The sequence below is a fragment of the Lipophrys pholis genome (genome assembly GCF_963383615.2).
Source record: "Lipophrys pholis genome assembly, chromosome: 16".
Taxonomy (NCBI): domain Eukaryota; kingdom Metazoa; phylum Chordata; class Actinopteri; order Blenniiformes; family Blenniidae; genus Lipophrys; species Lipophrys pholis.
In genome coordinates this window covers 6,484,236-6,554,911 of record NC_137634.1, presented here as the reverse complement: position 1 = coordinate 6,554,911, position 70,676 = coordinate 6,484,236, and the positions used below count along the sequence as shown (strand labels likewise).

Here is a 70,676-nt window from a genome sequence, read left to right as displayed (position 1 = left end):
ATAGTGAGTTTATTTCAGTGCATTACCTCGCATATTTAATATTAGTTATTTCCACACGTTAATGTTGTGCCGCTGACACCTGTTCTTGCACTGTATTAATGCTCCAACCCTGTGATAGTAACTCTGCAAGCGGCTGCACTGAAATAAAAACCGATCTCACACGTTTCAATGAGCTCTTTGTCCCTTTTGTAGTAAGTTCTCCAGCTAGGTCCATGCCGCTCCATTGCACAGTTCTCACATCATCAGACAAAGGGGATAAAAAACAAAACAACAACCAAACTTCTCGTTTTGAACCCAAAACGGCAACTGAGGACAATTCATTCCATTGTAGTGACAATTATGGTGGTTTGATAATCAAACGAATGCATGGGAGGTAAAGTGCGTTGTGATGACCTGTGTGCTGCTACATATGGTGGAAACATCCGCAGAGGAAGCTGAGGAGGAAGGGTTGCGGTTGAACCTTTTCTGTTTACGTTGTGCATGCATTTATGCTTAATGGAAACACAGTCACTGTATTTCTGTTTGTGTGTGGCTGTTAATGTAAACAAGAGGAACAAAAGAAAAGGAAGAACAGAAATGAGATATCTGACTGATGTTAGAGCTATACAAAATATTGGCACATCGTCTTATGAACAGTATACTGGAAGGGAGTCAAGGTTTTTTCTTCTTAAACTTAATGACCCGTCCAGTCGTTTTGTTTCGTGTTTCACAGTATTAAAAGTGCACTAACTGACAAACGCATCGGCAATCCTCATCAAGTCACTCATATAAAATGTGCTGCACTCTCGCCTTTTATGCTCAATAATGCCAATTTGACTGTTTCTCTCGGTATCGTGCGGGCAGCTCTGCACCCTCGTTGACCCCCTGACCGTTCTCACACCTGCGTCTCCACTCCGTTGAGTTTAGGCATCAAGATACGAGGGGTCACCCCAGAGTTGAGGTCCCTCTCGAACTCCAAAAGCTGGCCCATGAAGTTCAGATTCGGCGAGACCACCGGGCGACGACTCCGCACGTATTTGTAGGCGTCTGTCATTGTCATGAGGGTGTGCTTCATAAGGTAGGCGATGACGATGGTTGCGGAACGAGACACCCCCGCCTGGCAGTGTACCAACACCCCCTGTCCACTCTGATATGCCTCCTCTGCGGATGAGAACAACAACAATGACGTGGATGAGCTCATTTTAGCATGAAGACGTAGAAAATGACTTATCTCTGTACCACGGTCACGTGTACTTCACTTCAAATACATCAGTGGATTTCAGCTTTATTTTTTCCCCAAAATGACACACAAAGGTTGTAATAGCAACCAAAGAAGGCTGTCTGAAGGCGAGTCGGTGTGTGGGTGGTCTGAACAGGGTCAAGCATTCACACAAAGACAATGGTGACTGACACAGCTTTGAAAGGAAACACATTGCAAATGGCTGCAATCATTTCGCTTTGGATCGAAATTGTCACAGAGAGAAAAATCAAGTGAGAGTTACCATGACTTCAGTCTAGAGATGAGTGTTCTATTAGTTCTTTAATCACAGTCTTTTATTATCAGCCGGTAAAATGACGTTTAAAAAAAAAAGGAACTGATTAGTTATTACTTGGTGATTGGCATATACATAAAGACAATGGAGAAAAAATGAGTTATTAGAATGTTTTGTTATTCTAAAACATTAAATTCTCATAACTATCTACTCGTCTGTAAAATCAAAATGGACTTTTGCCAAACTGATGAATGAAACCAAAATAACCCTGAAAATAGATTCAACACTGAACCCAAGAAAATAAATACTGGTGGAGCTCTGGAACCTACCACAGCTTTTTGGCTTATTTCCTGTAGTTCGGAACAAGCTAAGTCCCAACATTTACAGTGTCTCTGATATTCTAATAGACTGTTGATTATTCAAATTGAACATACAGAGCCCTGGGTGCCACATCCTTAAGACTTTCTGTTTTACTTGGTATCCAATAACAATGAAGATCAGTGGTATCACATGTCACCAACTGGGCCAAGGCTGCATGAGCGTAACAATGTGCAGTAGATCTACAATCATTTTGGCCAAAAGGGAGATGACTAGTTGATGCCAAACTACAGAGCTGAGAGCAAGCCTTTTTTAAACATACGCCAGATAATGGTCATTTTGTTTTTTGAAAAAGCTCTATGTTCACAGAAGACTTAAAGATTAATCTCTTTGGGGAAATTTCTGGTATTAATCCTTTTTTCCTCTTTATACTTTCTCTCTTGGTATTCTACATTGCTGCCATAGCTGCTATGGCCACTAGAGGTCACTGTAAATCTTTTTTTGGCTTTGATTATTGACCTCATTGATAAACTGATAAATAGCAACGTTCACATTCAGATATTCAACAACACTGACATTCAAAACAGCTGGTGTCATGGCCTTACTCTGCTTTCTTATATTCACTCATGCAGTTACATTTCAGCACATCCGACGTGGCACTCTCACCAATGAACTCGAAAACCTCCTCAAAGTATTGACGAAGGTTTTGCTTGCTGTTGTCTGTGGCCGGGAGCCGTTTGTAGCGCAGTCCAGAGTTGACGTGGTAGAGGGGCAGGTGCGTGGTCACGTTCACCACGTAGCCAATGTTGAGGCGCAGCAGCAGGTCCAGGTCTTGGGCATCTCTCTCGTTCCCGAGGAACAGGAAAGGCAGGATGGGACTGACCACAGCGTTTTCTGCATCGGGGGTCATCACTGACTCATCGGACAGTGACGCCGGCAATGAAGAGGACAGCGGCAGAGAGAGGTGCACTGGAGACAACATGGAGACAAATGTTTACATTGCATGGAAGGACTTCGACTGGGGATTCAGAGCAGAAAATCATAATCATACTTGTTTGACAACAACTGCTAAACTGCAACAGAAACTTCAGACGTGTCAGATTTTGAAAGCCAATTAGCAGCTTCCGTTCCTTAAACCAAAAAAAATAAAAAGACACTAACTGGATTTTTTGAAAGCACAGAGTCTACTGAGATCATAAGCTTAAAGCTTCCTAATTGTGTAAATCTGTCAAAAATACAGCAAAAATATATATTTCTTCAAAGGGAGAGGTGCCACACCACAAGCATCATCAAAAAGGGGGAGTCACATTAAGGATACTGCTAAATTACTTTCAGGAATTAGTGTAACCCATGTTTCTACCAATGACAGCAGTTAATATTTAGTTTCTTGTGCTCGAGGATGCCGCACTCACAGCTCGCACTGGTCAATAGGAAGAGATTCTTACTTCTGCTGTTCTCCTCATCTTGCTCTCTGTTCAGCGAGTTCAGGGCCAGGTGCAGTGACTGAGCTGACGGCAGAGAGTGTCCTCCCTCCCTGTCTCTCTGCCAGGGTTTGGGTTTGATGAGTGTCGTAGGGGCAGACGGTGGGGGGGAAAACGACACCGGTGACGGCGGTGATGCGGAGCGTGGAGTTGGGGAACGGGGATATGAAGCGTCCTCATCCTGCTCGGGACCGTCACTGATTCCTGCATCTTCTGCCTTGTTCAAGAGCCTCTTCAGTGAGCTGCGGCCGTCACCATAACCAGATCCCGATCTGCAGCCCACAAAATCAAGGGCCGCCATTTTGCCCTGCTGGAGCCGCCTTCTGCCGGCATGGTCTGTGAGCTGAGTTTGTCCATGTTTCTGGAGGTTTTGACAGTCCAAGAGGACCATGCCTGTTCCATTACTACCATTGTGGGCCTGACTTCCACAGGATTTTCCAACCCCCACCCCGGCACAGTGATTCTTTTGGGTTTTTGAATGGGTCATTTTCTTCGCGAGCTCTTCAGGCCAGATGGTACGCACACTGTAGTCATCATCATCAGCTTGGAACACAGCCATAGGATGAGCTGCCCCGATGCCTCTTCCTGGCGGTTTGCCCCGCCGAGGGTTGAAGGTCACCACAATGGGGTCACTGCTGCAGTAGCTGCAGGTAGAACTTCCTGTCTGGGAGGCTTTGGGATTGCAGCCTGTGACACAGCTCTGTATCGCCCTCAGGGGGGCCGAAGAGGACAGCGGGGTGCAGGGTAGACATCCTCCTACCAGTTTTTTGCGAAGGATTGCAGGACTCTCGAAGTTTCCAGCCTCGCCAGAGCAGGAGGCACAGCGGAGAGGTTTGAACAGGCTCGCCCGGCAGTCGGATGCGGTGCTGTTGGAGGAGGAGGTGTTGGAGGTGGAGGCGGTGGAGAGGCAACCAGCTAGGTTTTTCAGACCCATATCTTTTTCTCTCCGTTTCACTGCTCCGGCATTGTGACCACAAGTAAACGAGGTGGTGGAGCTTCCTCCACCTCCTTGGAAGCTGGCAGAGTGCCCCTTACACCCTCTGCATCTTACCAACCTCCAGCAGCCACAGCTGAACGGGTGCGTGCAGTCGATGGTGCAGGTGTGGTCTGGGCTGGGAAACCCTCCGGCGTGGGAGGAGCAGGGCGAGAGGGGGAGACCATGGAGAATGTGAGGGCGGTGATCCCTGGCACGGGGAGGGTGAGGCTGGCAGAGCTGTTGGAACGAGGCTGGGACATGGGTGGGTTGGGAAGGAGGGGATGAGGAATAGTTGGAGGTGGAGTTTAGGATGGAGGCATGGGGCACAGGGACAGAACTGTGGTGGTAGGGCAGACTATGACTATTATGGCTTTGATGAACAGTTCCCAGTTTGGAGTTCTTCTTGTGACCCAGAGAAGGAAACTCTTGGTCGTTTCTGGCGAGAAAATTTGCGTTTTCCTTTTCACTCCTGAACTTCTGCTGCTGTGCCTGAGCGGGGACAAACTGTAAGACTCCTCCAGGGGAGGATGACAGCTGACGAACTCGCTGTGACTTGTATTCGACTCCGCCGGGCCTCCCTGCGAGCGTGGGTTTCCTCTCACATTGTCCTTGATCCAACGGCGAAGAGAAACACTTCCCTCTGCCACCTTTTACACTTCCGCTCCGTCCTAATGAGTTGCTGAATCCCCCCGCCCGTCCACCTTTGTCTACCGTCACCCTGATATCGATAGTGTGTGTGTGGGAGGGCAGCCGTGGTCCGAGGGTCACTGTGCCATTGCTGTGGCAGTGGCTAGGGGTGTGCCTGGTGCTCGGCGGGACGGCCGGCGGTTCGCCCTTGAATGTCTGCACGCGGGACGACCTGCGCTTGCATTCCAGAGTCAGAGGTTTGCAGGAAGGAGAATAGAAATGGGACTGAGAGGGGTGGAAGTGAGGAGGGTGGGCGACGTGTCCATTAGAGGAGGCTGTGATTTGAGAGGAGTGCTGCGGGATGGTTTGCGGGGAAGCCTCGCAGAGGGCTAGGTTTTTAGGGCGCTGAAGGACCACTATGCGCTCGTCAAGAGGGAGGGGAGGCATCTGGGTCTATGCAAAGCTGATTGGCGAAGAAGGAAAAGAGAGAGAAAAAGAGTGGTCAGGAAATTACTGTAATTAATGTGATTCTCAAAATGCGGGGCGCACTTTACATTTCATCAGTTGAAAAGAAACAAATAATTAAGTCATACTTTTCTGAAATGTAAAGTACAGCTCCATGTTTTCCACAGAAACCACAACACAAGTTCACAACACTCACAGAATTGTATGTTTTGCACAACATATCAAAAAGCAACAACCAGCGAAGTCACACCTCGGTTTTGACCTTTAACATTCACTCACACATTTTCCTCTTCACATTTGCTGCAAATGAAGGGGAAATCTTCAAAGGTGAAAACAAAGCGAGGTGCATGTCGGACGTGGTACGATATCACAACGGCGATATCTCGTTAAACATGCGCCTCACAGCCTGTGCCTGCTTACACCACGGCCACTGGCCAGACGTCCAATGCTCGTTCGTATTCACGGAAATTTTGACATTTAAATTGAAGCCGTTCCCGGTAATACTGAAGCCATTAGACTGTGAAATTCAGTGTCTAAAGGTGTGAAAGGGTGTACCTGTTTGCTGTTAGCAGCAAATAATCCAAGCTAATCCTGGTGGCAGTGAGGCTTTATTAAAAGCTCAGTCACAAAAAGCCGCATCAAATGAGCTCCAACAGCCTTCATCCCTCTGAGGAGTCCTCGCGCTTAACAAGAGGCAATCACAGGAAATAATAAGATGAGCCTGGTCACGGCCGGTCATAAAATGGCTAAATGCACTGTAAAAACAGCATGGACAGCTCATGTTAATGTTATAACCCCCCCCCCCCCCCCTTTTTTTTTTATTTTTTTTTTTAAAAAAGCTCTGAGCTCCATTTGTGAGATGTTGATGAACCTATCTAATGAGAAATTTTACAAAAAATCGATTTAGATCGCTGTATTTCTTTCTGCAATGCCACAAAAATAAGCAGCGTGACTCACCCTAATGGCTCAGTAGCAATCTTCAATTTAAAGATGAGAGCCATGTGATTATCTGAAAAGAAACAATTCCAGCCCCGAGCCATCGAGCCGGTTCATCTTGCCTCTGCAATAAACTAATTTAACCAAATCCTCTGGGCCAATTAACAACAAGCATTTGTCCGGGCCGTGGTTTAAACAAAAGGTCAACACATACACAGTAATACAACCCAGCTGGAGGGGAAAGTTTTCACATCATGACACGGACCGCAGCTTCAATTTATACACATGGTTATTAAGTACATATAGAAGTGTCTTTGTATCATTTAATTTGATGAATGCCTCCAATAACTGGTTCTTGGAGTACCTACAGAACTTCAGAGTTCTTTTATAATCTTTGGCTGCATTCATTATGGAGCTGCTCTCAAAGCATTAGGATGAAATATTGTTGTCATTAAGGTGAAAATCCACCCTGTGGTACACACACTGTTAATTACAATCAATCTGTGACACTCACGGCCCCCACGAGTTGTTTGCTTGATGAACTGCTTTAATTTCCTGCTTGCCACACAGGCGGCGTGCCTGCACGGTGGCAGTGCCAGTCATAGTGTGTGAATGTCAGCAGGAAGCTACAGCGTAGGGTTTCGTTGAAATGGAGATACTGCATTTTTTTTTTTAGAAACAACATTTTATGAGCTTTACTTGCTATCAAAGTGTAAAATGTGTTTAACTCTCCAGACTGTGCACTCGCTTTGTTTGTCTTGTTTCAGTGGGCTTGATCTTTACTTGTAATTGACAGGAAGTAAACTGAAATCACTGAAGTAGCCACTCCATCATTACAAAGGAAGGTATTTTTATCCCAACACTGGATTGCTCTTAAGTCCGACGTTCTTTGTGAAGACGTTCAGTGTGAGGCAATTAAAAGAAATCCAGTCCTTCTAAGACAATTTTCTGATATTGCAAATTAAATTGAAGTAATTGTGAAAGTTTCAGGTCAAAAATAGTTTAAACATGTTCAACTAAATACCACTGGCTTTATATTTTAGCATTATCATTCATTTTGCATAGATTTAGGCATTTTCTTGGCATATTACTCTTGTACAGTAAAGCTAGAATATTGTGATTATATGTCGATAGATACTTTATTGATCCTAAAGGTTTAAAGAAAGAGATTAAAACAAACATTTGAGGTTCATTTAGAAAGATTCCAGACCTAGTTTATGACTTGAGATGTGATTTGTATTGAGGATCCACTTATCAAGGATTTGCATGTATTCAGTAAAACTAATGACTATAAATTTGCTTAAAATCAACATACTTGCACACTTACATTAATTTTACATGTTGATATCAGAATTTATTTATTCAACAGACACAGAGAGAAAGATACTCAGGACAACACTGGTCGACGGATACAGGAGTATCTGGGTAAAATACAAGGGTGGGGGAAGGGGGAAGGGGGCGGGGGGCAGTTCATGATGTGACACTGTAGAGCACAGACTGGGGGGAAAAGGAAACACGTCAAAATAATGTGGGGAAGCCTTCACTCCCCACACAACACAGTTACCGACCCATGGTGAAAGCAAACCACGCTCCAGTGTCCCCATGCTTAAATCCACGCACAGAGTCTGGCGATGGTATCCTTATCCTTTCTTTCTTTTTTTTTTTTCTTTTTCAGCCTTGCCTGTGGTAAAGGGGGGTGGGGGTGGGGGGGGTTACATTGACCCAGTTTTATCATGGTGGAAGTCACTATCACTCTGATCACTTTTCTGTCACACACTGGAAAGTGCAGGCTGGCTTGTGGCATTTTCACTCACCCAGAGTCACAGCTTAGACCACAGACAAAGACAGAGATAGAGATGGAACATACTCAAAGCAGACTCCAGAGGATTTCACTCTCCGATGCAACTTGATCTTTCACTGCAATAATAATGCGCTGCAGAGTATCTTCAAGCATCTGCTGTGTCATTTTATCGAGGACTGTTGGAACTGAAGGCTCAGTGGCATATTCTGAATTATCTTAATAAATGCAGTCTGTGGTGGAAGCAGTGACCTCGACGTAACAACGAAGGCTTATAACATGAACTCCTTCCACATGTCTGGACATTTAAAGGTGTGATGGATGTCTCTGTTATGGCTTCTTCTCTGCAGTATGCATACGGCGCGATCGCAGCACACTCAGATGAAAAGTCGGGGGGGGCAATAGCAAATGCCTTGAAGACATGTTTGTTGGTGGAGAGCAGCATCATACTGTACATGTACTCAGATGCTATATTTGCTGTATTATTTCTGGTTTATATGGCCTCGTGATTCTATCTGTCCATGTACTGTGAAGCTTTACTGAATTCGGGGTCACAGGGGAGCTGGAACAACACACACACACACACACACACACACACACACACACACACACACACACACACACACACACACACACACACACACACACACACACACACACACACACACACACACATACACACACACGCACACACACACCCCTCAGGGCAGTTGAGTCACTAATTCAACTTGCACAGCATGTCTTTGGACTGTTTGAGGAAAGTGGAAATAACATGCAAACTCCACTAATTGCACACAAAAAGGACGAAAGCCTGGAACCGAAGAAAAGGTTGTTTTTGATTTTGTGTCTGTCGTTCTCCACATTTCAGGATAAATTTGCTGCTCTGTTTATCTCTATATTAGGCCCTCGTTTACACTACAAGGTTTCAAGTGAAAATACATTGTTTTTGTGTTTTCGTTTCAGACAAATTTTGAAAACAGTGCTTCTACGAAAACTACCAAACCGCTGAAAACAATGTCGTTTTCATGTTTGGCCACTAGTGGGTGCTGTTTGTTTTTGTAATGAAACCACACACGCATGCATGCATAAATATCAACCATGGCAAGAACACGGACATTCGTATGAACAGACGACAAAGTTGGATTGTTATTCTGGGTGACTGTCAAGTATAAAACTACCAAGTCCTAGGAGAATCTGGACAGGGAGTCATGATACTCTGGAGGTTGCCATTGTTGTTGTTGTTGTTGTTGTTGTCCCTCTACTCTCACATGTGCAGAAGAACTATTTAATACAGCCGTGGTTCGCATGCTCAGTGGCATATAAATAATTATTGTGTTTTTGAAGACTGACTCTAAACAGTCACAAATATGAAGTGTTGAATTTCTCCATTTCTAAATGTTCCTTACAATCAACCATAAACTACGATTCTGCATGAAACAAAACCTGTTGGTGGGAGGTGGGAGGAGAACAAGGTGGTTTAAACCGTTTAAGTTCATCCTCTTACAATTTGCAAACCTCCGATTTCGATGAGGATGAAGCCCAAAGTGCTAATTCTGAACGTTTGAAATTTAACCCATTGTTTATTATATGATGTTTAAAAAAAACAACAAGATTTTAACAGAACGAAGCAGAATTGTGGTTTTACCAAAGATGAAGTGGTCAGAAATACTAGCAGGGAAATGAAAAAGCGTGTTACTATATGAAAGATCACACAGTGGTGTAGTTATGACTCTTACATCACAGCTGTAATACATTTTATATCAGATCCTGGACTTGGGGCCCTTTCCGTGTGGTAATTGCATGTTCTCTATGCTTTTTCTCAGGCTACTTTCCTCCCACAGTGAAACGACATTCATATTATAGGAATTAGTTTATCTAAATTTGAACGTGTGTGCACGAGCGCGCGTGTGTGAGATACTTTCTCTATAATTGCCCTCTGATAGGCTGGCTAGGTTGCACAGATACGAACAAACCTCCCACAAAACAAAAGAAGACATTAAAGTTGGATGTATTGTCAGTGCAAGACTTTTACTTCAGTAAAATACTTCAGTGACGCTCCGCCGCTTTCAGTATTTGACAATTAAGAAAAATCGTCCAAACAAGGGAAGAGCAATTATGATCACAAATATTCCGTCATCTCTGTGCGTTTGTTCTCCGGACGGCGGCGGTTTGTTATTAGGGGGGAAAAAAAAAAGAAGTTCCAAGTCATGTGAACAGTTGAGTCCGAGGTTAATCGAAATTGCGTCTAATTAACTGTGTTTATGTGAAATCTCTCCTCTTGGTAGGTCCTAATTAATCTGTCGGTCCGGCGGCGTAATGAAATCTGATAAAAGTCTTCGGGCTACCTGCTCTGCCAGCACAGTGGACATGCTGAATGCTTTGTCGCGCGTGTGTGTGTGTGTGTGTGTGTGTGTGTGTGTGTGTGTGTGTGTGTGTGTGTGTGTGTGTGTGTGTGTGTGTGTGTGTGTGTGTGTGTGTGTGTGTGTGTGTGTGTGTTTGCAGTAAATGAGCCCCTTAAGTCTGCTTCATTTTGAAGCTGCAGCCAAACAGCATGTGCAGAGAGCCTTGGCTTGTTTGCTGCTTGTGGGCTGAGGAAACTGTTTGTTACATGATTTAAGGAAGGGGCTTGTTATTTGACAGTCGTTCCTTGGTGAACATCTTGTTAACGGCTCGAATTGCCACCGATGTTTCCTCTAAAGGGGGCAGGAGTGAGCTGAACGTTTTCTCAGCATGCTTTATTCCAGGGGTGTCGAACAATATGGCTCACATCACAAACCACAAAGGATCCAGCAGACGATCCAATCCCGCCCGTAAGATGATAACTAAAGTGTAAAAACTTTAAGCCTTAAAAAAGGAGAATGTTGCCATTTCACACTAGTTCAAGTTCAACATTTTGTCATGAGCGTGAACTTACTTAGATTTTAAAGGACATTAATTTATTTTAAATCTGGTCTGCTGATGAAATTGCTTTAATCACGATGAAGAAGACATAAATATTCTCCCCCTGCAGTAGAAATAATGTAATGGAGCTACACACACTGGGGGCGGTGTAGATGGATCGCAGCCTGATTATTCTGTTAATCTCTTCCTCAGTTGGGAATAAAGTTACGGTTCTTTCATAAAGCCTGAATGAAATTCTCTCTCACATGTTCTGACTGAAGCTCCAGTCCACAATGAAAGTAAAGCCAACATCACTGAAGAAAGAGGAAGTAAATAAAAAAAGATCTGATCATCAAAATAGTTGTTGATTTTGTTTTCTTTCCCCTCCAAACATTCGACTCTGAGCTGTCGTGCATAGTGACCAAGCAGGGACACACCCATGTGACTGGCTTATTGCTGACTAAGAGATAGTTAAAAAAAAAAAAAAAAAAAACTCAACTCCTCCATCAATTTAATGGACCTAATCAATGTCACACTGAGTCAGGGCCATCAAACAACCTGTAATGGAAAGTCATGGTGTCTGAGTAAGAAGTTCCCGCAGCACATTAAATGTCAGCCACCTCGTATCAGTGTGTGGGATTACATAATATATCTCCTCGACATATCAGAGGGCACATACTGTATGGTGTAAATAATAATAATAACGTGAATAAGTTATGGGCACGGCGAGGATCCTCTCTGAGAGTTTCGACAGCGAGCTACTTGCGTTCACCTGAATAAACAAGCGGCACGGCTCATGGAGCAGAAAAAGCCAATGCAAATGTGAGATCAGGTATGAATACTTAAGGAGAAAAAAAAAAAAAAAAAAAGCCTAGAGAACGCTAAGCTATAAGATCATGCAAGCTGCTTCTGAATCGCAACACATGAAAGTGTAATGATTCGGAGCACGCTCAGACGAAAAGGAAATTCTTAAGGATAAATAGATAAATATTAAAATGAAGAGTGTCACTCGGCTCTGGTTAGTGAGAGAGCTGCATGAGCCTGTGGGGGAGACTGTGACAACCCCCACCTCCCTCCAGCCCCTCCGGTTCACAATCCACCAGCAGAGGAAAGATAACACCTTCATAGTCACAGGCAAGAGCCAATGTTTTTCCAGATGATTTAACTCTTGCAAACACCTGAGCAATACCTGCAGTGGAGTACACAGCTACAACCTGCTGGGTGGAGAGTGCAGCAATGAAAATATCTACTCTTCTATGTCGAAATGTAACGCGGAATCGGTGTGTACTGACATGCGTGACACGATGGGGCCTCACATGCGTGACAGACGGACAGTTCATCACAGAGCTGACTGCCGCTCCGTCCACCTCCAGCTGCAGCGGCAGTGCAGGATGTGTTTTTTAAGGGACAAGCTGTTAAGGGGGCTGGTGTTTTTTGGGGGCAGATGGCTGTCTCACTCTGTAAGATTGATGGCGATCTTTTGCGCTCTTTCTCTCCGCGCTGTTTCCACTTCATCAAAAAGCACCTGACAGCCAAACACCCACGCAGCAGAGTGGACAGCAGCGGTGCAAATAAAGTGCAAATGCTCAATTACTGCCTGTTGGAATTACTCTGAGTTAAAGGATTTCTTCCTTTGCTGCATGAATAAAAAAAAAAAAGTAAGTCGAGGGTTTTCGAGCATGTGGATGGCAAGAAAATTAGTCATGTGAGTCACATGTTTCCAGAGGCTGATGAGCAGGCTGTCAGAGGACAATCCTCCTCTCTGCATTATTTGCTCGTGTGAAGCTCAGAGTTGCCACAAAATGACAGAAGGCGGTAGATTTCCTTTCTTTATACGCTCATACATGTATATAACCCAACTGACAGATGAATAAAACGAATTGTAATTGTTCCCAGTATCACACATGTTGCAGCAAGGGGGGGTTAAACCGCCGGGTTTCTGTGTTAAGATGTGCACAGCTTTCCTGTGGGGCTGCTGATGTGACTGGAAATTACTAAAGCGGAGAGAAAGCCGTGGTGTTTGTGTAAATAGAGTACGCTGACTGATGCCTATTGTCAACAAACTGACAGGTACTGATGGGAGCGAAGGCACCTGCTCACCCACCACAGGATTTCTCTTTAAAGCAGGAAGCATGGGCTGAACTAAGGTAGAACACTTCCTGTGGCCGATGCATCTTCCCTTCTAAATTCTGTTTTTTAAGGGGTGGGAGATAATATCTATCCTCCCGTCACAGTGATTAACGCTGCCTCATGAGCAAAGCGGACAAAGTGCATAAAATAAATGTATTTTAACATCCACGTAAAGCAGAGGTGCCAAATCTCACACATCGAGAGTGAAAATCACTCTTGGATCACACACTGCACGTACAATCTCACACCAAGTAGCACATTTTGGTTGCTGTCAGGCTTCCTAGGGAATTATCCTTTGGTAATAAAACACATTATCTGAGGCACTTAGAAAGTGGAAGTGAGGAGGGTGGGACTCACATCTGCTTTTTGTTTATCTATTTATCATTTTACATTATCTTCATTCAGTTGCTTTACATTTAGTTCTAAAGTATATCTTTTGTTCAAATAAGTAGTTAAAAACTTTTCCTTTTATATCATGATTTCTTATCACATATGAAAAAAGAACCCATGCTCGAGAAAACACACACACCCGGAAAATAATAGAATACAAACAGTGAAGAAAACTGACAGTGTGTGAATTACACTGTGGAGTTTTCCTGCTGAGTTACAGGATAGGATCAATACCACTCTTCATTTAACACAGGAATGGTTGTAGGACAATTTTCTCCTGAGTCATGTTGTCCTTGCAAAGTCAACAAGATCTAAGTAGACACTGTGACCCGGTGGACGAACGGACATTTAAATAAGCTCCTGTATGAAAACTAACTTCCAATTTACTCATTGTGTGATGACAAAAATAGAAGAAAAGAGACGATACAATTAAATGAGGAAAACAAGTAAACTTGCTGTGATAATTATGAATTTTTCCGTGAAGCTCTGCAGTATAATACACAAAACAGACAAAAGTAAATAAATTACCCAAAAAAACCAAACATGAACTTAAACACATATTAAGAAAATAAAGGATTATTGTTTAGAGGCAGATTAGATATTAAATACTGATTGATTTGCAAATACTTTGTCTGACAACCTCCTTCTGCTTTTTATGCTGAGGTAAGAATCAGCTTTAATGCAATAAATACACTAGTGTTGTATCTATCTCTGGGGCTATATATACCTTTATTTTAGTTGTTTTGTAAGGATGGCAGTCTTACATGAGTCATGATACATGATAATAAATATCTCAAGGCAGTGGTTTTCATAGTGTTGTGGGGGTCTTCACCCTGTTTTCAGTCGTTAAAAAGAAATTATGATAAAAAATGTTGAGTATAATTGAGATTAAGTGAACTTACAAAATCAACTTTAGTGCAAAAAATTACTATAACAGTGTATATAAAAACATACCAGATATTTCAAATTGTGCTCTTGAACCTCATTCACTGGCAGAGATACGTCTGGATCTGCAAAGGCAGAAAAGTCCACCTTCACACTTGCAGTTTCAATACTGCAGCATGAAGGAGAATCACACTAATTACTGTTCATATAATGACAGAACAAAAGGAGCCCTCAGCTACAAGAATATGGTAACCTTAGCAATTATAAAAAAAAAAAAAAAAAGCCCTGCCTCTGGCCGCCCGTGCTGATGTCGATATCACAGAACAGGCTAATTCACAAGTCATCAGAGAGGCAGACAACGATCAGGATTTAAATACTCAGGCAGGATCAAACTTTTAACGAGCCAAAAAAACCAAAAAAATAAAAAAACAAGAAGCAGAGAACAAGCTCTCCGCTGTATGGCTAAACACTGAAGATGCACTTGGCCGACCACCAAGCCTTTGTGGGCAGAGTTCAGTTCAGAAGCCAATTACTGAAGACACAAAAAAGGTTAAAAAGCCTCTCTGTAAAGAAAACAAGCGCCGTGCACCAGCATGGCCGCCGTGCCTCCACTCCGGTGTCACAGCAGCATGTAGCGTCTCTCTTTTATGGCCCCCCAGGGTGGAGATGGTAACTGTGACTGCAGCAGAGAGCGAGGCTCCTCCCGCCCCATCGCAGATATGATATGAATAATAATGACCACAAAGGCTTCCTGTAGCGAGAGCTGGCTGCCAGAGTGGGTGACACACATTCAAGATTGTTTTAATTTAACTCCAGTCGGCCACCAAACTAAGGATGATGATGTGTCCTTAGCTCATTATTATTATCATTTATTTATTTTTTTGACTGGATCAGAAATTATCAGGATTAAATGATTAATTACTCACAAGCACTCTGCCTAAAGGAAACAAATTGAGGACAAATAATACAACATTTTTTCAGTTAGTGTCTTTGTCAAGAAACCAGAGAGAGGAGGTTTCCAACAGAGGATAAAACTAACACCTCTTTTTAGAGAGATCAGTAATATAAGTGTAATGAAGTAAGTGAAGAGCTAAGTGTAATAACTATGGCAGTGACAGGCTTCTACTGTGTATAAGAACAAACTCTTCCCTCAGGAGTGTTAAATCTACAGTCGGGGGGCAACAAGGAGCCATTTTGCAGGATGACTTTGGAAAGTGTAACAATCACATAGAAAGTAATTGCAAAATTTTTCCAATATAAACTGATAAATTATGTACCAGGGATTTTGTTTTGTTTTTTTTAGTGAATATTGGACATGGCAGTGATGGAGCAGTGAAAACAAGCAACCTTATTGTTTGTGAAATATCGTCAGAATAAAAACCACACTATGAGGCTGAATATGCAAAAGCCTGTCGTACGGCTGCAAAATACTGGAAAAAAATAAATAAAAGGACTTAGTAATGTCACAATACACGGTATTTTGCACCAAGAGGTCTCGTTAAAAATGGCCTCATGTTGAAAATGTACTTCTTCTATGTCCTCTCGGCACTGAAACAAAAGAAAACCTCTGGAGTCGCCAAAAAGAATGTTTCTGCTTGTTGAACCAACCAAACATAAAGTCTGTGCTGTGTGTGATCTTATAGTTAATAATGTGAGTTTTACGCGACGCATGAGAGACGATCACAACTCTGTTGTATTTTAAAATCCATTTATTAGATTTTTTTTATCTGGTCTCTTGTAAAAGATTAATATATTTTGACTGATAACTGCGTCTCACTCACTTCTAAAGCGACTTTGGTGTTATTTTGGCCGACGAGATAAAGTGGACTGACAGCAAACAACAGAGCTGAATGAGCCTGAAGACTAAAGTCAGACGTTTGATTTGTTACGACAATGGTTTGGCCGACAAAGGCACAGAGATGTGTGCGAGTCATTATGACTCACACACTTTTATCAGGCTTAAGTCACACATCTAATGATGTGAGACTTACTTAGTGGGAAGGAAATGACTGGCACCATCGTTGACTGTGAGGACTTTGTTGTGACTCAGACGCCCGGATGACGGTGTTTTGTCAACAGCGGCGCGATAACGCTTTCTATACGTCTCACATGCCGTCCTTTTTGTTTCGGATTCACAGAAACGCGCAAATAGCGCGTTTGCCTGCGTTAGCCTTTTGCTAAATTCATTGTTCACTGCAATCTGTCTCATCAGAGCTGACACCACTACAGGCGAGCGAGAGGAAGTCAAAATAATTACATCACCTAATCTCACGCAGTCAGCGGACTGAAAATGATGGAAGCACAAAGAGCGCGAACCGGCCAATCAGCCAGCAGCACGATAGGAAACATTCAGCCACTCATTCTCCCCGCCGCTGTTCAATCAAACTGATTCAGCGCTGAGACAAAGACCTGACAGGACACACTGCATCTTAATCCCTCCACAACCCAGCAAGGCCGCCTTGTATTTAGCTTTTCTCCCAGGAATAATGGAAGTTGGTGGCGCTTTGGTTGCAGTAGGATTTTTTTTTTGTTTTATATATTTTTTTAAGGTTTCTTTCTTCTTTATCTTGCCTGAAACACATTAAACATCAAATATCTTAATCAGTCACGGACAAAGCCTCGATTAGCACACTTACTTGACTCGTGCTCATAAAAAGAGCCATGTATCGTTAAAGTAATGAGGCAGGAGTTTAACCTCTGCAGTATTAAATAAAAGACTTTCCCAAAATAGAGCACCGAGAATAGAAACAGACAAAAGCATTTTGGAGAAAGGTTTAGCAGTTGGCTGGGATTTGAGCCCTCTGTCAGGTAAAGATAAGAGGAGCAGTCATGTGCGTTGAATATATATTTGAACGGATCTTTTTTTTTGGTTAACAATCACCACCAAACTGAACTTGTTCCCAAAGTCATTCCGAGCTGCGGCTCTCTGACACGCGGGAGGGTGAAAGCAAACAGTGAAAACAGACAGATGGACGAGGACAAACACAGGCACTCATAAGCATTACGCGATGGAGGCAGAAACTGAACAAACGTGGTGTAATGTTACCCACTGAGAGCTTCTGTGTGAGTGTGCCCGAGCGTTTTGTTGCAGTGTGTGTGTGTGTGTGTGTGTGTGTGTGTGTGTGTGTGTGTGTGTGTGTGTGTGTGTGTGTGTGTGTGTGTGTGTGTGTGTGTGTGTGTGTTGATGTGAGCCTATGAAGGCTGTTTGGCAGGTGGCCTTTAAACCACAACAAACTGAGCACAGGTCCAGGGTTTCCTCATGTGTATCCTACAACAGGCTCATGAGTCCACAAAACATTTTGTATTCTGCAGATACCCTCACAAGAAAAAGAAAAAACAACAACAAGCTCATCTGACACTACACCATCTGACAGGAAGTTGCTCGACTCGAACAAACAAAACCCCAACAGTAACATCTGTTAGTTCCAGTAGGGTAAAACAGTCTGTTTCCAACTCCCCTCTGGAATTCATGCCGGGCCGCTTTCATATCCTCGAAGAAGCCCTCCAAGAAACGCACAAGTGTGTCAGAAAAGAAGAGACCAGGACGCCCCGAGGCCGTCGCGGGGTCTCAGTCGGCCTGCGACAGCGACAGTTTAATGGCCTCGTCGTTGTTAAGGGTTGGCGTGATTCTCAGCTCGCGTCTTGAGTTTCCAGCCTTGTCCGGTGGACATTTAACAAAACCCGAACCACACGTCCTGAAGGTCTAATCTCATAATAACTGGACAGTTTGTCAGAGGGAGTTTATTTTATGCTACAGATTATCGCTCACTTCAAGCCCCATCTTCAACCGTTTGCCTAAAGTGGCTATACGATATGTGATTATCGACGAGAATGTCTCCAGTGCGAATGGCGTGTGGAGTGTGACGGGTTCACAGATCCATGATTGAAAATGTGGTAAAAAGCTGGATCAAGTCCACGTTCTCTGTCTGCCTCCACAGCCAGCTCCTTCCCTGCATGTCATTGCTACTACTGCAATTCCTCACACTCTTTATTTCCCCCCAAATGACGTAAGCAGGGTAAAGTTATTCAGAGTGTCTGTCACCTCCAATTCAGAAGGAACTTACTGTCGCACCCAACGTCAGGAGGTAAGTGATAAACTTAAAAGATTAGTGAAGTCGCAGAGGATCCTTTAAAACGTGTGTAACTGATTCTACTTACAAATACTTTGATCATTTCACAGTTTCAAGATGCGACGAAGTAACAGGAAGCTTGCTGAATGACATGCTGCACACGTAGATGACAGATGAAACGACCGTGGAGCAGCATGTTTTATAATAAATTTGAAAAAGCTAATGACAAATTGCTTTCTAGCCAAACCAAATGTATTGATCATCATGTTCGGCTCCTCCAATATCCTCCGGGAATCATTTTACTCAGAGGCTGAAGCAACCATCACTCTGGCTCACAGCACAGGCTCTACAGTCTATGAATGTCAACTGGGAAGACAAATGGGAAAACAATGGAAAACCTAAAAGTTTTAAAGCTTTGAAATATTTATTATGATGACTGACCACAAGAAAAAAAAAAATAAAAAAATCAATAAACTGCCAAAATTGGAAACTTGGACTGAGGACATCTTTGCGATTAGAAAAACTCAGAGTAGATTCCAATTAATTAAAAAAATGACAAGTCAATGAACTTTCTTTTGTTGATATTATGGCGACGAAATGGTTCATTATTTGGCGAGAACTATATGAATTCCTCGCTGCAACGTTGTGCCTAACCACCTACAAATGAGCATTTGGATGACGGTCGCTTTGCTGTGACACTCAATATGTTGTGAGATTGCTTATAAGAAATGCACATAAATTAACAAGTGAGAGCATCTGAGTTCACGCTGGTAATTCCGTTAGTGGAGCAGGTCGCAGGAGTCTTACGGTTCAATCCCGCACAACCCCTCCTGCTTTGTGTCAGGATCAAAGGTATTCTGTAATTGGTATGAAGTAGGTGGGACCCAAAAAGCCTCAAACCAAAACACCACGTTTTGCATTTTTTTGTTTATTTTGCAGCCTCTTTAGAATAAAGATGCACAATAAATGCATCGACTGTGCTACGAATGACCTTTATAGGGTCAGACGTCAGACACTGGTAGATTATCCCATCATGCACCTGGCAACAAACAGCAAAACAGACCAAAGCAGAGCCCATTTATCACAAGAACACACACATACACACACACAGTGTGTGTGCTGAAAAATGGGGTTAAACAGCAGCACTCTGAGAGGAAATGAGGGCTTTAACCTTCTTACTGTTAGGTGACTGTGCTGTTCTCTGAGCCGTCACATCACTCTGCAGAGTCATGCTGGTGAACTCGGACTGGGCACCGCGTTCGATCTGAACCTTTCCTCTAAATCGTCTCAAGTAGCGCCCAGATCCCTACGTTTCGTGGACATGTGCTCCATACTTAAAGTCGCGAATCAGCCGGGCTGACGTTTTTATTTCCTCTGATGTGAAACGTATGATGTCACGATGCACATAAATGTTCCCGGAAACTCACTTTGGACTGAAACATCACACCATTACCGCGGTTGTCTGCCTGTAGGTTCAGCGTGGACAGGTTGATCAAATCGCTCCAGTTCAACTCTATAGGCCATAAATGCAGCTCCAAACTGTGAGCAGCAGAGCTGAATGATTAGTCTCGGTGGAGTAATCAATACAAGTGACCCCATCACATTAAAAGAGCCACATTAACATCAAGGATGCTGCTTAAAGCAAGTTTAAAACGAAGGCTGTCCTTGTGGCGTCTGGTCTTTTGGCACTGCAGCGATTATGTGTCAGTGAAGGCAACCTGAACAAGTTTAACCATTGTGCATCTAAACAGCTCCCAGCTTCCTCAAAGACATGCATGTGTGTGTGTTCACCTCCATCTCTGTACATCCAAATAATGAGCTGATGCTATGAAAATATTTGCAACGTGTTCACAATCTGCACATCTCCCTTGTTCTGCCCTCTCGTCAGCTCTTTGTTGCACCTCATCAGCATCACCTCGAGCTAAAAGAAACCAGCCAATAAATATTTACATTCTGCCTCTGCACAGTTGTTTATGGGGCTATTCTGCAGGCCAGGAGCGTCCATTAGTTCTTGTTTACGCAGTCGCTAGATGGCGCACCGCTTAATTTCCCCCGCTGTATTTCGTCTTTTTTTTTTTATTTAAATCGCATCTTCGTAGCACAACCTCTTTACCGTGAGGAGAAAAACAGCCGATGTGTGTGCCAGGCAGGCCCTGAGCCAGCAGGCATGTCCCTGGAACATCCAGCCAACATGTGTCTGATCAGAGCTCGTGCGTTACTGCGCGTTTGGCACCTTCAGTTATTTATAAAGCTCGCTGCTGTTTATTCTAACGGGACTGCAGGCGCTCGTGCATTGCTGTGGTATAAATATGACTTTTGATTCTGCAGAAAGAGAGGATGCAGGGAGAGAGTGGATGTGGGAGCTGAGTGTGACCGACGCGTCGTGCGGTGCGAGCCGCCGCACGGAGCGCACAGCCCGGGTGAGGGGGCTCCATCACATCCATCACATCCTGCAGGCCGACCGGAGCCAGAACCCCCTCCCCACCCCCACCCTCAGAAAAACCAAAACATCACTTACATCAAGAGTGGCGGTCCCGTAGTGTGCTCATCATTAATGCGCAGCGGGGTGAGCGGTCCTCATGTCTGTGGTGGCGCGAGCCGCACGAGCCTCCCGTGTTGGTTTGATCCAGATGTGTAACAGCCTCCCTGCCCGCTCGCTGAGTGCATACAGCCTGTTTTAAAGAGAGGGGGAGGAAGAGAAAGGGAGAGATTTGGGAGGTCTGGCTTGGAGTAAACAGGTAAATAAATAGATGTCATCACAGGTGCTTGGCTCACTCAGCTGGCGTCACGTCTGAGCGTGTGTCACTCCGAGCCGCGGTGCGCGTGTGTGCGAGGAGACACTGACGGGGAGGTGGGCTCTATTGTCTCCGCTGTGGATGACATCATCCCAGACCAATAGCGCGACGCACGAGACCGAGGGGCTCAGGGGCGAGCACGCAGCACGTGCAGCCTGGTAGGAGGAGGAGGAGGAAGATGTTCAACCTTTAACCCTTTAACATCCCCCCCAAGAAGGAAAACAAAATAAACAACAAAGACCTAAACTCTTTGAAACTCTGTAAACTGGAGCTAAACTCATTAAACCCGGGTTGACAACAGTCTTGATGACATTTTTTAATACACAAGTGAAAAAAAAAGCTCCTCTTCATCAAGAGTGTTTCTGCCCTCCGGCCTTCCTCCCCAGGCCACAAAAATAAGTTCTCATTGGCGTCAGTGTATTTCTTTTATTTCTTTGTAAAGCACTGCGATTTGCCTTGTGTCTGAATGGTGCTCTATAGGTACATTTACCCTGCCTTACCTCCATTCGAGTTATAAATTCTGAGAAGAAGAGGAGGAGATGCTCTGTGTCTTTACTGCTGTACTTTATCATGTACTGTGCTGCACTTCATCCTGTTTGCTGCTGCTTATTATTTTATCTTGTCTTCATAATGCTGACTGAGCGACTGTTGGTTTGTACTGAACTACACCTGACTAAATGACCCAAGATTGCTGCTAATGCTCCCTGTTTATCTTATGTTGTGTGTGATATTTGAAGTAAGTGAAGTTGAAGCTCCCCGGCTAGCTCAGTTGGTAGAGCATGAGACTCACAATCTCAGGGGTAGTGGGTTCATGTCCCACGCCGGGGGTCACCTTCCCGTGGGCTCACCACCTGCAGGAAGGTTCTTAATCGGTGCATTGTGATCTGGATGACAGTGCTCATACTGTCACCCCCGCGACCCGGAAACGGATAAGCGGAAGGAAATGAATGAATGAATGAATGAATGAAGTTGAAGCTTCAAAATTTTTTTCAGCACAATTTGATCTCATGTGTAAATAACTACATTATAATCTACAAATAACTACAACATTAAATCTCTGTTTTTGTTTTAGTGCAATGACAACTTACTTACATGATTCATATCTTCAAAGGCACAAAATATTTGGCTGCTCAAGCTGGAACTCAAAAATATAGTCGGCTAGTTCATATTATGATTCAGTTCAGCTTTATTTATGCTACTCCAAATACAACAGTCACTTCAAGGTACATTTTTCACAGAAAAACCAATAATCAGAATTACTGGTCAGATTTGAGGAATTATCTCTATTGTAGACATATTTCTACATCTGTGTAGGAATCCTGAACTCCTTAACTGATTCATTTCATAATACAGACCAAAGTGGAAGGGAATTCAGTCATACCAGTGTGCACCCCTTGTGGTCAAATGAATGTATTGCAGTTAATGTCAGAATTTCTCACAGCTGGGCAAATTTCATCTTGCAGGCTGAATTTTTTTCTACTCTCTGGTGGGCCAGTGCTGGCCCTCGTGCCGTACACTGGACACCCCACCTTTAAACCTTTATAGGGAAAATTATCACATTTGGTGACTTGCATTTCTTCCAGTTTTGCCTCTGACAGAGACACATTGATTCATCCTCTCATTCATCCATTCAGGAGGCATCTCAGAGTCATTGAATCTGGTCAGCTGGACTTGGTCATATTTGTTTTAATATGTTTTGCTTCTTATCTGAGTGGTTTCATCAGTTCATGCAGTTCTCTATTGTCAGAAATCCAAGGGCAGCACAGACACCAGGGTGTGATATCTCTTGCAGCCTAACTCTCCAGCTGACACGATTCACTTTCAAAAGACTCCGACAGCGACAGATTAAATCATCAAAAAGTTGGGCTTACCTTTGAGATGCTGCTTTTGTGGGATTCGTAGAAATTATGGAGATGCACAATTCAATTTTATTAATACAGCCATTTCATGGCACTTTAGAGAAAAACAACAACAAAAAAAAGATATTCCACATGAACAAGTGCCAGTAGAAAGGAACGACTCCCTCTTATTAAAGTTTAAAAATTGTTTTACTAACATCCGTGTGTTGAAAATTTCCATTTCCAATTATCTACATCTATAATTAAATCTGACTCAGAATATATAACCTAACAAGGGGTCAGCAGCCTTTCTAAGGTGGGGTGATACTTTGAATTTCTTAAAATCGGCGTTCGTGAAGCGTCACATGGTAACGTCATGTAAACACCATTTACATGAACTCAGATCAGATCAGGAGGCTACAACACCTCCTCAAATCCCATCTTCACTTTAATTAGGTACAGTCAATCTAATCAGATAAACGTGTTTATATGACGCCTTTTTAAACAAATTAGCATTTAATCAGATTACTCAGTCCTTGTAACTGCAGCTAATGGGTTGTGCCATAGTCACCAGCAAATACAAAAACCTTCCCAACACACACACTTGGCCACGTCTGAGCGTCTTTCAAAGAGTTCCTGTTACTCACAACACACAGGATCCTATTTCAAAACACTGCTTTTAGTCAGTTATTTATACCAAACTGCTCTGAGAGAACTGTGACGGGGTGCATTAGATATCTAAAAAGCTTTATGGTCAAGACAACCATGTTTAGGCTGAGGTCAATAATTATAAAGATCTATAGACCATCAGCTTCATTCTTAAGAATCCCTATATTAATCTTGGGGATTTGTCTTGTATAAACTCTACTATAAAGGTATAAACTCTTTAGCTATGATAGCTATGATAAAAACTAAATTATATTTGAAAGATTGAGAGAAAGTTCTTTTTGTTCTTCTGGAAAATAATGAGTGGAAGAAATAAATATCACAATAGATTGTCTGTTTATTTATATGTGTGCAAATCTACTAAGATATGGGTTATGGAAGTGTGTGCTTGGTTACGTTTGAAACCGGCAATTAAAAATATAGATTATCCCATTACAAAAATGTCGATTTCTTTAATCAGTAGAAATTGTAGAAAGACGATATCTATGAATTGCATTACCAAGTACTGCTTTCAGTCACTTTAACACTCATTGCACTGGATTATAGAGGGAATATCAAAAAGAAGAGTTGCACCTCATGTGAAACTCTATAATTTAAGTGTCTATAATTTAAGCCGGAAAAAAAACAAGCATTGATCCTGTTTGTGTTACCTGAGAATAGCTGGTGTTGCTTATTTTATATATATATATATATATATATATATATATTTTTTTTTTATATTTTTTTTAAAGACGGTTATTATGGATGCAGCAGGTTGCTCATCATTGTCATTGGCTGATCTGAGAAGGTCTTCTCCAAAAGAGACGTCTGGATCAAGTATCGCTCTAAAACTAAAGGCGTATCAGAGAAGCTGGATGGTTCCTCTCATCTTTAGTCCAAAGGAGACAACATCCATACTTTTGGGAAAGAAAAAAAATGGCGATTTTTCATATATTTGAGCACAGAAAAGGTTTCAATTCTCCCTCAGATCATTTTAAATTAGATTTATCCCAGAGAAGGCAGCGCAGTTTATTGATTATGGTGAAATTTTGCTTTCTTCTTTGCCGTCTTCACGGACAATGGTTTCTGGAAGTGTCCCTGAGCCCAAGCAGTGATATTCAGTCGAGAACCAGACCTGTTTTTAATTTGCAGCAACCCATCTGAGGAAAGGTCAGAGGCAGTCATTCCTGACATTTGTCTTTTTTTGTCTCTTTTGAACAAACATTTCTCCCGATTCTCTGATTGTTGATGGCCTCACATAATACTGACGGAGGGATCGTCAGTCTCTGAAATGCTCATTTTGAACTCACCTTTGGCCCAACAACCTAAAGTTGTAATGTTTTTGAGATAAGTTCAAAATGAGGTAATGTCTTCAATGAAATGGTAAAATGTCTCAGTTTAAACATCTGACATGTTGTTTATATTCGAATGAGAATAATATATTTGTCCATGAGAGTTGTAACTTACGTAAATTTTTTATTTTGTTTTAAACACAGTTATCAAGTGGGGGTGGTCTACTGGATAAAAAGCTTGTGATTTGTTGTAAATAAGAAAATAAAACATGCTCGCTTAATCACTTTAGTCACGCTCTCCCTCTCTCTCTCTCTCTCTCTCTCTCAGTTAAGATATTCAGAATGATGCTCCAACACCATTAGCCGTGTCAGTGTGATATTTCTGGCAAAGCGGTGTTTGTTTGCTCGAACACAAAAAGCCGCATTTCCCTCCTCACATGTGGCGGATGTCACGCTGACCAGGAAATGTTCTTCTCATTGTGGGAAATCAAGATGTAGAACGGAGCCACCAGTTCCAGACTAATTTTAGCAGTGAAAGAGGTTTTTAGTTGTCATGGCTGCTGAGGAAGGCTGAAAGCAGAGACCATAATCTCCTCTTGGAGTTACGCTGTCATAATGGAATAAACAAACCGAGCTCTTTTCCATTTCGCATGTGTTGGTTTTCATCATGGTTTTGCATTCAATCATCAGTTAGACCCGAAATGTGTCCTAACTATAACCGAGAAAGTTACTAAAGTACATGAGTACATGACTACTTAAAACGTGGTCAGTTATAAACCAGTTAGTTATTGAAAATAAAAAAAGCACTTCTGACTGATTTGTCCTGAAAACAACGTCTCATACATTCTATTCATGATGTGAAATTAAATTGGAAAAAAATGTCTTTTTATATAATTCCATCAGAATTCTCATTTAACAAACTATATTATACATTCTTATTACTTTATTGTGTTGAGATCCTTTCACCTGCTTTTCTTTTCAATTCCACTAAAAGTTATTGTATTTAAGCAAAAAAAAAAAGAATTGTCATCACAGTGAGTATTTATGGTATTTAACCAAATGGAATATTATCGTTATCATCACTATAATCTGATTTCTTCGGCCAGTAATATTTGCACCGTGGCTTTAAAGCTCCCGATCACTGTGATTATATAAGAAGACATTGAATACATGCAGGATTTTGTCCGTCCAGAACCACGAGACCTCCCTCTCTAATTCTGTAAATTTATATAGGTTTGTTCAAAGTGAATAAAGTGGCAGCCACACTTTATTTTGATATGTTTGTGTCCATCGCTTGTTTCAACTGTGGCATCAGATTGTCTCGTTAACGTGAGCACTGAAAGTAATCAGATTGACGTGCAGATTTCTAAACACCAAGATTCAGTCAGTGGATCAATCCCATAATGCTTTGCACGATGACGTTGACTGTTTGTGACATGTACACGTAATCCAGCTTCACCTGTAAAAACATCAGCGCTCATTATGTGGATTTGTTAGCCGGACGAATCAAGCTTGCTGTGTTTTGTTTTGTTCTTTTCAACTGTAATTTAATCTTGAGGATTAAAATTAGTGTCTGAACAATCTAGTCTCACTCCACATTGTCCACCGCTAAAAAAAAAACCCCATAGTCTTTTCACGAAATTGCACAAAAAATAAATAAAAATAATCACCCAAAATGTAACATGGTTTTATCTGCCTATTCTTTTCTGCGGGCAGACTTCAGGTCATGTGACTGGCGAGTTACTCCCGACAGGAAGACAAAACATGGCCGACATCCCTTCTAGTTTCGGTGGAAGTTGCTGTATCTTAAGATAGATTGTGGCTTTAGCTTTGTTTTGATAGCTTAGCGACAAATGTGCACTTTATTTTTTATAGTATCCATTCAGTTCATGTATATGATCCCTACTTCTTTTGTTTCGATTCATTCCTCAACAGACCTAGGTGGGGTTTTTTTTTGGTGTGTGTGGTTGCTATGGTGTTGCTATGGATGCTATTAACGGAAAGAAGTTGATGTTGTGTCACGGCTCTTAAAACTACAGTGCAAGACAGTCCTTTTCAAATGGATCCTATAAAATGTGTTTACACGAAGCATTTTATTCCTGATTATTCTTTTATTCCCTCTATGTGTGTCCATATAAACAATCTAGTCCCATGTTTTCAACTAAAAACCTGCAGACGCACTCTCGGGAGGACAGATACAGCTTTTGGTAGTCACGAGGATAACACCTCTTCCTTAAAGAAACAGACTTGAGTGTTTGCGTGTTTTCCAGACGACTAGGTTTGCATCACCTCAACAGTAACATTAACTACAACAAGGCAGTCCAAAATAAGTAAATAAATAAATAAATAGATTCTCCACAAAGAGAAAAATCACTGCGCCGGCATCGCTCTCCTCAGCAGTGTCTCTTTAAACTCAACTCCTCCACAGCTGTGACTGTAATGTGTAAAGTCTCTCAAATGTTCCAATTAACAGCAAGAGCAAGACAATAGTTCACGTCCCAGCGGATGAATTGGGGACTTCCCTCCACCTGCTGCATGTGGCACTTTAACGATGAGTCAATCCCATAATTGGGTGAATTATCACATTTGACACCTGAACTGTAAATTAGATGATGCGAGTCTCTCAGTGTCTATTCTGGGATTGTCAAATATCCCTCCCACCACATGATACATTGAAATTAAATGCCATTGGGGGGGGGTTTCCAGTTTCACTTCCTGTGAGCCTGTTGAAATGGAGAAACAGACTCCGTGTTGACGGAAAAATGTCAGCGAAAGAGGAAAAAGTGACTTCATCGGCCTCATGTGAGACCTCCTGAATAATAAACTGCTCAGGTAAAACCAGGACAAACCACAAACCAAATACTCACATGAAGACTGATTGAAAATATGCCTGTACATGACAAATAGCATTGCCGTCACCCGTATAAGCCAAAGCATAGATGAAATGCATTTTATAAATTCTGCAACACATATGAACATACTGCTTTTGGGGGAGCTAATAGTAACTGTACTGAAGCTGTACTAACAAAGTCCGTTTATAAGTTTGCAGAGTTCTCTTTGGGAAATTTGACTTTCCCCCACTTGTGAATACAGTGCAATATCGTAGATGAGTCTAATAAAACACAAGGGAGCTGACAAGTCAAAGAAACAACAAGAAAAAAAAAATTATATGTCACTATCTTTAAAGATTTGTCAACGTTTTGATGGATTATTTCATTTTGTCTTTATTTTTGTTTTGTCAACATCTAAATGCATTTAAGTTTAGGCCTCTTTAAGTTTCGCTGAACTATCTTGGCTCCACTCACATGTAATAAAATCAACCCGCCACTACTTCAGAGGGTCATAGATATGAATGATTTTTATTAATGCTGCATTATTCAAAAGTTTCAAAGCAGTTCACTTCAGAATAAAACATGAGTCACCATTATGCACATTAGTTGTTTTTCTTTACTGTGAGCACTTATTTAAAAACAACTTGTTTTGGTGTGTTTTACTGCACCGGCTGGCAAAGTGACCTGCAACTTTATTGTCACACTACAATTACTACGTGTGGTTTTCGAGCGCATACAATTCAACTACATCCTATACTAGATGTTAAAAACATAGTATTTTAAGATGTTGGTAAACAAAGCTTTTGACTTTTCTGTAAAACGTTTTACACCCTTTTTTTTATTTATTTTTTTACCTCAGATGAACCTAAGCTCACTTATCCACAACTCAGAGTTCATATTGTCAAAATACTTTCAAGAGAGCAAATTAAAGGGTTTTAGGGTATTTTGGGCAAGAATGTAAGATCATTTGACAATAAATGTACTACTTTAAAATTACGAGGTAATAGCTTCTTGATGCATTATGAATTATCAGCAGTAGCTGCACATTAAGCTTATCTGATCAAAATGCATGCCTTTGGCTGTCTCAATTTTAAAATAGTTTCCCAACGTTTAAGGAAAAATTGTGAACAAAACTGGAAAATCACAAACAGCGAAGCAATAAAGCCAGAACAGTAGTGTGTACAGTTGTAACTATTTGTGGCTCACCAGCATTAGCATCTCCTTTCACACAACACAAAGGTATTGATTCATTGTCAATTCCACGTTGTTTATTTGTGCCAATCAATCTTTAAACGCGGGGTAGAAGATTGTAAATCTATCAAATGTATCCCATTGATAATGCTAAAGAAGTATGGGATGAAGTTTCACACATATATATATATATATATATATATGTGCGTGTGTATATAAAATCATTGCGCTCCATTGGATTCAATCATCTCCGGTGGATAAAAACTGCCCCGGTGCACTTTTCTATGAAACTCTCACCCGCATGCATCTGCATGTTAAGTCTGAGGCTCGTTTCCTGTAAAGTACCGCAAAATGGTAGAGCTGGGAATTATGGAAGACAGAATAATCCAGTATTCACCAGCTCTAATTCCACAACATACTTTTGTTCACAGGACATTAATTTATATATTGTTTTACCACAAAAAAAAAGAAAGTACTTTACATGTTGAGACTGATTTGGTTTTGCAATGTTTCACTTGTCGGGTGTTTAAGTTTTCACACAGACTAATGCAGAAGTGATAAATATCTGTCCCAGTCTGCAGGTCTTCATCATGTACGGCACAGCAGGGTCTGTTTTATAGTCCACGATCAAAGAGTCGACAGCACGTGGAAACTATAAAAACTGAAAGAAACTTTTCCGTTTATCAAGCAGAGCATGAAAGAATCTCAACAAGACAAATAATATTTTAGCTACAGCAGGGGTTATATTTCCCCAATAATGGGTTTGCAATCAGCACTTTTTATGTGCAATAAAAAAGAAGAAGATAATTAGTAAAGCACAGTAAAAACGACAACAGTGAACGTAATGGAATTCAAGGCATTTATAGAACAATAACTTTTATTTCAAATGATTTTGTTGCTTGTCATGTTGCTGATTATATTGTGGTGAAAATTAAACCTTGCACTTTTAAAACCAAATAACCCAGAGCTCAGAGGTCCTGCTTCCCAGTGGTAGCAGCCTGGTGTGTGTGATCTCTCTCTCTCTCTCTCTCTCTCTCTCTCTCTCTCTCTCTCTCTCTCTCTCTCTCTCTCTCTCTCTCTCTCTCTCTCTCTCTCTCTCTATTGTTTGTGTGTGTGTGTGTGTATCCAGAACTATTTACGATGGTCATGGTGAACATGCACTGTCACAGTGGAGAAGTTGTGTTTTCACCCGTTTCACAAAGTTCCACAGTGGAAGCAGTTTTTAAAAAGTTGTGTTTTCAATGGCGCTGAACACCATTATCGTGTAAACGGACTCCCAAAATGCAACGTAAGTTTTCTGTTTTCACTTGAATACATTGTGTAAACGGGGCCTCGGAGCCACCGTTTAACTCTGTAAGACCACCCGGTTAAAAATCACTTTACATGCAAACTCCTCACAGAGTCTTCTTATCGTTAAAGGCTGCTTCAATACCGCTTTATCCCACTGAGGTGATGCTGGAGGCGATCTGAGCTAATAAGTGAAGGCAGGATACCAACAGTCACCAATTAACCTCGACTACTCTTATTGGGACTGTGGAGACAAAAGTTACACCTGCAAAACAAGCAAAGTTCCACATAAAAAGGCCCCAAGTTGTGAAGCAAGAGAGCGAAACCTCTCAAAAAGAAACCTTCTATTTACTGGAATACAGTTTTGAAGGAGGCTCATGTATAACTCATTGCCTATATAACCTGTAGAATACATCAAGTCTATTATAACACAGTTTTCAGTTGTTGGAGAGTGACTAATTGCATTTTCTCAAGTACTTTTGAAGTTAAGTACAAACTTGTGATTATTATCCTTCACTTTAGTTGTTCAATACACTTCTCTACATTTAATTTGAAGCTTTATTTGCCTTAAAGATTAATATTATGAATAAAGTAACATCATTTGAAAGCCGAATACATCCAAGCAGAGGCTTCAGACCTTTGTGGCTTCTGACGCCTGCCATGTTTTAAACGCCCGTGAGCTTCGACAGCTCTGCCAAAACAAACTGCTTGGTTTTATTTCAATATTCTATTAGTAAAATATTCCCAAAATTAAAAGTGTTTAAAGTATCGGACATTTGTTTCTGTCTTCTGTCATTACTAATTTCTCCACCCGGTGTCTCTGCACATCAAACAGCTTTTAAAGGAGTTAAAACCTCCAGAAGTTACAGCAGAAGCTACTGTGACACTCTTTTTGTTCGTGATTTACTGAATTTCATTTCAAGACAAAATCCCGACCTTTAGTGTGAACTTCATGAACTTCACGGCCTTCACTGAGGATGAGGAGGCGACAGCACTGCCTCGTCTTTAATTACAAGGCCACATTGAATAAACTTAAATCACTGCAGCGCCAGTATTTTATGTCTTTCAACAAACTGTAATAAAAGACTGTTAATCTAAACCTGGACCTGAATGTTGGGGGTTTTTTTTTGTTTGTTTGTTTTAAGTGTATTTAATGATTTATTTCTGCCTGAGCTTTTATATTGTTCTGGTGTCTCTTGGCCGGATCACCTGTATCAAGAGACTTCTTGGCAAAATGAAGGTTAAATTATAAAAAAGCTTTAATAAAACAGTGACTCTACTGCTATTTGTTGTTAGAAACAGTAATTAATCTATTTAATCATGTCTCCACCAGCACAACTACTTTAACTTACACACAAGTTTTACTGAGGAACCTTACATGTCTTCGAGAACTATTACTTGCAGGTACTTGTACTAATGTAAACCTTTCTAATTCTCTTTCTAGATTAAGTTCAGACATGGTGCTTATAACAAGATCATGAAACAGTTTGTAATGTTAGCGAGAAAGTCTATTGATTAATCGTTTGTTTGTATTTTTTGTATTAATTGTTTGTAACTTCACGCATCAATAACGACAGTCACATCGTAAAAATGTGTCTATAGATTCACGTTGGCTATAAAACAATAAACAAATCATTGGTTAAATATCTAAACAGCTTTGCAGAATCCCTTAAATGATTGTCTCTCCTTTGCTACCATCGGAGGCTTCAATGTTGTCTAGCGGTCACCTCACACTGACACTATCCTCGGTTTGGTGGCTTTTGAAGTATTTTATTATTTTTTTAAACAAGCTTTTGATGATCATTGGTGAGCGTAAAACAGCCTGTAGATAGTCTGTCTCTGTGCTCGTCCTGTGCAGGGTGAATCCTGCCTTCACCCAGAGTCATGACTCAGCACCCTGTGACCTTTAATTGGCTAAAGAGATATATAAGATGTTGGGATGTTAATAAATGAACTTAGTTTTACTTAAAGGCACTTTGATGCATAATCGGAAAGTGGGAAATTTTCATCTCCGATGGGGGGAAAATACTGCTTAATGCTGTCAAAGTCAAAATGTCCCATGAAGAGGGAGAGATGGAGTCGTAGCATTTCTCCATAATGAAACCACTGGACCTCATTAAGTTTGCTGACTCTTTAAAAAAAAAAGAAAAAAAAAAGCTGTAGCTTTTCAGAATTTGCGTGGAAAGTAAATACTACTGATCTTATACTATTTTTCACACCAATTATCATTACTGACTTTTCAGTTGACCTATAAACGCCTCCAACCTGGAAGTGGGGCTTTTAAAGTGGCGGTTTTATGACCCATAAGCTGCATTAACTCTCCATAAATAGGTTTAACGCTGCACGGTTTTATACACTTTATGATGTTATCGGTGCTTCAGCTTTCGTCTAATGTCCGTGTTGTTTTGACTGTAGCTGCAGTGATGTTTGAGGGTCACGGTTGGGGTTTTTTTTTTTGTGTGTGTGTGTGTGTCGTTGTGCAGACATAAAGGCGTCTCACGGCGTCATAAATCAACATTTATTTCCACTTTTATACATTAAACGTGCATATCAATAAAACTAAAATTGTTCATATAAATACCTCTACCATAATACTGTTACAATAAATATGGCTCTACACGATTCTAGGTTTTAAAAAAAAAAAAAAAAAGAAGGAAAAAACAAAACCTCCATAATCAACTGCTGTGCGACACAAGGAGACACTCCGAAGAAGTGCTGTGCATGTCTTCTCTTCCGGCACATTTTCACATCAAATGGTGGACTTGTTGGGTGATTGTGCCGCGACACAGAAACCCCTCTTCACGTTCTCATTCGAAAAGTGTTACTTCGCTCTCGGCTGTGCTTTTTCTGAATGTGATGTTGTTGAGCAATGTTCACAGTGTCGGCATGACAGATAGGAATACTGGTGTGTTTATTCATTTCCGACTCCAACTATTCACTTCATTGTTGCTTTGTGTGAGTATATATATATATATATATAATCCGTATTAGCCATGAAGAACCCTGTACTGTTTGTAGAAAGCACGAGGAGACAGTGTCATATGTTTCATTTGTGCAGGAGAGAAGAGGAGCACACACTCATTAATCTCTCTTTTTCCCACAATCACACACGCATACACACAAAATCATAAATGTGCTTGAAAAATTTGTACAGTTAAAATCGGGCACTCGGCTCCAAGTTGAATAAAAAAAAAAAAGAGGAATATTTAGACTTGGCTATGTCTTTGTGTAAAAGGGCTCCGGCCCGGCCTGTGAGGAGAGTATGATACAGCTGTGATTCACATGTACAGGACCACAACAACACGTCAACGGCCATGTCATAGTATCACACACAGCACTTTTTAAATAGGTCACCAAGAGAGTGTTAATCTGATAACGTGCAAAAATAAACACACCTAGTCTTTCACAAAACTCCCACGCACAATGTTCATCTTTACATGATATACAATGAGTAATTAATGTATAGATTGAGTAATAAATATCATCACACGAATATGTTCCACCTGTCTCTTCAGTCGGTCTAATCGTGTCCCGTGCACCGCCTTTAGTCTTCCTCTCGGTGTCGTTCAGTAAAATGAAAGAAATCTTTTTGAACTCTCGTTCTGCCCTTGTGCTTCTTTTAACACCGAAAAACTCAAATAATTGTCCGCACAAGGAGAGGACATGACGGCAGCTGTGTGTCGAGGGACAAAAGTGTGAATGCAGTTTCGCAAACGATTAAAGAAATGTCAAATATTACAAAAAAAAAAAGAGAGAGAGAAAGAAAGTGAAGTGGCTAAAGCTATCCTTCACAGCATAGTGGGTGGTAGCAAAGTTTCAAAGTCCAAAGATTCAAAGTCATTCAGATATTGTGCGGTATCAATAAGAACTAATGATACAAATAGTTAGAAACCTCAGTGAAAATAGACAAAAACAGAGAGAAACCACTTTCAGTAGACTGTAAAAACAAGGAGAGGAGTCATGTTAGTGCATTTTGCCCCTGCGGCTCAGAAGCCCGGTACGTGGCAGTACGCCTCCAGAGACGACAGCAGGATGTAGAGGAACCAGACCGACAGGAAGAAGAAGAAGGTGAGGAGCTTGGCTGTCCGTGGGCCCCCGAGCTCACCGTTCGACACGCTGGGACGCCGGCGGTAGAGCAGCATCATCACGCACACCACCGCCATGATGGTGAAGAGGGTGACGGAGAAGGCCAGGGAGCCGGGGTTCACCTTGAACGGCTTGTTCTTGGTGTGCCAGTAAACGGACGCAATGGTCCACGCCACCCCGATGCCAAGGAAAACATTGACCGCGTTGCTGCCCGTCACGTTCCCGATGGAGGCGTCGGCGTATTGATCCTGGATGGCGGCCACCTTACTGGCAAATGTGTCTACAGAAGGAGGAAAGATAAATTTGTTCACATTAATGACTGCTACAGGTCGGCTAAGTGCACCGACTCTGTCGGGGGTTTAATGTTGTTACGGCAACCATCAGGGAAAGTTGGAACAAACATTAGAGGTACTTAACGAGGTGCGTTTAGGAACAAACAGCACAAGGATCCATATTTCACTTCCACCAGAATAAGTCAGGTTTGGGAACGTCAAGCTTATATTCAGTGAAGTAGATTGAAATCTCATTCTTTATACAAAACCCTGCAATCGTTCATGGTTTAAGTAGATTTTACGACAAGCAATTACTTCAGTCAAAATCTGATCCGATTGATTCTGATCAGTCTCCTAAAAATGAAGCTCCTCTGCAGGTTTGGAATGTAACTCTGCTACAGACAAACGTGTACGCCGTCGTGTTTTCTGAGGTGAGGCAGACGGTAAGCTTTGTCCTTTGAAGGTCGAGCCGCATGCTGCTACAGTGGAAACACGCTGGCGTACACGTTGTTAACTGGCGGTTGCTTGCTTGTTTGCCAAAAAAACCCGCAGAGAATCTACTAATGAGCAAATTGTCATTTAACCCTTTGTTTGTGGGGATTAAAGGAAAATAAATGAAATGGTAATGGGTGCGTTTGAAAATGTTGTGCTTGGTTAAAGAGGGGCTAATTGATTTCCATGAAGTCATTCTGCTATGCTACCTGCATTATATTATAACAGGAAAAAATGACAGTAGAAAGACGCTTATACACTTTTTTTTGCCTTTTGTTTTTTTACGTGATGTTGGAGCCAAAATCCTTTGTTCACTCACCCTCATGAGGAAGGGGGGGGGGGGCGAGGAGGGGGGTGAGCCACGTTTCTTTGAGAACAAAGAAACCATGTGCTCAACCCTGGAAAATTCGCCATTGATCACATGACCCCCCCCTGGGGGGCCCCCGGGTCCCCCCTCCTCTAGCTGCGGCACTGCAGCTCGACGGCAGGGGGACCCAAAATCCCGTCATCACCGGGTCACCGGCCCGGTGACGCGCAAGCCAACCCCGCGTGGATTGGCTGAACCACGGCCAACGCCGCGGGGAGCCCGGAAGACATCATAACGGTATAAATTCAGGCCCGGGAAGAGATCCAGCCTCTTCCAAAACGAAATCGCGTCAACCCAGACGCACCTTTTCGTAAGGAGACAAAGCGCCTCGTGTTAACGCACCTGGACCGGGCCTGAATTTTCTTCACCTCGCTGGACGAGCTCAAGAAAAGCGGGAATTCCCTTTATTTTTGGTTTCCCCTTCTTTTTTTTCTTCCCTTTTTTTGTTTGCATCATCCGGACCCCGAGCGCGCGCTGCAACCGCACGCTCGTCTGCAGACCGACCTGAGCATCGCTTCTTCACTCCCCCCCTCATCGCAAGAAGCTGCTGATCGCCCCTCGGATCACACTACGGGTTTCCCCTCCGTAGTCCACGTCAGGTCTCTATTTTCTGGGACGCCAGAGAACCGCCCGCGGCCACAAATCGACGGATTTCACCTGGCCACGGAAGCACGTTTCCCCCTCGTCCAACCAAGTAAGGCTTAGAGTCTGGGCAGGAATTAGAATAACGTGATATTATTATTGCTGTGTGTTTATTGTTGGTACTTGTAACTTTGGGACGCCGATCCCTGTTTCTGAGTACTTTTGTGTCTACGCGTGGACGGCCATCCACGCGAATCATCGCACGCACGCGCGAGCCTCCTCATCCTCAGCTCACGCTTCTGCTCCCAGAGTCCATATCTGCCTGAACAGCCGTTTTTGGACTCTGTACGTGTAAGCTGAGGCGGTCGCGTCAGTGTACACAGTCAGACACCCCCTCCTCTCTCCTCTCTCTCTCTCCTCTTCTCCTCTGTTTCCCTGTTCACTAACCAGCGCACGGTACGGCCGCCGCTGCATCCAAGCGCCTCCTTTCAGTGCGTCCCTGGGACCGTGTGTAGTTCACTGCGGCTCGGATTTCTCGGCCACAAGGAATCCGGCGCGCTCCCGACGGCTACGGCCCGTGCGGAGCTCAGTGACGTCACGCTATCCCAGGCAGAGCACGCCGAGCGCCTCTGGTGACCGGGTGGGTAATCACATCGATTTCCTCGCCGGGTCGCCGAGCCGTTTGGCGCCCTCTGGTAGTCGCGTGGGTAATTGCAACCGCTCGTACCGCCATCTGGTGGTTGCATTAAGTCATCACAACTGCCCCGCGCGCCGACGCGCACCTAGTGGCCAGATCGGGTGATTACACCGGACCGCCGACGTCTACCTCCCTCTGGTGGACGTTCGTGGTCATTACCCTCTCACCAAGTCACGCCCCTTTCGCTCCACAAACCCGCACACACACACACACACATCGCTCCCCACACTCGAACACACACACACCCACTCACACACATCGCTCCCCCACACTCGAACACACACACACACACACACACACACTTTATTAGCTGGCTTTGTTTTGTATTGTGTTGTTTTATGAGATCTTGCTTGATGTTTATTGATTAGATGTGATTCATAGATTGATGATTTAGGAATAGACGTTTGTTAATAAACACTTAATAGTTGAATTGAACGATTCTTGGTGGTTTTTGTGTGCTTTTCAGCGACAACTGCTGGTTGTAACAGTCAGTGCTCGGATTTACAGCCTTCCTTTCCTGCTTCAGTTAAATTGCGATTATCATTTCAATCAGAAATAATAATTTAAACATTTTAATTGAACTTTCTTTTTTAAGACTGATGTTTCGTTTAAGACCCTAACTTCAGCTGGTGCCCCGACTTTGATTAAGTAACGGTAATATTCAATTGATTAATAGTTTGAATGGTTTAAATCAATTTCAATGATTTTAACGCTTTGGGTAATTTAACACACCTAGGAGGCGTTGGCGAATGAATGCAGGTTTTCCACGGGAATAACCCGCATTGCTTTTAAATAATTTTAAGTGTTTCATCGCATTTTCTGTGGTTAATTACCCGCACTATTATTGATTGATCTGTTACCCAGTTAACCTAATCACAACTTGAATTGTCTCTAAGCTATTGTTCATTTATTTTTGTTGCAGATAGATAATTTGTATGCTTTATTAATTAATAAATTAGTCAATTTATTCAATTAATACTCAAGAGTGCTTTTAATCATTTTTAAGTGGTTTTCGTGCATCTCAGCATCCAATTATCCAGTATTATTAATTCATAAAGCGCAAGTTTATCCAATTAATAATCCTAACTGCATTTAATTCAATTTCAATGGTTTAGCTCATTCAAATAACTCATTGTATTTAATTAGTAAACCCCGACTTTACTTAATTAATTCCAACTCCTCCTTGATTACTCCCGATTGTTATTAGATAAATAACCAAACTTGTTTGATTAACAATCCATTCTAAATTACTTGCAGATCACCTTCGGTGGTCCACTCCACCGAAGTAATTCAGCCTCCCCTCAGTTATTGACTTACAAATCGCAGGTTTGTTTCATTGATAACTTGAATCATAGGTTGCTCTCCGTAATTTAATCATCACTCGTAATCAAGTACCGTTGTTCATTGATAGGTCAATAGCCATTTGTGACGCCTTCGCAGCTTGAGCTTTTCCCCGGTTACTCCAGCGAGTCGCCTCCTGTGGGTCCACAGGCGCTTCGGTAGGTCACGCCACTGACCCGCAGTTGTCAACAAAGGAGTGACCCGTCACGCCTGTTGACCGGTCGTGCCACTGGTGGACCGCCTTCGCGATTGGACCCCGTGGAGGTTCCTCCCGTCAGGCGACCCTTTTTAGCTCAAAGCTGTTGGCCGATAACTGACTATTTACTCCAATCAACCTTTATAGCTTTGCATAACTTACACTTGGTACATTACCTTAGTAATCTATTACTCCAGTAATCCATTACTTTGGTGGCCTACCGCTAGTGATCAGTAATTGTCAACCCGTAAATAACAATTTACTTCTGTTTGGCGATTCGTTTATATGTAAATTACCTCTGACAGGGTAGAACCTTCCGGTAGCCTACCACTAGGGTAATTTGCATATTCTGATCACACGCTGACCCCAACATAATGGTGCCCCGTGTGAGGGTGTTGTAAACCAGCATTGTTACGAATAACTGCACAAAATAATCCTGAATCGTTCACTTAAGGTGTAGCCGTTAACTTTATTCTCCCAGAATTGGTTTTCAAGATACACTTTTTCAGCACTGTCGAACAAAGTCACTTGTGGTGTGAAATCAGTTGTGAAGTGGTTAGTGCCTTGCTTTCCCTGCATTCTACGCATGATTAACACGCTGTGTTAAGATTTCTGACTACGATTAATAGACACTAACAATATTGCTCGCCAAGGTGTTAGACGCATCTGACTAACTTGGATAGGGTGCAGCTCGAGCAATTAACGAAACCGAGAGGTTTGTAAGACACAGGTACAGCCGTTACCTGTGCAGTAGCAAAGCTAATTTGCCGTTAACCACAGCTAACGTTGTTGACTTCGGGCGTAAATCTCAACCACTCAATGGAGGGTAAGAGTTCCCGGGCACAGGGAGCCGAGGCTCCGCCGGTGCTAACTGAGCCGGCCATACGAGACGGGGTGTCCCACCTCGTCCGTCTCTCCTTGGAGGAGAAAGCAAATCTCGAACGCTACAGCGTTGAGATTTGCGAAGAAAAGATCCGAGAGCTGGTAAGTTTTGTCAACAACCCAGGGGACAAGCCGGCACGTACAGTGCCGGACGTCCTGGGCCAGATCAGCCTGCTCTACCAGCGTAGAGCAGAGCTACAGTCAAAGGAGGCGGAGGAGCGTACGGATCGGCTGCGTCTGGACAACCAGAGGCTATCCAAGGACAACGCTAGCCTCCGACAGGAGCTGGACGCCTCCAAGGACGAGGATCAGCCTTCAGAGCCCGAGAAGCAACGGGCTCTGCCTCCTCATAAGGAGACGAAGGTCGATGAGTGCACACTAGAGAGTGAGCCTCAGATCCAGGAGTTAAAGGAAAACCTAGAAGAAGCTCAGTCGCTAATCGCGATGGGCATGGAGAGGGAAGAAAATCTCCGACACCAGCTTTACACTGCCACCCTAGGTGCGCAACGTGACCCTAATTGGGGTCGTCGTAATCTGGCTTCGCCAGAGAGGTCTGGCACTATCGACTCCTCATGCGCCACAACGCAGAGGTATGACGCCTCATATAGCTTAGATGGTGATTCTTTTCAGCCCACGCGCAGCCGCAGCACGGTGCGCTTCGACGACTCCGCCACTCCTTCCCATCTGCAGCCCCCACGCGACGCTAGCAGTCGGGAGCAGGGGTCCAGGAGGGTGCCTCTACACCCCAGTAGACCTCCCTTGTATGGCCCTAGCGGCCCCGACCCGCGTCAGACAGCAGTCCACGGGGAACTGTCGTCAGAGGACTCTGACGGCCCCAGTCCCGTGAGGGGGTGGGATGTCCGGACCCGCCAGCTCGAATCCCTCGCAAAGGACATCGAACGCTTTGACCCGAGCAACAAGGACGCGAGTATCGAGGACTACCTCCGTGAGGTTGAACGCTGCCTCCTCGACATCGCACGTCCTTCCATGCGGGAGAAGCTAAAGCTTCTCTGGAAAACAACGTCCAGAACAGTCCATGTTTTCATGGAATCCCTGCCGCCAGACACCCGAGACCGGTACTCCACCCTCTGCCAGGCTCTCCGGGAAGAGTATTCATTGTACAATGACCCTGCTTCGGCAACGTTTGGTGCATTCGCGATCACCCAACGGAAGTCTGAACCTCCAAAGGAGTATTACAGGCGCCTACGTGTGGCCTACTTCCAAGGCCGCAATGCACCGGGGTTGGAGGAAGATCACGCCTTCAAGTCTCTGTTTGTCAACAACCTCCACGACAGTGGGAGGTTCGATGTGGCTCTATTTTGCAGGACCGCCAAACCCACCATGAAGGAACTGCGCCAGCACGCGCAGATGGTGTGGGAATTGCGTCAATGCCCGGGTAAGAAGCCTGACATTGACCAGAGGGTCCTGGAAATGGAGCCAAGGGAAAACACGGATTTGAGGCTTGAGGGCGATGAGTTGCCGACACCCAGAACGAATGCTGGAGGAGGGTCTGGTACACCCTCTCCGTCTGAGCAGAAAGGCGCACAACCAAATCAAAAGGGGGGACAACAGAGCCAGAAGGGTATTCCACCGAATCAAAAGGGTGGAAAATGGGCCAGGTCAGAACAAAACTTCCAACCGAAGAAAGGGCCCGACCCGAATTCAAAGTGGAAAATGAAAGGTTCGGAAAGGGACCACGGTCGCTACAGAGCTGACCAGTTAAAGACTGAGCTACAGCAGTGGGTTCAAACCTGCATCAAAGAGGCTGTACAGAACTTGGACCTGTCCAACCAAAGGGGGCGCCACCCCCCCTCAAGGGGACGGGGACGTAGGCCCCCTCCCTCCTGACTAGAGCGGCGGCCCCGACCCACCACAAACAAGGTTTACCTTGTCGGGTGGGGGGGAGAAACAGGTGAGGCGGGAGAACGTTCAAGAACGACAGCTTCCCAGTCCACCGATTTGCCGTTCCTGACTTTCTTAGGCAATCTCGTGCACCGAGAGAACGCCAACCGCATCTACACATCCGTGGTGGTGGGAGGATGTGTAAACGCCCTCGCGCTGTTAGATTCCGGGTCCGAAATAAGCCTAATGTGTTCAGCCACCTTCGCCGAGCTTGCGAGAGCTCTGCTGTCTCTTGGAAAGCCACTGCAGGTCGAAGCTTGCAGCATTAACATCAGAAGCTTCACTCAGGACACTTCACCCATCACCCAACGCGTCTGGGTGGATGTCACTTTCCAAGAGATGTCTTTGGTGCATCCCATCTATGTCACCACGCTGGACACAGAACCATTACTCATTGGCCAAGATCTCCTTAACCGATTAGCCCCACTGATCGATTGCCGTCGCGGGTACCTTTGGGCCCAAGTACGCAACCCGACTCGAATCGGTCCAGACATGGACCCTCCCTCTTCTGACAGCATGAACGCTGCCATCGAGTCCAGAAGTTCTAATCCCATGTGTACGCCTTCCAAAGAATCTGGCTCAAACACCCCTCTTGTCATGCTCCCTGACGGCCAGCAGTCGCGGCAGTCTAGGAGCTATCAGTCTCTGAGAGAGCATCCATCATTCCTATGCGCACTGGCGAACGATGGATCTCCACTATACAATCCCCACATCGTGGGGGGGGTACACCTGAATGGGACCTTGGTCCCAGAGACACTCTTGGCTCTGTGGTCAGAGAAATCTGCCATTGATGCCGATCTTCTAAAGGATCTGTGCCAACACAACGCACTCCTTGTCCAAGTGCAGCACAGCCATCGCCTGCTTGCTGCAGGGTCGCCGCAGACACTAATCAAAGCAACTGGTGTATGTGCCCTCTCCGTGCAGATAGGGCAGAAGAAAGCCATGCACTATATGAGTGTCGTCCCGCAGCTCCGCCCTCCTTGTCACATAGGAGCGGATCTCCTTGTCAGGCTTGGAGTCCAGCTGGACGCCGTGAACCAGGTTTTGTGGTCACTGGCGAGCGCGGACACGCAGCATCTGACGACCGAGCCGGAGCAAATGGCATCCGGTCAGACGATCCCGCAGGCGTGTCACGCTGCTAGTGAGTTGGAAGCCACAATTCCAGCACGGACAGCCGGGTTCCCAATCCGTCTCGCACTTCTCAAGGGGCAGAGGATGCTTGGCCCACAAGCATTCTTTCAACCCTTACCGTGCTTTTCTGACCTTTGCCTGACAATTTGTGGCACACCCCTTCTAGAGCTAACCAACCGCTCAGCCTACCTGCTAGTCCAGAACCTGACCCACAATCCGGTTCAGGTGAATGCGGGAAAACCACTAGGCGTCTTGGTCGACAGCTCATTTCACGACTTCGAGCTCAGGGTGCCCGTCATTGGCGACCTACCTCCATCCCTCATCAGGGACGAGACACTCGACAAGGTGTTGTACACGTTCCCCACCCGCATGATCACCATTGCTCGTCACGAAGCCCTCGCACAGGAGGCAATCTGTGGTTCAACCCTCAGCACCGAAGGTGACATGATAGTGTACGCGCTGGCGACTCAACCAGAAAGTGCTGAGAACCCCGGTGGGCAGCCAGGGTCTGCACCGGAGGAACCGTACTCTGGTTTTGAGTCAGAGATTGAGCAGCAACTTGAAAAGCAGAATGTATACCGCAACCACATCCGCAAGCCCCCCCAGCTGACTGAGGGAAGGCTAAGCGGAATCCAGACCACCGACACCATCGAGCATGCGAAACAGGCAACGGTTCACATGCTTGAACAGTTGGACAAATTCATGGTCACTGAGAAAGACCTCAGCGACGGTAAGCGACCCAAGCGGTTCCTCGGTGCACTGCTCTCCGCAGCAGCAGGCATCGGCTCGCTGTTCTCGATTGGCCTCTCCGCAGCCAACTCGGTCAGCCTGAAGGCCCTTCAGAGACATGTCGGGGAACTCGAAGAAGAAATGCCGGAAATCCAACAGAGACTCCTAATACAGAGTGAACAGTTACAAGGCTTGACCAAAACGGTTCAGGGAACCATACTCACTGTAAACTTGCATTCTGCTTTAATCAATAACACCTTGCATGCCTTAACAACCTTGTCAAGTATCGTCAGTGAGGACATAACGTATGTGCGAATAGTCAGGGATCTTATGCAAGATCTCCTTAGAGAAGTCAGTTCCTCCGTGAGTAGCCTCAGTACCGGGAAGATCCCCACGTACTTAGTTCCACTAACACTGGTTGAACAGATTCTCAAGACCACTACCACCACTGTTGTACAACCTTCACAGGCACATCTGGCATATAGTCTCGGCAGTGCTATTCCGATCTCTGTGAACCCACAGAACCTAGAGTTAGGATTTATCCTAAACCTACCAATCATTGAAAAGCAGAATGTGTACCGTTTAAAAACCGTATTGAATGTGGGATTCTGGGAGGGTAACACACACGTACACCTCCGAACGCCACCCACACTCGCCTACCACGACGACAACCCCTCACTCTACCTGGTCCCCAATCTCAGCATGTGCACAAACACCAAAGACATTCACTGGATCTGTCCCAGCAACCCTTTCATTAGAGATGTCACCAACTATCTATGTGGGCTGAGGGCAGACGCCCCGGAGCAGAAATGTCAAGGTAGTTTGTCCATCAAAGATGAAGGAACCGAGACCAGAGTAGAGAGAGCAGGTAGTCGATGGCTCGTCAACACACCTCATTCTGAAGCGACCATGTCCTACGACCGCCATGATATAGCCACCAAGCTCACCCTGCCCAATCAAACAATATTCCTCAATGTCCCACCAGGGGCTACAGTACACATTGACGACATAATCCTCCATCATCTCGATGCCGACCGACACGAGGTGGAGATTGAGATGATGGATGCATTCGTCGGGCACAATTTCACAATTGATGCCACCCTCCAAAGCCAGCTTCTGGCTGAGGGAACCAAATTGATTAAATTCAATTTAAAGCCCACAGGGCTCTCAGCCACTTTCCCTAGGCGGGCAGGTGGACACCCATACCAAGACCATCCCATCAGCATGGCAGCGCTCGGAATGTTGCTCAGTGGCTGGATCATCACGGCCGTAGTGGCGTACGCGATGTACAAGTACATCCAGAAACTACAGGCCCGACTGGATTCCCTGACCCTGGTCTCGCCACGTTTTGTGGGCCCATCCACAAACACACAATAGGCCAGCCCTCACCCAACCAAGAGGTGAAGGCACGGCCTACTAACCCTTTTCCTAACCACCCGTTCCCTTCCTATTTCTCACTCTCCTGTCCCTTTCCTACCTCTTTCATGTTCACTGGTGACGACCCTTAAGAAATGAAATGTATGTGTGCTTAGATAGTTAGAATAGAAATAGTAAGTCTGCCCAGACTAGCCTTAGCCTGCCCAGACTAGCCCAGCCTGCTCAGGAAATAACCTCACATGTGAACTGGTGGACAGAGAAGGACAGTATGTTTCACAGGACATGGGGACGTTCACAGATTCTATGGATTGTTCGGCCCAGGTTTGCTCCAAAGACTGTGACCTGCATCCCACTCTTCGGAACAAAGGGGGGATGTTGGAGCCAAAATCCTTTGTTCACTCACCCTCATGAGGAAGGGGGGGGGGGCGAGGAGGGGGGTGAGCCACGTTTCTTTGAGAACAAAGAAACCATGTGCTCAACCCTGGAAAATTCGCCATTGATCACATGACCCCCCCCTGGGGGGCCCCCGGGTCCCCCCTCCTCTAGCTGCGGCACTGCAGCTCGACGGCAGGGGGACCCAAAATCCCGTCATCACCGGGTCACCGGCCCGGTGACGCGCAAGCCAACCCCGCGTGGATTGGCTGAACCACGGCCAACGCCGCGGGGAGCCCGGAAGACATCATAACGGTATAAATTCAGGCCCGGGAAGAGATCCAGCCTCTTCCAAAACGAAATCGCGTCAACCCAGACGCACCTTTTCGTAAGGAGACAAAGCGCCTCGTGTTAACGCACCTGGACCGGGCCTGAATTTTCTTCACCTCGCTGGACGAGCTCAAGAAAAGCGGGAATTCCCTTTATTTTTGGTTTCCCCTTCTTTTTTTTCTTCCCTTTTTTTGTTTGCATCATCCGGACCCCGAGCGCGCGCTGCAACCGCACGCTCGTCTGCAGACCGACCTGAGCATCGCTTCTTCACTCCCCCCCTCATCGCAAGAAGCTGCTGATCGCCCCTCGGATCACACTACGGGTTTCCCCTCCGTAGTCCACGTCAGGTCTCTATTTTCTGGGACGCCAGAGAACCGCCCGCGGCCACAAATCGACGGATTTCACCTGGCCACGGAAGCACGTTTCCCCCTCGTCCAACCAAGTAAGGCTTAGAGTCTGGGCAGGAATTAGAATAACGTGATATTATTATTGCTGTGTGTTTATTGTTGGTACTTGTAACTTTGGGACGCCGATCCCTGTTTCTGAGTACTTTTGTGTCTACGCGTGGACGGCCATCCACGCGAATCATCGCACGCACGCGCGAGCCTCCTCATCCTCAGCTCACGCTTCTGCTCCCAGAGTCCATATCTGCCTGAACAGCCGTTTTTGGACTCTGTACGTGTAAGCTGAGGCGGTCGCGTCAGTGTACACAGTCAGACACCCCCTCCTCTCTCCTCTCTCTCTCTCCTCTTCTCCTCTGTTTCCCTGTTCACTAACCAGCGCACGGTACGGCCGCCGCTGCATCCAAGCGCCTCCTTTCAGTGCGTCCCTGGGACCGTGTGTAGTTCACTGCGGCTCGGATTTCTCGGCCACAAGGAATCCGGCGCGCTCCCGACGGCTACGGCCCGTGCGGAGCTCAGTGACGTCACGCTATCCCAGGCAGAGCACGCCGAGCGCCTCTGGTGACCGGGTGGGTAATCACATCGATTTCCTCGCCGGGTCGCCGAGCCGTTTGGCGCCCTCTGGTAGTCGCGTGGGTAATTGCAACCGCTCGTACCGCCATCTGGTGGTTGCATTAAGTCATCACAACTGCCCCGCGCGCCGACGCGCACCTAGTGGCCAGATCGGGTGATTACACCGGACCGCCGACGTCTACCTCCCTCTGGTGGACGTTCGTGGTCATTACCCTCTCACCAAGTCACGCCCCTTTCGCTCCACAAACCCGCACACACACACACACACATCGCTCCCCACACTCGAACACACACACACCCACTCACACACATCGCTCCCCCACACTCGAACACACACACACACACACACACACACACTTTATTAGCTGGCTTTGTTTTGTATTGTGTTGTTTTATGAGATCTTGCTTGATGTTTATTGATTAGATGTGATTCATAGATTGATGATTTAGGAATAGACGTTTGTTAATAAACACTTAATAGTTGAATTGAACGATTCTTGGTGGTTTTTGTGTGCTTTTCAGCGACAACTGCTGGTTGTAACAGTCAGTGCTCGGATTTACAGCCTTCCTTTCCTGCTTCAGTTAAATTGCGATTATCATTTCAATCAGAAATAATAATTTAAACATTTTAATTGAACTTTCTTTTTTAAGACTGATGTTTCGTTTAAGACCCTAACTTCAGCTGGTGCCCCGACTTTGATTAAGTAACGGTAATATTCAATTGATTAATAGTTTGAATGGTTTAAATCAATTTCAATGATTTTAACGCTTTGGGTAATTTAACACACCTAGGAGGCGTTGGCGAATGAATGCAGGTTTTCCACGGGAATAACCCGCATTGCTTTTAAATAATTTTAAGTGTTTCATCGCATTTTCTGTGGTTAATTACCCGCACTATTATTGATTGATCTGTTACCCAGTTAACCTAATCACAACTTGAATTGTCTCTAAGCTATTGTTCATTTATTTTTGTTGCAGATAGATAATTTGTATGCTTTATTAATTAATAAATTAGTCAATTTATTCAATTAATACTCAAGAGTGCTTTTAATCATTTTTAAGTGGTTTTCGTGCATCTCAGCATCCAATTATCCAGTATTATTAATTCATAAAGCGCAAGTTTATCCAATTAATAATCCTAACTGCATTTAATTCAATTTCAATGGTTTAGCTCATTCAAATAACTCATTGTATTTAATTAGTAAACCCCGACTTTACTTAATTAATTCCAACTCCTCCTTGATTACTCCCGATTGTTATTAGATAAATAACCAAACTTGTTTGATTAACAATCCATTCTAAATTACTTGCAGATCACCTTCGGTGGTCCACTCCACCGAAGTAATTCAGCCTCCCCTCAGTTATTGACTTACAAATCGCAGGTTTGTTTCATTGATAACTTGAATCATAGGTTGCTCTCCGTAATTTAATCATCACTCGTAATCAAGTACCGTTGTTCATTGATAGGTCAATAGCCATTTGTGACGCCTTCGCAGCTTGAGCTTTTCCCCGGTTACTCCAGCGAGTCGCCTCCTGTGGGTCCACAGGCGCTTCGGTAGGTCACGCCACTGACCCGCAGTTGTCAACAAAGGAGTGACCCGTCACGCCTGTTGACCGGTCGTGCCACTGGTGGACCGCCTTCGCGATTGGACCCCGTGGAGGTTCCTCCCGTCAGGCGACCCTTTTTAGCTCAAAGCTGTTGGCCGATAACTGACTATTTACTCCAATCAACCTTTATAGCTTTGCATAACTTACACTTGGTACATTACCTTAGTAATCTATTACTCCAGTAATCCATTACTTTGGTGGCCTACCGCTAGTGATCAGTAATTGTCAACCCGTAAATAACAATTTACTTCTGTTTGGCGATTCGTTTATATGTAAATTACCTCTGACAGGGTAGAACCTTCCGGTAGCCTACCACTAGGGTAATTTGCATATTCTGATCACACGCTGACCCCAACAGTGAGAACATTTGCCACCTCAGCATTCACTTTTATCTTTGGAGAGAAGTAATTGTAGAGCTACAACTACAACAGATGAGGTCACGATTTGTGTCTAACAGATGTGCAAAATAATACATAATCGCAATTTAGTTCAATTTAATTCAACTTTTAGCAAAGATGCTGCTGATATGTTATAACTTTTATTTAGAGACTTTATATCTCTTTTATATAAAAATATTAATATTTTCCATGTTGCTAAATTCATTTTCTTACCAAAGTAAGCCGTGACGTGGGTATAACAACAAATGGACACGTGAATAAGTTTAAAACCTTTCAATTGATAAAACCTATGACGCTGTAAATGGAGGATATGTAGAATTAATTAGCAGATTACTGTAGAGCAGAATAGCATCTCCACTATTGTAGATGTGTGTTTGCATGCAGATTTGTCATGATACTTCTTTATGTAATAAAATTGCTGGCTTAACTCTTTGAAGGAGAGTGTGTGGGCAAGTTGCAATCTGTCAAAACCTCATTTCCATACTCTGATTTGTGCCTCTCTGTGCCACTGCTTATGACACAGTGAGATGGGAATACAATTAGGGAATAACAACACAAAATAAATTGTGTTTTCCTTTGTTTACATCTTGTTAAATATCTACGACGGAGCTCTGGAGAGGATTTCTCTGACAGCAAAGGCAAGGCGGGGGCAGAGGTTACACAACTCCCCTCCAGCAGCTGCCTCTGCAGCGCGGGGCAAAGCCCGGAGGAGACGGAGCACACGTCTGCTGTTTCATCTGATCGACAGCACAGACGCCCACCTGGAACGGAGGTGCCGAGGGCCACAAACACCACGGCGGTGACGGAGTCTTTGAGACCGATGGTGCAGCCGAAATGAGAGGCCAAGTCCCCGGTCACAGCCGTCAGGACGCCGATGAGGGAGATGGAGACGAAGAAGCACGCCCAGCCGTTCCAGTACTCGGTCGGGGGGACGAAAGCGAAGAGGACTTTCCAGAAAACTGTCAGGAAGTGCATAATGTAATCGAAGCAGGACGGCAGGCGCTCCTCCCCGCTCTCCTCCTCATCATCATCACCTGGCAGGGACAGAGAGGAGACATGAAATGGTGAATGGGTTTCACCCGGAGCGCTTTACATTGCTGATCATCACAGTCACACGCCAGTGGAGGCAACTGCCACGCAAGGTCTCAGTCCATCCATCGGGAGCAATTCAGCGTCTTGCTCAAGGACACTTCGACATGCGGACAGATAGGGAATCAAACCTGCAACCTTGCGAGACGACTCGCTTTACCAACTGAGCCACAGCCACACACTTAAAGACATTATTTTAGTATTGTTAAGCAACTCAGAGTCAATGTTGGTGAGACTAAACTAAAACGATTATGAATAAACTGTAAATTAATAAAGAAATCCACAAATGATCTATTAGTTATTTCTTCTTCTGCTATTTCTTTACATAAATCCAATCTAAATTCACCAGTTGTGATGAAAATATAAAATGTAACTGAAAGATAAATGCACTGATGCATGACCCTTGTATTTACCATCTATATCACAATAGTTACAGTACTTTATAATATATACTAGTAGACAAAACAATACGGCAATCATACCATTAAGGTGACAGTAGTTAAGGCTTCCTATTGGTTACACAATAGTACATATAGTACTCATCAATTGAAAAATGTTGCTGTATTTGAAAAAACCCCAACTTATTAGGTTAATGTGATTAGTCACGGGTCAGGTGACTAATCACATTAAGAGGAGAAATACTGAGAAGGAGGAGTTTTCATAATGAAGATGAAGAGGATTCAATACAAGGAGACTGTGCAACGCTGAAGAATGAATGAATATCCTCTAATATAACTTCACATCTGAATACAACATGATGCATGTCGGATGATTGAATTAAATATCCTTTTTTTTTTCAACTCATTAAGTTTAAAACAGGAGCAGGAAGTCCTCTGTCGCACTTGTAAAGCCCGTGGCATTTGTTGTGTGGTCTTTTTAGCAGTCTTTGGTCTGTGCCGAGTTCCGACTTTAATTAAACGTCAATCAAACTGCAGCAGAGTTTTATTTTAAAGCTGAGTCAATCTGGAGCTGCAGCAGTCACGTCTCCACACACAGTGGATAAAGCCACAGCTGCACCCTGGTTTGTTTTCACCGTTTTATCAGCTCACTTTCTTCTTTATTGTATTCCTGTGCTTTCAGACTCGCTCAGCACTCGTATAATGTCTTTTTCCACCATCTCCCATTCCTTTGTATTTCACCTGCTTTTCCATTTTTCTTAGACTGGAGGTGTTACGTTGGTCTGTTTATCCAGCTCAGGTTTATTGTGTGCATCAGTTTGTTCCTGTTGCTTTTCTCCTGTTTCTCTGACTCACGTCTGACCTTGCAATGTGCGATAGTTTCAGTTTGTCGAGACCAATAGATTTTTTCAGTTTTCAGTTCAGGAATATTCATCACAATGAAGATAAGTTTTGGTTTAATCGTCCCGACTCAGGGTCACTTTCAGCTTTCACCCTCGACACCCTCAGACAGCACGACATCAGAAACGGACATTTTTCTTCAGCAAAATCTACTGAATTGGTCTTAAAGCTATTGTGCACGTTCATATTTCAGCGAAGAGTCCATGAATGCAAGTGGAAAGTCAACCTTGCTAAAACAAAAGCATCTATTAACAAGAGGCAGAATTGCACTCATACACACTCAGTCCAGCTTTTTTAAAATGTTGAAAACTGTCACATGGGTTGATCAATCAAATTCTAAAGGGTTTTCTTTGGAGGTTGTGAATGCTGTTCTAAGAAACTGCTTTCATTTGATTTGCTTGTGAGAATGTGTACATCCACCAGCTTCACTTAAAGACAATATGGGGATCTGCTGAGAAACAAGTTCAGTAACGACTGATCCATACGATTAAGTTTTCAAAGAAAGTCCTCACTCATTTTTGTAAGACGATATCAAACCACATTATGTATGGTACAGTCATCCACCAAAACACAGAAAACAGACAAATATGGAACAAAACAGTGACAGAAACCACAAAATTGTTTTGGAAGAAACAACAAAACATGTTTTTGTCTTCTATTTGTTTTCTTTTAATCTTTAACAATTCTTAGTTTTCCATTACATATGATGACCAAAGCTGATGTATTGCAAAGGAAAATGTTTTTTGCAACAGTAAACAAATATCAATTTCAACATTCGCCACATTGTCAGAATGCTCTTTTCCAATTAATACTGAGATTTATTCCTCTTAAATCATTGCACTGTGTCTTTTGTGTAGATTTCACGCCGTATCCCAACATTTCTGAAATCAAGAAATATCGATGGCGTCTGGCCTCACCGGAGGCTTTAAAATTTCTATGATCCATACAAAGTTCAAGTTGCTGAAATAATGAAAATTACTCTGCAGATACTGCAGAAACAAGAGACGATGTGGACGTCGACACTCATTGCTCATTGCTCAGTGCAGCTGCTCTGCCTCGCTCTGGCGGACGGAGTTATTACCACAGTCGGGGCCTGCGGCCGTCGATACGGCCGTGGTGGCTCTTCTGTGACTGCTCTTTACTGCTCCCGTTAACATTAGCCAAGAAAACATTTACGAGGCCAAATGGGATTTGAACCACTGATCCTAATAGATGTGACAGATGCTCACCGACTGACCACGGGAGGGCCGGGAACACACGGACTGAAAGTCCAGCAATCACAGTTATGTCAATTTACTGCACACTGACAGAAAACAAAACAAAACTGTGTCCAGTCGGGTGTCACGCCCTTTAAAAACAAATATATCACAGCTCTGAGCCAAACCACATAGCTGTAAGTGGAGCTGTTTGTCTGCAGCCAGCCTAATGGTTTTGATAGATCGATCGATAGATAGATAGATAGATAGATCGATCGATCGATAGATAGATAGATAGATAGATAGATAGATAAGTCTTAACATCTTTCACAGTAAATGGATGGATGGAGATATAGGCAACAAAGCATGTTTGTTATTAAATGTACGTTCTGCATGTGAATGTGATTGAGCCCGGCCGGAGAGGAGAAGTAGGACAGAGGCGTATTAATAAAATGACACTTCTCTGGTGTCCAAGTTAGCTTTTAGTTTTCCAAATGTTTTGGGCACGAGTGTGTATCTGTAGTACTGGATGCCAAATGGGCGACTTTTTAATAAGATGAAAACACGGTCGTTGACACAAATACTTCCCAGCCACTAATTGTTCATGGTTTCAGTCACTATCTGGTAAATTAGATTTTTTTTGTTGTTGTTGTTGTTGTTGTTCGTCCCGCTTGAGCCAATGTCAGGATGAAGCATTTTGGATTAAAAAACAAAAAAACAAACAAAATAACACAACAAACATTGCACAAGAGGCAGCTGGTGGGCCGTATCCGGCCTGCAGGCTCAATCTTCCACAGATCTGGTCTCACAGGGATGAGCAGATGAGACATTTAAGGACGCCGCGACTCACCTGCGCTGACAGTGACAGCGCTAACAAACTGCTCTCTCCAGCTGCTGCTCCCCACCACCAGAGCCAGGTTCGTCTTCTTGATGAGTTTGTCCACCGTGCTCTGCAGATACACAGAGAGCAGGAGAGGGGTGCATTTTACAGTCGCATAATATCAGCATAATCGGAGCATTATATGGCGCCGGGGACGCTGATGTGGTAAATTAAGGTACAATTAGCAGCATCCCTCCTCCCTCTATGCTGCAGTGAGTCACCAAAACAGATGCGGGCGAGCACAAAACCCCACTATCCCCCGAGGAAAAAAGGCACTCTGCCAGCATAAAGCGGCTTTACACCACTGCAGAACACAGAGCCAGCGCATGAACCTCCTGCTGCGAGTGTCCGTGTAGTGTCATGTTACAGCTTAAGTGTTCTTAAATTGTCTCGAAGGGACTCGCCGGCCGCTTTACACTTGAAAATCAGTTTACGCCTGAGAGGGATTGTAATATAAACCTGTGAAAACCGCTGGAAAGTGTCCTCTGACGCCAGCTAACGGTGAGCATGGCTTAATGATGTAATCAGAGTTCAGCCCGGAGACGACAAACAGAGGTCACAAAGTTTAACCTTTTCCCAGGTGGCGGGAAAAAAAAAAAAAAGAAACACTAATAGAAGGGAGGCTCATGTTGCATTGTGGGAAATGGAGGCTGCTTTTGCTGCATTGATTTTAAGACACAAACGTTGCAGTAGAAAGTCAAAGGAGGCCCTGCTATGAATACTGCAGAGTAATAAACGATACAATTTTCCTGTCTTATTTGACTATTCAAGCGGGATGAAACAAAGCGTGAACGATTCTACAGGCGGACCCATTAGTTTCACCAGCATAACTCATAATTTATTACACATCTCCGGCTGGATTAAATATTAATCCCCAGCCGTCGAAGCCAAAATATTGTGACACAACTAGAACTCGTGTGAGAGTCCAAAATATCCATGTTTGTCTTTGTCACGCTCTCTGCGTTGCCTTTACCTTGTAGAGTTGAAGGATTTATAGAAGTGAAGGTGTTCAGCAGGAGGAGAGCAGGTGACACATTACAGGACGGGGATTTACTCGTTTCCAAACCAGTTATTTCAAACCTCGGAACAATTACTTGATTTCTCACAACACTCCAGCCGCTCTCATTGCTTTCAGTTAATTGCTCATGGTTGAATGTGTTTTTTCTGCAGCTTGCTGAGTCTATATGTGGTGAACTTAATTATTCAGGGATAGATTAAGTAAATATACAGACTGAGAGACATGTGGGGATAGTTGAAACGTGTTTTTCATGCTCCCCCTGAGGCCCACATGCAACCCATGTTCATATGTGGATATTAACAACGTATTAGCACTATGTTACTAGCTTTCTCTGGAATCAGTTCTTCACATGAGCATTTATTTCTCTGAAGACTTTTTCACTTTTACTCTCTGCATTCAAATATGTGTATTTTCTCCTCCTTCAAACTGGCTCATTTCTTCTTTCAAACTGCACGAGGATGATTCAGCGAAAGTCTTAAAGCAGCCCATGGTACCAGTATTACACAGTGAAGCTGCCGCAATGGAAGAATTTAAGTTGCATGAATGAAGGCTGAAGACCAAGACTTCCTGTTTCCGCTCCAAAAAATGATTTTATTTTTAGTGAGAAAATAATCACGATGAATCATCAACTGTATCATTTGCACACTAACAATGATTATAGTCCATTGCACACATGAATGTGAATTACACTGCCAGCCTTTATTAAAAATTAAAGCAACTATAAAATTCATCTTGTTTTTGACTTTTTCATGCCTGAAGTGAACAAGTTGTATTGGTACTGTCTTTACACAGGTATCTGTACTTCTACTTAAGTAACGACTTGGTAGTTTTATAGATGAGTCAACGGTATTAGCAATCCAACTTTCTCATCTTTTCATGGTAATCTCTGAGTATTCACTATTGTTAATGGTTAGAGCACATTGTTCTCTCGTGTGTGTGGTTTCATTGCAAAAAAAACAAAAAAAAACAGCACACACCAGTGGCCTGGCAAGATAACTACACCGTTTTCAGCATTTCTACTATTTCAGTATAACCGAACATTGTTTTCAAAACATTACTGTAAATGCTAAACTTTGAAAGAGTGTGGGATTGACCTGTTGTGGATCTATTATGATGTTTTTTTTATGAAGGCCTGCGGTGAAAGCTATACTGAACTGGGTCTTCAGTCACTTTGATCCACCACTCAGTTCTCACACGTTTCAATAGACTTTGTACTCCCCCCTGTAATAATGAACCATTTTCACGTGGCTCACTCGCAAAATCGACATTTGGCGAAAATGTCAAAGCCTTCACAATTTCTAATCATAGTCTCGTCACTGGAGCCATCGCATGCCAAATGATTTATTCACTTATCTGAATCTACCAGACACACATTTCGAATCCATACATTTAAATACACTGGAACATTAATCATAGCTTCAGCTATGAGTAACAATCAGCCAATTATTAGCAGCTTTAGAAGCAGAATCACTTGTGTTGTTTTTCACTGACGTGTCATGACTCTTTTATAAAAAAAATGTTTTGTTTAGTTTTTATTGGCATGAATGTTAATTTGTTGTCCATTTTCTGTGTAGTTTTTTTTTTTTTGAACTGCCGTTTTTGTCTACAAACAAAAGCTTGATCCTGGTTCTGTGGTGTGAATAAAGGAGGGGTCTCAAACTCAATAGGCCAGGGGGCCCGCTGCTAGAATCGTCTTCTCAGTGGAGAGCCACTTCAGTGTTCAAGTGGTGAAAAAAACACGTTTAGTTCGAGAAATGTGTTCTTTAATTTAAAATATTGATTCTGTTTAATAATGTAAAACCGCCAACAGGAGGAACAGAATATTTTTTTTCTTCATCCTTAAATATTTAAAGCTGTTCAGTGAACTAACAAATAAACAAATCTGTACTCTCTTCTGGCAAAATGGTAAAAAACACCTTATTTGTAACAGGTACATCGAATGTACAGTGAAATCTGCTTTTAAGCGGTGGGCAGTTACTGTGCAGCATTTGAAGGTCCGGGGGCCCACAGTGGAAACCTGTCAGCTGTGGGATCTGAACCTGTGAATCTCTAATCATTATATTATAGATTATGTTTCTAAATGACAAGTGAAACATGTGCAAGGTGCAAAACATTCCTGCTTCACTTGTCGATATAATCTATTTACCGTTTTCAGAAAGCCGGGTCATTTCACAAATGGGCCCATATGAGTGAGGAAGACTTTAGAATTGCAATTAGTTTTACCTTGAATTCATAAGACTCCTCGATGACCACCTCCAGCTTGGTGTGTTCCCCCAGAATGGGGCAGCCCATCTTGGACACGTCCTCCGGTCCCACCGCCGTCTTGTTGTCGTTAGTGTCTCCTGCAGCAAAAACACAGTTTAAGTTTCAGTCTGTTGGTCGACTTGATTTTTTCTTTTTTTTCTTTTCACAAAACTCTGCTGAGTGACACAGCAGCTAATCACAAATGTTTATCCTGTCCCCACAGGGAACAAGTGTCACTGATGAAGTAAATAAAAAAGGCCTGCCCGCAGAGCTGGAACTGTGTTTTAAGATATCATACAGAGCATTTATATAGGGGTATAATACTAAGACTTTGTTTCATACTTTTTTGTTTATTGCCTAAGCAATCACCACAACTTAAATAAAAAAAAAGAGTCTAAACTTAAAAAGCTACAGCCTGAAGTGTGTATATCTTTTTAATATGTACGGCTGTGATGATAATATGATCAGTAACCCCAGCAGTAAGATGGAGTTTGTTTCCTCACCATGACTTCACATTTCAAAAAATCACTGGATCACGGTTTAATGTTTCAGAATAGGTGATTTGTGTCTCGCAGAATTCAAATCCTGCATGACTGAAACTGTTTTGACTTCAATCTGCTCATAATCAAAGTTGTGAGGACTGAGGAGCCAGTCTTCTTTATCGTCCTTCCATTCTGTCCAACTCATTTTCACTGAGCAGAAATATAAACACAACACTTTTGTTTTTGTTCCCATTTTTCAAGAGCTGAACTTTTTCAATATTGACAAAACGCCAATTTCTCTCAAATATTGTGCCATATCTGTGTGTCTTAGTCTGGCCACAATGAAAGGAGGGACGCCCTAAATTGTACAGTTTTACTGTATATCTGGTGTGACCACCAATGGCCTCGCACAGTGCCACAAATCTCCTTCACATAGAGTTGATCAGGTTGTTGATTGTGGCCTGTGGGACGTTGCTCCACTCCTCTTCAAAGTGCCAAGTTGCTGGATATTGGCAGGAACTGGAACACAGTGATCCAGAGCATCCCAATCATGCTCAATGGGTGACATGTCCCCATGGTTTGCTGGCCAGACTGTGCATCATCATGCTGTAACATGAGGTGGTGGTTGTGGATGAACGGCACAACAATTGTCCTCGGGCTACTCCATTCACGATGTTGACATCAGCAAACCGCTCACTCAGCCGACGCCATCGACGCTGTCTGCCATCTGCCCTTAACAGTAAAACCCGGGATTCACCCGTGAAGAGAACACCTCTCCAAAACGCCAGACGCCATTGAATGTGAGCATTTGCCCACGCAAGTCTGTTACAATGACAAACTGCAATCAGGTCCCGACCCCAATGAGGACGACGAGCATACAGATGAGCTTCCCTGAGACGGTTTCTGACAGTTTGTGCAGAAATTCTTTGGTTCTGCGAAGCGATTGTTGCAGCAGCTGTCCGGGTGGCTGGTTTCAGACCATCTTTGAGGTGAAGGGGCTTGGATGTGGACGTCCTGGGCCGGTGTGGTTAAATGTGAGTCTGCGGTTGTGGGGCCGGTTGGATGAACATTCACTTCACAGGCAAAAGGCTCTGGTGGACATTCCTGCTGTCAGCATCCCTCAAAACTTGAGGCGTCTGTGGCGTTGTGCTGTGTTGAATTGTTGAAATGAATTGAACTGAATTATCTTGTGCTCATTAATACAGATTTAGACACATTTGTGAAGAGAAATGGGCTTTTTGTGTACAAAGAAAAAGTCCTAGATGTTTCAGTTCAGCTCATGAGTTGAAGTATTGCATTTATATCTTTGCACAGTGTCTTTGTGAGGTTGTTTTATTGGTGTCATTTGGTGTGTAATTGGTCTTCAAACTTCAGTAACAGTTTTACAGACTTTTTGTTTTCTCTCATGAGATTTTTCACAACCTGACGGTTCGTTAATTTGATCTTAGTTGGATATTGCCAACTATTGTGTTATTGCCGACCCAACATTTGTCCAATGACCCAATAGTTTGATATGTAATGATGACAACAGTGAGTTTATTAAGACACTATTAGATGTTTCTGTCATGTTCTTAGGAATTCTAGCATGAAAATATCAGAGCAAAACAAATTTTGTGAATAACCCTTTTTTGCACATTCAGATCCATCAAACAAACACTGAAATTGCACAGAATAGTGTGAGGATCTCATGCTGATAGATTAACATACAACAGTGATGGGATTTACAGCATAAAATGTTTGAGTTGTTTATGTTTGCATTTCTTTTTAATGTATTTTAAAAAAAGGACATGAAGATTCGGCTCAATACATTTCCTTGGCTGGCTCCTCTTGGTGTTTATTGGTATTTATTTTAAAACATTTTCTGTTCCTCTCCTTCAGTCTTGCAATCTTTTCTGGATCTCTTCTGTTGCTCTTGTTTTTCCCACTGCTTTGACTTTGTGACATCTCTTTTATTGTGTTTTGCTTTTTTTTTTTTTTCTTATTCTCGCTTTTGCCAAGTTCAGATTTATTCCCTACATCTCTACAGTATTCCATTTTGTTTTGTGCTTGTGAGACTCACCGCTCCGCCCAATCCCTCCACGGACAACACAAGCAAACAATTTAACACACTTCATACAGGATCTCCCGTAAATCAGTAAAATGCAACTTATAGCAGAGTATGTGGAACTGTTAACCCTGACCTGAATGGTAAATGGATTTTACTAGTATTGTGCATTTTCACTGCTTTAGCACTCTCAATAGAGCTTTTACATGATTCATGACATTCACGCAGTCGCACTTATAATAATTCACACGTTCACACAGCATCGGTGACGGCTGCCGTGCAAGGTGCTCCCACACCATCAGGAGCAAGTCGAGTTTGACTGTGTTGCTCCAGGAAGCTTTGACATGTGGACAGGACGAGGATATGAAGGCCTCCCGCTCCACCAAACGAGCAACAGCGTCGGCTATTTTAGAGGCCCAGCTATTTTGAATCCTCCAGCATAAAGCCCCGCTAATGAAATGCACCGAAGAGCCTAAAGGGACTTTGCCTCAGAGTGAAGAAGCACTTGTGTCAATGGACATAATTTGTGGAAGCCCAAGAATTTGAATAAAATATGAAGGAGAGTGGATTCAAAGTTAAATTCATTTTAAGGCAGGATAATGAGGACGAGCTCTGTGCAGCCGTGTCCTCGACTCACCGTGCCTCTGCCCCACCTCCAGCAGGATGGGCTCCTCCAACACGATGGTGAAGGTCTTGTTCTTTTCGTACTCTTCGTCATCGATGATCTTCACATTCAACAGCTTCCTGAAAAGGGGAACAAAGAGAGGATGAAACCACAGAGACACAGCCCAGTTGCACATTCACATTTATTTAAGAAAAAGCATCTGTTGATGTGAGTTTACATGCAATGAGGCTAAGTTCGCTCAAAAATAGAAACCAGGCAACCAGTAAGAGCAGTTTTCGTGCTTTTGTGGAGCTTCAAATCAAAGCAGTGGAGCCAAGTCAGCCTACACAGTGAATCATGGCACAGTTCTGTTAGATAAGAAGATGGGAGCTGGAGATTTGCACAAATTAACAGATACCCAGTACTGCAGTATGTAGAAAATAAATTTATATAATTTTTTTCTTTCCCCCTCGACTGGAAAAGAAGGAGGCTATTAGAGCAGGAGTACATATGGCCAAATAGCCCACACCCCTCCCACACACACTTAAACTTATAGGTCAGGGGAAATTAAATTATCTTCTTGTTCTCTGTGGAAATCGATCGCTGCCGATCTGGAAATCTGGAAAACTCTTCAGACTTATTGAGGAATCAGGTTTATGCTCCTGATTCTGCTGCGAACACATGCGAGGCCGCAGTGTCAAACTGTGACCGACGCATTTTCCTCAGCTCGCCTCATTCTCCAACCCTGTCACAGTCAGTCTCGCTCGCTCGCTCGCTCGCTCGCTCTCCCTCCATCTCCCTAATGATATGTGGGTGGCTGTCTATTTCTGTCTGCACGTACAGTCAGGATTTGACAACATGCAGGAAGAGCGTTTGCTTGCCGAAGAGAAGAAGTTTATTTTAAATGCTGATGGTTTCGTCATCGGCTGTCTAATGTCATGGAGAGTCATGGCAGTGGGAGCAAAGTGAATCACTATATAGTCTACAGTCCTCACAACGCCAACAAAGGAGTTTATGTGCGCTGTATGTTTGCTTTGAAGCATCATGTCAGGCTCTCAAAATAAAATGTGAAGGATCGGTTGCTATGGACCGCACTCACGGAGGAGCCATTTTGATATTAAACCACATCACCGAGATGAGCAGATCATTGCTGCTGAGGATCAGACAAACGTTTACATTTTGCCGGCTCCGGGGTTAAAATACAAACGAGAAATGAAAGGCTGTCAAAAAGCAGCGGGGAAGCGGGCCGGTATATTGCATTACACTGATTAGCTGGCAATATAAATTTCAACCTCTGCCACAGTCTCATTTTCATTTGCACTCATTTCAGACAAAAGATGGGCGATAACACTAAAGGTGAGCAAATCCAAACTGACTCCAGCAGACTCCAGGCTGATTAGTTTTATAATTCAGCCTTACAAGTAAAAGACGCCCTTTCTCCCTCCGTCGGTCTCATCTCCAGTTAGATGTTAGTTAGACCGCAAAACTAACAGGCTCAAAGAAATAATCAGAAAAGACCTGAATGTAGTTCCACTTTGGACAATTATGGCGTGAATATAATTTAAACTTTTTAAATCAGCTCTTTTGAACTGTTTGGAATGAATGGGAATGTGTCAGTCGTTAAAGTCAAGTAAAATAAATGATAACAAACAAAGAAATGAACAATGGTACTGAATATAATGGCAGACTGTGTAGGCTGTTATCTTGGCCTTGTGTGAGATTTTGTTTTGGAAATTGGAGGGGTGAGCCATCCTGTAAAGAAAATCTACCTTTGAGGAGTTTGAAATCTTTAAATGTCGTAGGTTATATTCCTTCAATCCACCTTCTTGGTTCAAAATGTTTTTCTTGAGGGAATCAAATTCTTACCGTTACATTAGGTGATATTAGAGGGAGTACTAGTTGATTTCCAGTGAAGAAGAAGATGACGTCTTGCTAGTAAAGAAGTGAAGGCTAAAATTATCCAAAAGCCTGCAGGTAAACTGCCAATGTTTCTCTGGGAGTCCGAATGGGGAGAAAGATGTATTCTCATTAGGAGTATTTTTGACATGGTGGAATGTTTCAGCCAGAAGGAAGGAAGTAGTGAACAAGAGTAAAACATATGAGTTAGATTTACAGGGTGATGCGTGACATTTGTCACACTTGTCGGCGACGTTAGGATAGATGTGCGACAGACGAGCTTTGGAGTAGTGAACCCTGAACACTACCTTGAACGGCACGAGTGTGACGCGAGCACAATTTGAGCTTTCATGAACTTTCTTTTTTTTTTTTTTTTTTTCTTGAACTTTCTTAAGAGCAGCGTCCTCACAGTTCATTCCCAGCTCCTGCTCCCCAGCCCTCTTCGCTTTAGTGACTGGGGAGCTGTGAAATGATAATAATTTGCTATAAACTTTAGAGATGGGTGACTTTTGAAGTCGTGCGTCTCAGAAAGTCCTCCCGCCGTCGGCTCTGTGGTGCAGCGGTGCAGGATGGAAACAAAGCCTGAGCACAGTGTCTGATCTGAAGGTATCGAAAGAGATGAGAGGGAGGGCGAGATGAGATCAGTGAAGCTGCACAAAATACCATCTTTGTTGAAGTCCTTAAAACATTTCAGGCTTTTATCAGGTGGAAATCACTGCTCTATACCATTTTATTCTACTGAGGATAGATGTCCAGTCCATCACAGAGAGAGACAGACACACATAAGTATCTTCAATTTATACTAAACAATTCACCTGATAAGCATGTGTTTGGACTGTGTGAGCCTCAGTATACAAAGAAAACCCATGTGTGCACAGGGAGAACATGCAAACTCCACAGATAGGCCACAAGCCAAGACTTGAAAAGGCTATTGGCACTGTGAGGCAAAAGTGCTCACCACGACAGCACTCGTATTTTTCAGATAAAGCCGGTTATTTGGTGCGTTTATTTCTCTCCACAGCCTGTGACTTTGCAGAAATATTTGGAGCTTGTAACTCTCATCTTCGAAAGAAAGTAAATTTCCCAGAAGTGCTACCTCGAAATATGAAGCTGTTCTTTAAAAGTTGTTGGTTCCCTTGATGTGTTTTACTGCCAGTGAGTTTGAAACGGCCACTGAGAGAATACATTTCACGAACGCTCTATTCATTCCTGCCGCATGCAGGCCGATGTAAACTGGCTTTTGCAGCTCCGGCTGGATTCTATCAACACTGTGAAGACCTTGCTCGGTGCAGATCACATTTCACTGTGTATCGGTCATCTCCGCCTGCCTGTCGGCACCAGTCCTGATAGTTTCTGGGTAACATGCCCTGCTACTGTATCTGTCAGACTCGCACTATATTTCCTGGGCGCTGAAGATTGATCTCCGTTCCACCTGGAACAATCATAATCTCTTCTGCCTGCGTGCAACAATCTGGAGACTCCTTTTATAGGATCTCATAAAAATGGAGAGGTTGTCTCACATTTTCTGAGGCGGCCGATTGACAAAGCATCTCTACTTTGTTTCCACAATGATTACGCGGATTAACTTGGATTAACGTGAGAACAGAGGAAATCTCTGGCGCTGTGATGGGGAGTGTCACCTGCAGAAACAGGGACCAAACGGCTGTGTCTCTTCAAGTAGCTAAGACCTCTTTCTATATTAGAGCTTTCTTCCTCTCCACAGTTCGTGTTGGATTGGTGAGGTTGCTTGTATTTCCCCACACAAATCCAAAGACACATGAGCACTGGAAACTCCACGGTGCCTCCAGGTACGAGTGTGAGTGGATTCATGCTTCTCTATTCACCCTGGGAGAGTATTTCTGTTTTCTAGCCTCTGCATGCTGGCAAAGGCTGCAGTCCCCCCCTGAGACCCGGACAAAAACGCAGCCAGGCAGGAGAGCAAGCAATAAGCATTCAGTTAAAGCCGGCGTGTTAGCACAGATCTACAGTGCTGAAGTGTCCTTGAGCAAGATATTGAATCTCCACTGGCTGTGAAGAGGCTGCAGAGTGGACTGAATACAAACGCCACGCAGCTGCCCTGTGAAGAAATATGCCTTTCATATCTGCATAGTGAAAATAACAGCGTTATCGTGCCATCGCTGTGTTGCTGGATTATCATATAGAGGAAATGTACAAGGATTTAAAAAGTAAAAAAAAGGGTTTTGACATTGATACTGATGCATGACTCTACACCTGATATCTTAGTTGCACAATGGTGCGGCAGCTTCACGGAGAACGGCCTCCTAATGACATCTGAGCTATTAGGCACCAGGCAGACATTCAAATCTGTTTCTAGTCTATTGCCATGCGAACATTTTGCTACTGTGAGGATCTGTTGTAAATACTTGACAGGGTAATGTGACGGTGACGATGTTAACACGCAGCTGCTCAGCGGTGCAGCATTGATCCTTTCTTGTTAGACTCATTGGCAATACACCCATTAATAATGTAAACACAATGTACAGATCGTTACTGGGAAGGACTCTGGAGCTGGTGTTTGCGCTCAATGAATATCTAAGCAGTGATATACCTCAGTATTTTAAGTTAAGTGAAGGCCCTTCATCATGTTTTTATCAGTCCCATGGACAGTAATAGGGCCCCTGCTGGAACCACAAACTAAGATAATTGGCGTCCTGTAGTTGCTGTAGTGAAAATGATGGGTCAGCAGGCAGAAGATGACCTTGGAAAAGGTTTCAAAGTGTGTGTTCCAACCACCTTACACCCTCACCAGACCTTCAACCATCTTAACGCACATACTTTGTCATGTTTTGTTTTTTTTTACATTATAGGATATTACTGTTACAGCTGTTGGAGCATCATAACATTTATATCACTTTTTGTTGAAAAGTTGTGAATCATGCTTTCATTATACATCATACAACCAGTATTTGTGAAGATATTTCAACATAGCAGGCTGATTAACCAGGTTTGGGTCACCGGCATGGATAAAAACAGGATTTCCAACTTGATTACTGAGTAAAAACCATCAGAACGAAGGTTTATGTCAGTGCTGCTTAAACCGAGAAAAGTCTTCTTCCTCCTTGGTGAGTCCACACAAAAAGCATATGATCAGACAGAGGTTTTAGACGCTTTCGGCTAGTTTAACATTACCGAAGCCCGACTGCGCTTCTTCATTTTTATCCGTGTTTTCAGGAAGTTCAGCATGGCATCGATCCTGACTGCAATAAGCACGAGAAATAAAGAATATCAGGGTATTGATTTTCCTATTCAGAAGTGATCCCCTCACATCTCTTTGATCTTAGCTTATGTAACTGCCCCCGTTTTTCACTCCTGCCTCACTTACTGTATAGTGCCACACATTTCGAGGCGCTAACAAAAACAGATACGGACTTATGCTATGCACAGGCATCAAAGGGGGCCCATACAGATCTTCCCCTAATCCATAAATGCCGGATGTAAAGTGTATGTGTATGACAACCTGTTTATTTTGGCTCAGATGTTTGTGTCTGTACCTCATAATCTATTTACTGCACTGCAGAATTTAGATGGTAAATTATTATTTAACTGCACGCCTGGATTTTAAACCGCTGGTCTTGGCTTCATGTCAAAAGCTTAAAATCTTGGCTTCCTCCTCTTATGCTCCTCAGTGAGCTCACACACACATCGATAAGGAACGGCAGCTGTATATAGACAGAAAGGCACACAAAGCTTTCGACACTGCAAGAAAGGCACACACAGAAGTGCCTGGAGGCCCGCTGCCGAGTGTCAGCTCTTTGTCCTGGACGCCCGGGGAAACACTCGGGTAAGAGAGGCCCGCTCTGTTCGAAAAATGAACTTTGGCAGGGAAGGGGCACAGAATGTGTATGAAAGAGAGGAAAAAAAACACACACACACACACACACACACGCACACAAACTATACATAAACAAAAGCTGAAATGCTTGTACATGACAGTCAAAAAACACACAGCGATAGGGCTTCACCTGCATCTTTTAACAGGCCTGTCTGAACACTCCAAATTAAACAACCTCATAAAATATTCAGTTTGACTCAAGCATCTCGAGGAGCGCAAAGCGAGGAGCAAACTGTGATTTGGTTGACTTGAAAGCTGGCGAACTTTGGCTCGGGTTCAACATCAAGCTGTGGTAAACACCTTCAGGGGGCACGTCGAGATGAATGCTGCCCTTTCCAAAAGATAAAATTAGAAAATTAATTTTGATTCCCCTTAAAAGACGCTGCGGCTTGACTCGACCTTGCAACTGTGATTCAAGATCTGAGTCAAACCTTTTTTCACCTGTGATCACAGAGCTTTCATGCTTTTCCCCTTTAAGTCCTCGCTTGCTATTCCGAGGAGCAAAGGAGTAGCTGAGAAACAGCTTTGGCATTTCTTAATGCATGTGGGTTTTCTTTTCAACTGTTATCTGATAGCAGGCCGCCGCTGTCCTGCCAGATCCCGCTCACCACCGTCTTCCCTCTCCCGCTGCATGGCGGCTGTTGAGGGAAGCATGACTCCAGATAATATAAAGTGCGCAGATGCTTGTGTCGCTGTCAGCTCGCTATAGTCAGATGAGCAGAGTCTTGGCTCAGTATGTGAGGATTTTATCTACTGCTCAGACTCCGTCTGAATGCGGCTACAAGCTGCCTCCCTCATCTCGCTCTGTTATACACTATTGACTCATTAACTGCAGTTTCTGTGGCTGCCTGCGCGGCGAGAACTTTTGGGACTCCTTTAACCCCCTCCTCCTCGTGCCTAATTGCTCTGGATGCTCGAGCAGCTCTTTTTAGTTCCCCTCCGGAGCGACATTTTGTTTGATGTAGGCTTAAAGTGGATTCAGCGCACAAGCACGCCCTTAATAAGACACACACACACACACACACACACACACACACACACACACAGAGACCGATGCATGAAAAGCAAGATAAAAGTGCACAAGCAGAAACTGCAAAGTGCACACTACCAAATTCAAATCTCACCTGCCATGCGAGGCAAGAAAGAGACAAACAGGGAGATCTGCATTCTCTTTGACACCATGTATTCACCTGCCTTTCCTCCCACTCTGCCGACCTACACAATACACCTACACACGAGCCCTGAAAGCCTCCTCGCACAGACGGCTTCATCTGACACATTTTATTCCTCTTGTTTAGCCCTTTAGCGCGCAGCACATCATTTATGCAATGAGGTTGAGCAGTTGACAAGCATTTTGTGTGTTTTCTTAATAAATGGGAATAAAAGAAAGGTGCTTAATTGCCAGGCCTTTTGCTTACAATTTTATGGAACAAACACAAGAGTAGCCATCATTCAGCTGACCAGTTCCACGCAATGTGGAAGAGAAGAGCTGGTAAAAAAATAAGAAAGAAAATCCAGTGCTCTTTCGATGCACTGTCTCTCCTCCTTGATCTTTTTTATCTGCCTCTCTGCCAGTGAATCCAGTGAATCTTTTTGTAGAAATAATCAAGCGTACTTCACCACATGCACCTGTTTCTTAAGCTGCTCAACCCTGGTCCCCTACTCACCTGTCGGATTTTCGTTCCTCGTCTCGGTCGCTCACATACACTTCGCTTTGTTTCTGCAAGGGAGTGCTGCATTACAATCAACTCCCATATAACCTCAGCAGAAATCCCAGAGGGCTGCATTAATTCGGCACTCATTCATAGAAAACTGTTTCTGTGCTGCTCATACTTCTTCTTTTCTTTCTTGTTCTTTTTCTTCAGCTGCAATGTTTCATTATCTGCTGTACAATTATAACCTCTTATCCTCCCACGTCATGTGTCTGTAGGATCTAAACTTCTCAGAGCAAATGTATCCGTGACTCATAAAAATATCAGTTTTCATCCATTAACAGAACGGATAACTTACAGTAATCAAGCAGGACTGTTAAACAGACCAGTGTGTGGGCTGTGATGTTTAATCAAGTGATGCAAACTAACAACAAGCTTTCACAAAGAGAAGAAGAATTACCACTCACATGGTCTCATCGTTCTGGAACTCCAGCTTCCCCGACACCTCGTCGTAGTCCTCGCCCGCCTTCGCAGTGCCCTCCACGGTGTGGTAGGGGATGGCCACCTTCCCCCTGGCCCCGGACGTCCGGTGAACCTTCACCTGCATGCTGCCGATGCTCTCGCTGACCCTCATCGAGTTGCTCTCGAAGGTGAAGATTCCGGCGTGGTCGTCGTCATAGATGGTGACCGTGGCGGTGTGAGCGCTGCCAAGGGCCGCCTTCGGGGGCACGTGGGGGGAGAGGCCCACCGTGCTGTTGCTGGAGGTGATGGAGCTCGGTTCCAGGACAGAGACTTCGGCCCGGTGCACAATGCGTGGGTTAGTGAGGCGCACGTAGAAGTGCTCATCCTCTTCGAAAATGTCATCGTCAATAACGCCGACAGTGAACTCCTTGGTCGTCTCGCCAGGCTTGAAGACCAACGTGCCCTCAGCAAACTCGTAGTCTGAGCCTGCATTAGCAGTCCCGTCCTCTGTCCGGTAGTCCACCTGTGTGGTACAAGGAGAGAAAGTTTATGAAATATTCAGTCACTGGAGTCATAATAAAATGTTGAATTATTAATATTTTACGTCCCGGGCAGTTAAAGCTTATTTTAAATTGACCTTGATGCTTTACAGTATTTCTTTTATTACTTTTCTCTCTTACCTTCACAGTGCAGCCGCTTTCTCCGCCGTGCCGGCTCACTGACAGCTTAAGTGAGCCACAGTTTTCAAAGCACTGGTAGTGAGAAGGGTCAAACTGCAGGTAGATGGTGTTAGGATCTTCCTCTTGCCCACTGGCCTCATGACAGCTCACCACCTTCCTGGCCTGGTCAGCCGCGTGCTTTTTCAGGATGTTCCCAGCTCCGATCATCATTCGAGTGGCTTGAATGCGGTAGAAGGCCCGGCTCTTCTGTTGTTGCACCAGCACTTGGTAGTTGGCCATCTCGATCAGCTGCTCCATGTCTTTCTCCGGGTGCCTTTGCTTTAGGTCTTTCAGAGTGCGCGCCATGTCCCGACGGGCTTCTTCTTCCTGATCCTGCTCCGTGCTCATCCCACCGCCTTCCTCCACTCCCTCCAGCATCCCATCCAAAGCCTCCTTGGGGTGAGTGTGGGAGTTCACCCCCTGCCCGTCCATCTCCAAGTCCATTTTAGTGAACATGGCGTCCCCCTCCGACTCGATGATGATGCCACGGTTCTTGTCAGCCCGATAACGCTTGTGGACGTACTTGTAGAAGAGCAGACGCCGGTCGGCGATCCAGGCTTGTAACACACAGAGAGGGAAGAAAAGGAAGGTGAGGACTGCCTCCCAAACCTCCACCTCTCCCGGGGAGATCACAGACAGTATCAGGTACAGCCAGATGTAAGCGAAGATGCTCCAGGCGGCGGTGACAAAAAACACCCGCAGGTGCTTTATCTTGCGGGTTTCATTCTCTGGCACCACGTAGACGCAGATAGCGATGATGATGAACATGTTAAATGCAGCACTGCCCACGATGGTGCTGGGACCCAGAGATCCGGCTTCAAAGTTGTGACCCACCACTTCAATGACGGACAGCAGGATCTCTGGTGCCGATGAGCCCAATGCCATCAGAGTCAGGTTGGACACCGTCTCGTTCCAGACGCGCACTGTCGTCGTTGTGGTTTCCCCATTTGGCTTCTTGATGGTGATCTCCCTCTCCTGAGAGGTGATGACCTCAATGGAGGACATGAAACGGTCGGCGATGATCGACATACCCAGGAACATGTATATGAGAGCTGCGAAGTAAACAATGGCACGCGCCACCTTGTCGCCCACCGCCGGGTTTTGGGGGTTCCACATGGGGAGCACCACGCCCTCCGAGCAGTTGTCTTCACTGGAGCAGTTTCCCGGCGTGCTCCCGGCATCTTCATGGCTGGCGCTGCCAAGGGAAAAATGAGTGATTCCCGGGAGGAGGAACAGCAGCACGGAGCTGAGCAGGCGCGGGGTGATGGGCCGAGCACAGTTCAATATACGCTTGTGCAGAAACATCTTGTCTGGAGTCGTCTGATGCTGGAGATCAATGTTTGTCACATGTGCAAGTTTGTACAAATGTCTGAAAGAGACAAGAGAATGAAGTGTGTTTGTGGGGGTGAGTGAGACAGTTGCACTGACTGCGTCACATTTTCATTATTCAGAGTCTTATTCTTGAAATGTCCTTTACAATATTGGTTTTAACCTCACAGAAGTACTCACAGTTATGCACTTTTGTATGCAAATGACGTGGGAGCCAGCACTTTGGCTGGTCCGAGTTTGGAACGCCAGAAATATTGGCACCTACTAATCGTTGAGTCACCGACTTTGAGCTCCCCTGTCCGACTCCCACACATATAATGTGGTCATTCTGTTCTAAGCGGCAGTAAAGAATTCTGCCCTCTGCACCTGTAGTATCGAGGGAACAACTGACTCAGTCCATTGTGCGCTGTCAAGTTCGATGAAACTCCAAAAATAATTTCTGACAATAACAAGAAAAGCTCTTGCAGGCAGATTGATGCAGATCAGTGGTCTTCACTATTTGAGGTGGGTCTTTCCTGGTGTATAAAACTATAAATCATTTCCCTATAGTCATGATAGTTGCTGAGTATACATGCAGACAAGTTAGTTATGTCGAATTAACACAATATAAGTCAGAATTAGTTTTTTTGTTGATATAGACCAACTGTGTGAAACACATCTTAGTTCAGGAGCCACATAAAGCCCAATTTCATCTTGAGTAAGCTGGACGTGGAGAATAGTCCCATAGGGACCTTTATATTTAAACTTTAAGGTTTCTCCTTGTTGCAGCATCGAGTATACGTGATGAAAAAGTCATTGTGCATGTTTTTACAAATTCATCCTGACAGTACAGCTTTGAGGCGAATGCTAGTTTCCTAACGATAAAGTATCTATCTTTCATAGGCATCATCACTGATATCTGAGCTCGGGTCTGAGTATCATGTTGTTTCTACTAATGTTAGGAAATTTGTTTTGTTTTTTTTGATTATGTTTTCTTTGAAATTATTATCATTTTCCTGGTTGCTTGGTGAGCAGGTCTGGAGCCTGTTGTGAGCTGGTTTTGGCCCACAGACCTTATGTTTGACACCCATGGTATAGACCCTGGCAGACGTTTACAGTAAAATCTCATAAAGTGATACGAAATGACAAATTATGTGAAAGTTCAGAGAGCTGAGAGGCCCATTGAATATTAGGCCAGTTATTATTTCCCTATGTTTAACAACCAATTGATTTATAGAAAGGATGATTTCAGGTTTTGTTTTTTTTACAGCTATACAGCCTTGCTCCAAACTGCAAGTGCCTAAAAGGGTAGCAAACACTTTTTTCTTTTTCTTTTTCTTGCATTTTACGTAAGCCATAATCTATGTCAGGAGACAACTTAAAATAAATTCACAGTACTTTTCTTGGCAGCAGCATCTTCACAGCATCAATTCTATTCAGAGGATTAACATCAACATCAGTATGAGGAGAAGGGAAAAAAGAGGAGAAAAAGAAATATGCCAGGTGAAGTAATGTCATGCTTCCCAATTAAACTTTCAAGACCATCGCCACCTCAAAAATAGGTTGCCTTCATACAGCGGAGGGGATCTGACAACGCGTTATGTATGGCACATACTCTCATTGACATGCAGCAGAGAAAAGCTGCATTTTCCACTCTGACCTGCACGTTTCCCATCAAGGATACATCTCAGGATGCATTAAAAAACAATGCAGCACGGAGACAGGAATGAAGTTGTCATTTTTTAGCTCATACATAAATGACGAACAGGTTGTTTTTGTGCAACAGCGTGACACCTGTCTGCAGATTGGATTGGGTGAAACGTGAGCGAGATCAGCACCTTGGACAGCTCCTCCTGTTACTGCCAAGGCCATCCTGCAATAAGTGAAAG

At 43.8% G+C, this 70,676-nt stretch overlaps 2 protein-coding genes across 2 annotated transcripts in view; both read right to left on the bottom strand.

Moving 5' to 3' along the window:
• The window catches only part of LOC308121420 (uncharacterized protein), a 22,219-nt gene extending 922 nt beyond the window's left edge, over positions 1-21,297 (bottom strand). The window contains exons 1-5 of the mRNA XM_080482649.1: positions 21,204-21,297; positions 20,947-21,100; positions 3,236-5,337; positions 2,457-2,759; positions 1-1,140 (exon numbers count right to left, since the gene is read on the bottom strand). The exon at positions 1-1,140 is cut by the window's left edge and continues 922 nt beyond it. Coding sequence (XP_080338775.1) covers positions 875-1,140; positions 2,457-2,759; positions 3,236-5,321 — 2,655 coding nt within the window. The 5' untranslated portion in view covers positions 5,322-5,337; positions 20,947-21,100; positions 21,204-21,297 and the 3' untranslated portion in view covers positions 1-874. The remainder of the gene's footprint in view (positions 1,141-2,456; positions 2,760-3,235; positions 5,338-20,946; positions 21,101-21,203) is intronic.
• Positions 21,298-34,293: 12,996 nt separating this feature from the next.
• On the bottom strand, positions 34,294-68,784 carry slc8a4a (solute carrier family 8 member 4a; the record flags this gene model as incomplete). The annotated part of the gene is made up of 7 exons (XM_080482718.1): positions 34,294-34,673; positions 48,804-49,076; positions 52,476-52,575; positions 55,747-55,865; positions 58,931-59,037; positions 66,766-67,283; positions 67,441-68,784. 7 exons carry the CDS (start codon positions 68,782-68,784, stop codon positions 34,294-34,296), a joined length of 2,841 nt encoding a protein of 946 aa, XP_080338844.1.
• Between the last annotated feature and the right edge of the window lie 1,892 nt (positions 68,785-70,676).